Source organism: Dioscorea cayenensis, chromosome 11, assembly GCF_009730915.1.
Source record: "Dioscorea cayenensis subsp. rotundata cultivar TDr96_F1 chromosome 11, TDr96_F1_v2_PseudoChromosome.rev07_lg8_w22 25.fasta, whole genome shotgun sequence".
Classification (NCBI taxonomy): Eukaryota; Viridiplantae; Streptophyta; class Magnoliopsida; order Dioscoreales; family Dioscoreaceae; genus Dioscorea; species Dioscorea cayenensis.
The window spans coordinates 6,239,083-6,311,171 of NC_052481.1; the positions used below are offsets into that span (position 1 = coordinate 6,239,083).

At 33.2% G+C, this 72,089-nt stretch overlaps 3 protein-coding genes, 1 non-coding gene and 1 pseudogene across 5 annotated transcripts; 2 read left to right on the forward strand and 3 right to left on the reverse strand.

Moving 5' to 3' along the window:
• Positions 1-1,283: 1,283 nt before the first annotated feature.
• On the reverse strand, positions 1,284-5,270 carry LOC120271919 (F-box protein At4g35930). The gene is made up of 6 exons (XM_039278603.1): positions 5,151-5,270; positions 4,962-5,034; positions 2,865-3,300; positions 2,685-2,759; positions 1,919-2,028; positions 1,284-1,841 (listed from the first exon to the last, which is right to left on the reverse strand). Exons 3-6 carry the CDS (start codon positions 3,210-3,212, stop codon positions 1,583-1,585), a joined length of 792 nt encoding a protein of 263 aa, XP_039134537.1. The 5' UTR covers positions 3,213-3,300; positions 4,962-5,034; positions 5,151-5,270; the 3' UTR covers positions 1,284-1,582.
• A 14,465-nt stretch (positions 5,271-19,735) lies between these two features.
• Positions 19,736-20,272, reverse strand: LOC120271566. Its single transcript, XM_039278248.1, has one exon. The coding sequence runs from the start codon at positions 20,270-20,272 to the stop codon at positions 19,736-19,738; it is 537 nt and encodes a 178-aa protein (XP_039134182.1).
• Positions 20,273-21,387: 1,115 nt separating this feature from the next.
• Positions 21,388-21,494, forward strand: LOC120272780. Its single transcript, XR_005540316.1, has one exon. It is a non-coding gene; the product is annotated as a small nucleolar RNA R71 (small nucleolar RNA).
• A 9,981-nt stretch (positions 21,495-31,475) lies between these two features.
• On the forward strand, positions 31,476-38,052 carry LOC120272383 (cell number regulator 13-like). 2 transcript variants are annotated; one of them, XM_039279206.1, is made up of 9 exons: positions 31,476-31,731; positions 32,237-32,757; positions 34,296-34,708; positions 34,977-35,086; positions 35,835-35,906; positions 36,338-36,444; positions 36,541-36,634; positions 37,605-37,690; positions 37,885-38,052. In XM_039279206.1, exons 2-8 carry the CDS (start codon positions 32,350-32,352, stop codon positions 37,652-37,654), a joined length of 1,254 nt encoding a protein of 417 aa, XP_039135140.1. In that variant the 5' UTR covers positions 31,476-31,731; positions 32,237-32,349; the 3' UTR covers positions 37,655-37,690; positions 37,885-38,052. The 2 variants fall into 2 exon arrangements, with proteins under 2 accessions (XP_039135140.1, XP_039135139.1); XM_039279205.1 differs by lacking the exons at positions 37,605-37,690; positions 37,885-38,052 and adding an exon at positions 37,331-37,524 and having other exon boundaries at positions 31,477-31,731.
• A 26,317-nt stretch (positions 38,053-64,369) lies between these two features.
• On the reverse strand, positions 64,370-65,863 carry LOC120271567 (annotated as a pseudogene).
• Between the last annotated feature and the right edge of the window lie 6,226 nt (positions 65,864-72,089).

Genomic DNA, 72,089 nt, shown 5'->3' on the forward strand with positions numbered 1-72,089 from the left:
TTTTTAAAACTTTACTTAATTAATCTTTGTGATGATTTAAAAATAAAAAACATAAATATAAATGAATAATTTTATTAATTGATTAGTATTATTATATTTTTTTCACTTGAGAAAAATATTGCATCAGTAAAATATGAGTAAGGCACCTACTCATTCTATCATTGTATATTTTTTGAAATATTTTTTAAAATTTTTATCATTAATATTTAATAATAAATCCAATGCGTCAGTTTATGGGTCAGCCCGTTGGATTAGCCAAAAAAAATTCCAAAAGAGTCGGTCCGCCGGTCGACCTATTATTTAAAAATGATATTCATATCCAATCCAAGGTTTGTTTGGGTTAGGCTTGAGCTGATCCGTTAAACATTAATTTTGGATTGGATTTGGATCAGACTTAGATGGGGCTTGGGGCCGGTCCATAGGCCTTGGGCTAAATGATGAGAGTGATGACATATGGCTCCCTCCGCTCACAGCACCAAGCCTGCACATGTCTCAGTCAAGTCTTAGTCTAGTGTGGCTCTACATCAGTGCATTGCTCGATCAACCTAGGCTGTCTCAACCCTCGGTCACCTCTTCGTCTAACTCTAACTCGACCATCGCTCAAGAAGTCATTGATCCTTGTCAAGATCCCTGCATTGAACAGTTACAGTTGGTCCTCTAAAAATAACTTTTATCATATATTTATTGCCTACCATTTGGCTCATTTGGAAATCCAGGTATGCATGTAATTTTAAGGACACTTATTTGGACTTTGCTTTGATTGCTGGGAGGACAGTTGAGCATGCATTAGAATGGTTCAGGAAGCATCTTTATAACTTCCTACATGTCCTGGTATGTTTTTTTCTACTCACAGATGGCCATCAGATTTATGAGCATGCTCTGGTGCTGCTGCAGCTTTTGCATTTATGATTTCTAACACAAAAGGCTTTGCTTGCAGGTTCCTTGGTGATTTGTGCCAGATCCAGTTAACTTATTGAAGCCATTGCAATGAAAGCTGCTTCTAGTGCATTTTGGGTGCTGGAACTGTAAGATCAACTCCATTTTTGCGGACTACACAAACCTCGTCAACTTAAAGAATACCCTTTTTATTATACACCAAAAAAAAAAAAAACAAATAAAGGAGTGAAAGAAACCTAACTGATGACATGGGCATTATGCTAAAAGAATAATGATTTCCAATGATAACAAAAACTGAAGTTATACACAAACTAAAAACACAAAAAGGGAAACAGGGGAAAATAAATACAATAAACAAAGACAAGTGAAGCCTAGAGACTTATGAATTCATTGGACTTCTTATGCATTCATTGGTCTTCATTATAAATTATAAATAAGCATATACTATACAAAACCAGAACTAAAGAGAGCAACCCAAAACATTACTACTAACCAAAAGCCTAGTATTCCCTTTCATTTCTTTACTGTCTCATAGCACACACATCTAAACTAGCAACTAGCAACTAGCAAAGCCATTAAAACATAAGCATAGCAATCTCCAGCAGAGATTGTTTCATAAAGGTAAAAACAAAAGGGATATATATATATATACACACAAGATAGAGGGCACTCCTAAGTCCTAAGTCTAACAGAGCTTATTCTGGGCAACTGCATGGCATAACTCATCCTCGTAGAACAGAACTCTGTTGGAAGCCATGGCCTTAAAGACTGGTCTTGGTAAACCTGGTGGCACTGCTGCACATCTTGAAGGTAATGAATCTGGGAAGAGAACAGCTGCAATTTGCTTGATGTCCATATGATGATGACGAGAAGGGCGAGGTCCCTGCCTTGGCGCTTTGGGTGTGCGAGGACTAGGCGCCCAGATTGATCTCCCATTGGCCTTGCTGTAAGCATTTTCAGAATGTGGAATCGATAGAGTGATTAAGTTTACATTTTAATTGAGGTGTTGTGGATTTTTTACCTTGTGAATGGCCAATGCTCTGTTGGGAGTGGTGTTTTTGTTCTAAGCAACTCCTGTCGAGACCGATCTGGAGTTGTGTAGTTGAAATAGAATTGCCTTGCATGAAGAACCTGGGGTAAAATTTCAACCATGAACATTAGATTGCAAGCAAACCAGATGAATGCTTACAACCAAGAGGTACACTAAAAGGAAAAGAAGCACAGAATGCTAAAACACAGGTTGGTAAATCCAACATTATTTGGTCGTGATCATCATAATAACAGCCAGCTAGAACTTGCATAGTAATATGAATCGGAAGTGTTTGAGGCCTTAAAACAAATAAACATAAAACTTGAACACTTTTAATAAGTATAACTAAACATATAAAATTAGCATTCTAAAGATATAAAATATTGACTGCTTAATTTGAGGGGGTTATGAGGTCATAGAATTTAAAAACTCAAGAATAAGACTAATCTTCAAGTAAAAACTTAGATTTCAGTTTCTAGATACAAACTAATATTTAAAAGCAACAATTTTGTTCTTCTGGAAAATTGCAACGGAATTATGTTAATCAATATGAAAGAGAAACAAGCATTTAGAAAACAGATACTTGATGAGAGAGTTTATCTTTTTAAATTAACATAGTTATAAAGAAAGCTTGTATAAAGAATATGCGCCAAATATGATGGTTTGAATTGGTAGAATAAAGTTGGCATTTCAACTAGCAAGTTATGACAGTTTTCTTGCACAACCAATGCCAGATTAAAGAAGCAGGTGGACTTACAGCCTTTCTAATTCTCTGAGAAACATGGAATACAGCCTTCAATTGGTCATGGTGCAAATGGCACATGATTTTAACCTACACAAAACAAAACCATCAAATATTATAAGATAAACATATTAGCCAAGCTCACTAAACTGTAATGAAGAAAAGTTTTATGAATAGCTTTTGAATGTGGCATACTAGTAGGTCCATAGGAAGAGACTCGAGCCTTGAGTGAGAACTATTCAGACCAAGTACTGGTGTTTTAGGACTTGCTGGCAATTTGTCGGCCTTAATTCTATCAACTAGTCCTGGAGGTGACTGAAAAGTGCTCCTGATTGGAGATGCAATTGGAGAACTAATATCAATGGCAAGTTCTGCACGACGTAGAACCATCTTTGCCTTCTTCGATTCAAGGGAAGCCTTTCTCTTGGCAATTTCAGCAGAGGATCTAGTTGTTGTTCTGCTGTCACGAAGTTGAGCAAGTGCACCAGGCTTGAGATACCTGTTTCTCGCATTTTTTACAATTTTCTTCTGCTTGTAAGCCATGGAATTTGGTTATTGAATCCTCCCCCAAGAAAAGTTTACTCTTCAGTGAGGCAAGAAGCTCTTCTTTGCTGCAATCAACTCCTTAAATCTTCAATCAAAAGAGGGGCAATTAAACTCCATTTTATACAAATTCATGGCATAGCTTGATTTAGCCCTTTGAACCCAAAAAAAAAAAAAAATGTGTAACTTTTTTTAACAGCCGATCAAAAATGAATATTCATAAATGAAGAATATATATATATATATATATATTAACTAAAACTATATAGTCAACATCCTCAGCATCATCTCCAAACAAAGTTCTAGCCAATTGTTCAGAGACCACTTGAAGATTTCTGGGAAAAAGAAAACATAGGATGAGCCAATAAATAACCAATAGGTTAACCAGTTACTTGAACACTTTACAGGTTAAGAGCATATAGCTTTATGGTCATATTATCACTTCCAAGATATAGCCACATGAATATTACCATAATACTCAAGAACATAATGAACATCCTCAAAATTGCAAGGAGACATGCCTAAAGTTTTATATCAGCGAAATGCATATTCAGACTCTTCTATGCCTATAGAGAGTTAACCGCGGACAGAAAGAGATAAAAATCTAATTTGATCTAAGAACATTTCAAGGCCACCATACAAAGAATAGAATTCTTACTAAACTTAAAACTTAATAGATCAAAAACAAACCTAAGGGAATGAAGATCAGTTGGTAAGGATAATGGTGCTCCATAGGACAACTAACTTACGATTTTCTAAAAAAAAGTAGAAATTTAGTGACAGAAACAACATTAACCTATTCAAAGATTACCTCTTTTCATAAATGAAGAGCAATGCACTTCATACCAAAAACACAGCCATTATCCAAAGAATCATTTCTAAACAAAGTTCTGGCTGACTGTCCAGAAATAGTTTGAAGATTTCTAAGGAGGGCAAAAGGACTAATACATCACCAGTAGATCAACCAGGCAGAAAAAGATAGCACAAAACATAAAAAACAATAATGAAACCAAGTTTAGAATCAGCCGCAAATGAAAACATATTCTGATAAATTTCGTTTTTAATAGTTAATAAATAAGGAGCTGCAATGTTATTTCGCAGAGAAAGGCCACAAGAATGCAAAAACACAAGAATGCCTAAAGTCTCAGTACCATCAGAAGACAATTTCAAATTATTTAAAGCACATACAAAGTTAGGGTCAAAAAGCAGGATGAAATGACCATTTGCATTTAGGATCCACTCTCTAGGAGAGACACAAGTTATACACTAGAAATATTGACAAGCTCTAGAATGTGATCCAAAAGACAGAAATGGTACATGAAAAAAGAAAAGAAATAAAAGCTTCTTTTGTTCATTTGCTTTGTTTGCTTATACATGTTATTAACCTCATTTTATAAAACAAAAGAAAAAAAAACTCTATTTAAAAAGGAGGAGGCCAACTAAAGAGGCGAAATTAGCCAAGAAGCTAGCTCCTCAGAGTATAGTAGGAACAAACTTCTCAAAGAACAAGAACTTAGCATTGTAAAGTAGCATATCAAATCTACTTTCTCAAATTATTTACTTTTCCTACTTTACATCCACATCCTCTACAAAACTCTTCATTCCACTCCACATCAAACATTAATTAAGAAAAAAAAAAATCATACAGCTCAACTAATTCCTCATTGCAAACAAAGAAACATCCATTTTCCCATCAACATGCTTCCAAATTCCAAACCAGACCTAAAATGCAAGCCAAACCTATCATACCTTCAACAAAATCCATGCCAACAATAAAACCCAGAGCCAAATCAGCTCCAGCAGCCTCCACCAATCCCCACACCTGCAACCCAAGCGCATCAGAACCCAAACCCTAGAACCCCAACACACACACCAAAAAAAAGGGGGAAAGTCCCAGAAACAACAAGAGAGAAGATCAATAGAATCGAAATACCATACCGAAATGGAGCAAACGAATTCAGATAGGATTGGATGGAGGCGAGCGCCGGAGCGGTCCAAAACCCTAGAGAAAACCCTAGGTTTTGGGGGAGAGAGAGAGAGAGAGAGAAATGGCGCTGGAGCGAGGGAAACAATAAATTTTGGGCGTGAGCTTTCTCGATTTTGAAATTCCCAATTTTTCCCGCCAAATTATTATTATTTTTTTTCAGATGGTACCGCTTCCGCATCCAACGGCGGATCGCACTCCGTTACGAAATTACTACAATGGCCTCCGAGTTGGTGGTTGGATTTCGAGGTGATCGTTTGGGTAGTTTAGTCATTTCAGAATAAGATGTTTTTTTTTATGATGATGTGTTTCTGGAACTGTTGGATGGTGAGGAACTTGCATTGAGATTTGTGCTGAGATTGATTTAGTCGTCAGATATTTAAGGATCAGGGAGACCTCGTGATTTGATATTTTAAATTTTAACTGAATTTTTTATTTTATTTTATTTATTTATATATTGTATTTTTCTCTGATTTTATATGAGTTAAAATTTAAATCAATCTGTCACTAAAAACACAAACATCCTAATTAAGTAATCAGTGTCAATAAACTAAAAATAACCTATGTAATTAAAACTTTTAAAAATGATTTGCATACCAGTTTTAATTTTAATAAAAAAAATTAATTAGTTTAGTCAATAAATTCATTATGATTATTATGATAGAATTGTTATTAAACTAATGTAAAGATTATTAATTTGTTAAAATTGTTAAATAATTTGATTAGAAAATTTTATGTATTCATTTAAAATGTAAATTTGCATATGTATTTCAAAAAATCATACTTACATATTCATGTATGTGTTTTTAGAGAAATTCGCATGTATGCACATAAATATAAAAATAACTATTTGCATATATGTTATATATATATATATATAATTATATTTGTATTTATATAAGTATAATATTTTCTAAGGGCATATACGTGAATATGCGTTTTTATAGGAATTTAGAGTGTTGTTTATACATATTTTAATTATGATTGTTCATAAATATTTTATTTATATTATTATATATATAAAGATATAGTTTTTTTTTTCAGTTAAATAAGTATTTTGATAAAATGAAATGGTAAGTGACTTTAAAATTTTAGTTAAGACTTTCGTATGATTATTAATAAAAGTCATAATTTTTAGAATTTTTTTCAACAACAGCCTTCAAAATTTTCAAAATTACAAAAATTATCTGGTTGACGGGAAAAAAATAGTCCACACAAATACTAATTTTTATGAAAAAATTACCAACTTTCCTTAAAAAAATGGAAAATATTTATATTCATTTCATATTAATTAATGTATAAATTATTTGAAATACCATACCCTTCATATTAAATAAAACTTATCTGTAAGATTTTAATTAAAAAAAACCTATGCCAAATACTAAGAACTTTATTTGCAAACTTACCTATGAGGTTTTATTATATTTATCAAAAATCGCGGTTTTAAACCATTTCTAACCCAAAACTCTATATTTGGAGCTTCAGTACTCAAAAATACATCTTCTACAGTGATAAAGTGACACATTATTCAATTTGCTTATCTTCTAGCATTGGAAAGTATCACATTATTCAATTTGCTTATCTTCAGGCATTGGGAAGTGTGATAAGATAGGGTTTGATAGGATGAATTCAAATCCAATGGTGTGGATGTAGATGAAATCCATCCGACGGTTGGTAAGAAGATATGGTGGCACATTATTCAATTTGCTTATCTTCTGGTATTGGGAAGTGTTACATTATTCAATTTGCTTATCTTCTTGCATTGGGAAGTGTCACATTATTCAATTTGTTTATCTTCTGACATTGGGAAGTGTGATAAGATAGGGTTTCATTCGATGGTTGATAAGAAGATAAGGTGGCACATTATTCAATTTGTTTATCTTATGGCATTGGGAAGTGTCACATTATTCAATTTGCTTAGCTTTAAGCATTGAGAAGTGTGATAAAATATAGTTCGATAGGATGATTTCAAATCCAATAGTGTGGATACAAATGAAATCCATTCAATGGTTGATAAGAAGATAAGGTGGTACATTATTCAATTATTGTGTTGCCTATGTAAACAACTTCATGTCATCTCTCATTCCAACTATTATTATCAAAAAAATCTCTCTTTCAATGTAACCCAAGAAAAATGTCTAAACAATCTCGTAGTTCGGGGTACTCTCATTATAAAGATGTCCACCTTTGTAAAATTTACATGAAAATTACTCAAGACCCCCATTATTGGTACGAACCAGTCTTTAGAACAATTATGGTCTTGAATGGAGGGAAAATACAATTTGACAAGAGATAAGTCTTGGGTGGAATGTTCTGTTCGGTCTTTACAATGTCAGATGCAAACAATAGAGAAAGTAGTGAAAATTTTGAACGAATGTATTCGACAGATGGAAATTTTGAATCCAAGCGGTGCATTAGACCAAGATATTGTAAGTATTTTATATATTTTATTCTTCGTAAGTTTATATTTTTATAAATACATAACTCTGAAATCATTTTACAGATGAATCGAGCAAAGAGGATGTTTTTGGATGATCCTAACTACTGAAAGGGTTCAAGTTTGATCATGTGTGGCACATTGTGAGGAACTTTGAGAAGTTTAAAGATAATGTTATGACATCTAGATAAATTACTCGAAAGCATGCATTTGACTATGTATCATCAGAATTTAAAAATCCCACACCAGAATCTCAAGCACTAGAATCTCCTGGATTTTCTCAATTTTCTTTTAACTTAAACGATGGTGTTGGTGGCTCACCTTCTAAAAGCCCAATCGGACAAAAGAAAGCCAAATTGAAGAAAAAAATGGATGACAAAGTGACATCTTTTCTTAGTCGTCTAAAAGATGATAACTCCAAGATTATGGAGATGTTAGAGAAGACTAATGCAGATCGACAAATGTTCATAGAAATGCAGAGTAAAAATCTTGCTTTTCAACAAATGAGATATGAGGACAAGATTTTGATGTGAGATTTGAATTCTATCACTGATCCAAATATTCGTGCTTGTATACAAGCACAACAACAAGAAATTTTATAAAAAAAAAGAGGTCATTTTCAACATCCACCCTCTTCTGGATCTAATATGTTTAATGACATATTCGGCAATATTAGTGAAAGTGGTGATAACATGCCAGACTATTAGCCCCATCTACTTCAAACTTTATATTTGTATTTTGGCTATTGTCGTTTTTTTTTATCGATGATAATGTACGTTTTAATATTTTTTTTCCTATGTTTTTATTATTATTCATGTAATTTTCGTTAATTTTAATAAATTAATATTGCACGAATTATTTTCTTTAATTTTATATTTCTTATTAATTAAAAAATATAAACTTAAATTATAAGTTATCAATCTAATTAAAATATAAAATTATAAATATAATTTTTAAAAAAAAAATTTAAAAAACAAAATTAAAAAAAGAAAGAAAATTAAATCAAAATAGAAATAAAAAATAAAATTTAAAAAATATAACGCATCTACATTGGCGCACAATATCCCGCGTGCCACTGTAGTAAAAACTAAATTTGGCGCAGGGTATTGTGCTCGGTTGGCGGGCCTCTACACTAAATTTAAAGTTTTTCTTCAAATTTGAAGGCCAGTTGGAGATGCCCTTAATAATTTCATGGCTTTTTTGGGAGGCTCAAACAGATGACCCAAACATGTATAGCGCAATTTTTTTTTTATCTTTTTCATTCATTGTGACATTATTAAGTTTATTTGTGTATTTTAAAAGCATGCTTCTTATTTTCATGTTTTAAATGTATTAAATTAGTATTTCGAAATTTTTATTTACACATTGATTTTTTATTATTTAAAAATTAGTTTTACCCCAATTAATAATATGTTTGGAGTGAAGGTTTAGGGTTTGGGGGGGGGAAGCATGCTTCTTATTTTCATGTTTTAAATGTATTAAATTAGTATTTCGAAATTTTTATTTGCACATTGATTTTTTATTATTTAAAAATTAGTTTTACCCCAATTAATAATATGTTTGGAGTGAAGGTTTAGGGTTTTGGGGGGGGGAACTAAATTAAAGAGAGGATTAATGAAGGTTAAGATAAATCCTTCCTTTATTTGGATAATTTTTTTTAATTTAATGAAAAACTCTAACTCGCTGAAACCTCACTTTTCTTGACCTCCGATTTGGGATGGTGTGGAAGGGCAGGACCTCTATAAAAATTTTGTAACTTTTAAAAAGACTATAATGCCTTTAATTTTGTTAATTAATTACATATCCTTACTTTATAATAAGAGTATAGTTAGAAAACCATATTATGATATCATTTATTTTCCTTTCCTTCTCTAGCCAAATAAGGTTTATCAAATAACCTTTTTTTTATATTTTCTTCCTTAAAATTTAATTATCCACACAAAAGTTCAATCATTTGTTTCATGTCTTTAATTTTTCTTCTTTCCCTCTCCATTTCCCTTTCTTTACTTTCCCATCTACATTGGATACAAACACTATGTAAGGGTCTATTTGATTTGCATATAAGTACAGCATAAACAGTATATGGTCAAGATATAATAAGTACTTATATTGTTTTATTTTGATGTTCAATAGACATTACAAAATTTTTTATATTATTTTCTATTTAATTCACATAAGTTTTGGAAAACAGTACGAAATTACTATCATAACATTGATTCCGTACTCTTGTATGTGGCACAAAATTATGTGTTGAATGAAGTACATAATTTTTTGTGGTATTTTTTTATATGGAACTTCTGTATCTAGCACCCAACATTTAATTTACAGAAGTTCCATATAAAATGTTTCACCCTTGTAATGAAGATTACTAGTAATTCGTCTTGAAGTTTTACAAACATAGATGGTGTGTATAATTTACTTGTTTTTTCTTCAATAGCTACATGAAGCATTAAAGATAGTTGCACATGATTTATTTTAAATTCATCTTCAATTTCTTTCTCTTGGCATTTGACTAGTGCCTTATCAACATCTTAAACAAAATCCAATAACAACATTTTTCTAATCAAATATCCCTTGAAAAATTTGATTATACTTTTACTTCATTGAATGGTAGAGATATATATTTGCACAGAGAAGTCATATGAATATTAAATAATCCATTAAGTTATTTTCTTTCAAATCATAGTTAGTAAGCAACTCATTCTCAACATTCAGTTATTTTCTTTCAAATCATAGTTAGTAAGCAACTCAATCCAATTTTTTTTTTAAAAAATCTCCAATGGTTTCAAGAGTCCTTGCATAATAACTCAAATCTTGTCCAAACTTGGATCCTCTTTTAAATAGTTTACCTAAGTTGCTTTTACACTTTGAAAAATATGGCATGAGTAAAAGTGATAAATAGTATCTAGTAAAGCTATGTGCAATTGCAACACTAACAGCTAAATCTTGATTAATGAGAACTATTTTAAGATGACATCCTTTCATTGATTGCGGGCAATTCTCAAGTACCCAAAGAAGAGAATATTCTTTTTCATCCAAAATCTATGTGCACTCAAATAATATAGTTTATAGATGGTTATTAACCTCTATAATCGGACCAAATAGCATTTCATATTCATTTGTTCCATAAGTTAGATCAAAGCAGACTACATCACTAAAGTAGCTATAATCCATCATATACCCTGCATAACTCCAAAATATATTTGTTAATTTTCCATTCATGTCATAATGTATTGGATAAAAAAGGAAAGGGCTCTTTATTTGCATTTCATACAAGTAATCTAGGAACCTTTGTGAATCTTCTATAGAAAATTCTATTTTAGTATGGACATAATTCCTTGCATCTTGCTCAATGAATCTAACATTTCGACTCTTTTGAGATTCTTCCAAAAGATAATTCATCACAAGATTAGTTCTACTGTCTAGCGTCTTATTTCATGAGTCATACCTCTTTTTCACTAATTTTCCTATGTAATAGTAGAAGATGGCATTTCTTGGAGTTGCTAGTATATGATTATGTTCCTCAACAAACTTAGAAACAACCATGATCCATTTGTGCTTTTATTTACTAAAAGGCTAGCATTGCAACCCCAACATGTTTCACACCGATGCCCTTTTTTTTAACTTTTGTTTTTTAATCTTTCCTCTTTATAACCTTCTTTAGAGCAGTACAAGTGTAACCCAATAACATGGCCATATTTGTAATACCCTGAACCTTTGGATATTTACTGGAAAAATATATTCAGAGTATTATTACAATTACAGTAAAATTTTTCTACAGAGTAATCTTGTTGAGAAACCCCAAGTGGAAAAATTAAGGACCTAAATGTAAAATTTTTAAAAGATTTTGGGTTAAAGAGTAATAGAAAAAGAATTGATATGAAATGTTTCTGGAAACCAAGGACTGAAAGGTAAGGATGTAGGGATCTTTTTGAAATATTGTGTTATAATACAGGGACCATTGGATAATTTGAAAGGACCGTGTGAGAATACTATTTCATAATTCAGGGACCATTGGTTAGTTTTCAGAGACTGTTTTGTAAGAAATTATATTTTGAGGGACTACAAGTAAATTTTGGCTGAAAACTTAAGTTGGAGAAAAATCTAGAGTTTGAGGTTTGTTCATCTTCTTCTCCATCTTACCGCTACAGTAACCCGTGAGAGGGAAAAAAAAATGATGAAATGAGGAGAAAAATGGGACATTTGAGGTGGAGGATTGGAGATCACCGGAGGGAGCTTGCCGGAGGGATGGTTTTACTTGATAAGAGTTTTTCTTGGTGTATTTTTGATGAATTTGTGTATGTATGCATGTATATATGTATATATTATTGATTTGATGAAGATGATGATGGATTTGAGTAGGAAAAACATGTTTAATGGTTATAGATGATTGTTGCTTCAAGTTGTTCTTGAAAAACCTTGTATTCATGATGAATCTAGCTTGAATGAAAGATGAGATTTTCGGTTTTACTGTAACATTACTGTAGCACCGAGATTATGATTTGATTTGGTTAATTAAGTTGATGATTATGATGATTAAGGTGTTAATGATGATTGTTAGATTGGAATTGGTTGAGTTAGCCAAATTGATTTGGTTGAATCAAACCAAGTTAGAATTGATTTGGTTGAGTTGAATTGAATTGATTGAGTTGAGTTTGATTTGGTTTAACCAAGTTCATTTTAATTGAATTTGAATTGGGTTTGGATGAGAATTGAAGTAGTTGGGTTTAATTGAATTGATCTGGTCTGGGTTTGATCAAATCAAGTTGAGTGTGGTTGGACTTGAATTGTTTGGTTGAATTAGGTTGGTTGAAATTGATTTGGGTTTGGTTTGGATGTTGGGCTGAACCAATTCAAGGAAAAAAAATTGGGTTCGGTTGAACCAAGGTGGTTCAACAGAATTTGTATAAGAATTGAGTTGGTTCAAGACTGGTTGGCTAGATTGAGGCTGGTTCAGTGAATTTGAGCTTGGTTCAGTGGAATTGAGGTTGGTTCAGATTGGTTCAGAATGGTCTAGCCCAAATTGAGTTGGTTTAAGTGTAATTGGAGACCGGTTTAAGTATGCAAGATTGTGTTTTAACCTATTAACCTATTGGAGTGAGTGAGCCAATTAGAGAGTCGGTTATTGATTTCATGTATTTTCTGTTGGGTTCAATTACGTTTTTAGTTGTCATAATTATTTATTTTTACTATGTTATCCTGTTAGGTGTTGATTAGGCTTGGGAGAGAGTTCCAGGTCTAGCAAAAAACCCAAAGGAGACCAGGTGAGTTGATAGTGGCTATTATTTAAATTATTGGAAAATTATTATTATTTTGGAAGTAATTATTTGATTATTATTATTTTGAAATAATTATTTAATGGCTAGTATTTTGGAAATGATAGTTTAATTATTTCATTTTATTATGTTTAATTGTGTATACTGTTGAAATGTACTTATATTTATTATTATTTATTTGCCGTTGATGTGTCATGATGATCGTATTGATATACATAATTTTGTATAATTATATGTATTTTCAAATAGTGAAAATACACGTATATATGATTTAATTATTTGGTTCATGTGTTTATTTTTTATGGTTACATATGCTTTGATTTGGAATGATTTGTGAAACTATGTGAGCATATTAAAAATGTTTTATCGGCATTATTAGTGGAATTGGTTTTCATTCCTGGTATAGGAATGGTATCGTGGATCTGGGCTTTACTGGTATTATGTATTGTTATACTTTTGGCATTGGCTTTGTGGAAAATAATGTTTATTTCCGTGATGTGAATGCTTGTCCTGGATAAGGATCCTCTGATATGATTTATACCGATTGTATTACTGCTATGTTTATTTGATGGTTTGGACGGTGACGGCGGGCTAAGGCCCGACTACTGCAGTAGTGGGTCCCCACGGGTCAGCCTTTAGAGGTGGCATGGTGGACTTGAGTGTTGATTTCTACGAGGGCCAGTTCAGGTGGGAGCGTAGAGCGCTGCCTGGATATTCATCGGGTAGCCGGGGTCACCGACCGGTGAACAGATGGGTTAACGTTAAGGACATGAGTTCCTTGACGGCTCGAACCCTAGCAGCGCCACGGCGAAGGTTTAGAGAGTTTTCTAGACCATGTTATCTTTGGGTGAGTGTTGGGTATTGCTTTATTTTTGAATTTGAGATTTATGTTATTTTTTTGAATTGTGATGAGGGCAGTCTCTCACAAAATTTGTGTTTTCTGAGAAAATCGAATTGATGTTGATTTCTGTTGAATTTCAGTTTCAAAAGCTCTTTAAAGTTGCATTTTTCTAAAATTCTGGTATTTGTGAAAGTTGGGAAAATTATTTGAGAAATTGATCTTATATGCTTTATATATATTACTTTTAAATTATTTGAAATTATTGAGCCACTATCGACCAACTGAATGTGCTGTAGTTGCAGGAGAAGGACCTTAGTAGATCACCGTTCGACTATAGAGCTAGTCAGGGTTGAATCCAGGACTGCAGTAGGTCCCCCGTTTCTTTCTTTCTTGTTATTGGTGTTGTGATCTTGTAGCGGTTGTACCCGCAAATTTAAGTAGTTATACTTGTTGTATTTACGTATTTGAACCTGTAGTTGGTGTAAAATTGTAAATTGTGATTTGTAAGTCTGATTTGGTTTCTGAGAGGTGTCAAGTTTCCAGTTAAAAAAAAAATTTTAACTGATGGGTGCCACATTTACCTCAGTAGAAGGAGTGGGTGTGACAATATTTCTCTGATTTTCTCATTCTTTTATTCTCACATTGAACCTTTTTTGGTATATATACATGACGATTATAGCACTCACAACCCTCATCTATAGAATTAAAAACCATACCAACATGTGGTTTGAAAGAAATTTCTTTTTAATAAATATTTGCTTATATAACATTTTCATTGTTATCTTCTACTCGCAATTTGTTTTGTTCCTAGACTTTATCTTCTATTAAAGGCTAATTTCATTTTCTTTTCTCCAACTCAAATTGACTTACATTTTATAAGTACTCATCTACTTTTTATGCTTTGAAACTAACCTTTGTATCTAGTTGATATTTGCCATTTTATGCAAATATTTTAAAAAAAAAAGTATATTTTTTATTGGAAAAACATACTAATTTGTTATTACCTAGAAAACATGAAAACAATCCACTAACTAGAAAAAAAACAGATAAGACATATGGATAGCTATTCCATACGGCGTTTGAGAGACATTATTTTTAACACTTAATTCATTGTTAATATATGTTACTGTAAAGTTCATTTGTTTTTATAGATTCTAAAACAATTTTAATTTATCCTTTTTTTAAATATCAATAAAATCAACAATTTATGGAAATTTTTTCAAAGATAAAACTTAGATTCTAAAAGAAAAAGAAAACAAGGAACACAAATTAATTTGTTATATTTAGTTAAATCTTTTTTCCTTCTTAGGTGAATTGATTCCTTTCTATGATTAATGTTTTTCTTTTGAAAGAAAATAACATTATATATTCTTATTTTTTAAAAAATAAAATAAAATGAATGTGATGGAAGCATTTAATAATTTGTTTAACAAAAAAAAGTTTGATTTATTCTTAATACTTATTTTAATGTAAATTAGAAGTATTTATTATAAATAAAAAACTTATAGACGTGGATAAATCACATCTTGATTCCATCATAACTCCTTAGAACTAGTCCATGGGATCATATTGTGATATAGGCCATGTTTAGAAATGTTTATGTAAAAATAAGTAAATAATTAATGTTCTTGAAAATATTTGTGCCAAGCTTTTTTAGTGTTTTTATAATAAATTGTTAAACACAAAGATTTTGGCATGGTAAAAACACCAAAATAATTTCATAAAATATGTATTTGTTTAAAAGAACCATATGAGAATGCTTAATGTTAACCATTCTTATTATTATTTTAAAATTTCTATATTATATATTATTTATAAAGTATTTATTTTTTAATTTAGGTGATTCTTTTTAATTAAAAAACATCTTTATTTAAAGAAGGCCTTGGGATGACAAGAATGAAAGTGATATTGAGGAGGACTGTAGACCCTGCTTAGAAATAGAGGCCGAGTGTTGAAGTAAGCTGTGCTATTCACATGTTTATAAACATGAGTGTCGACTAAGCCACAAACAAGGCAAATCACGTCTACAAAATCACCTATAGTTGACCGAAACACTGAATTATCTTTCCAATTCGCATTGATGGATTGAGCCACTAATAACAAATCTAGTTTATCTTAGACAATAATAATCCGGTGTTCCTTGATCTAGCCCAAAACCTTTCTAACACATAATGGGCAAGCTCCCTTAACATAGCCTTCATGATTCTGAGCAACCCATGCCAATCATGTGTTATCCTGATAGCTAAACCTTACTGCATCACACACAATTGACTTTTATGACCCCTATTGGAGGTTTTAACCATCTATTCATAGAGGGAGTGGATTGTGGTATAACAGAGCTATATCTCAATTTACTTGAATTATCAACCATCCACTTGCTTCCATTGTCTCACACATAACTACAACCCAAGACATAAACAAAGAGCCACTAGACCACACAAATTCATTCCTACTTTTCTAAATGGCCTAGATTGTGAACATCAAGCTCTCTTTTTTCCTCAACCAAGCTAGCTACAAGAGAGTATTTTAGAAAGCCATTCCTTGAAGGAACCTTCTTGAAAGCTTGCAACACAAAAACCACACACCTGCCAGACCTATTAAACAAACGCACACCACAATAAAATATATTTCACTGTCTCTTCTGCATCTTGCATATAGGACAGACTCGATTAACTTCCACCCTCTTATAAGTTACATGCTATTAGCAGGAAGCTTTTGGCTGCTTACCAAATTATATGCTTCCTTCTAAATGGAACTTTGATATTCCAAAGCCTACTCCAGGATCCATTGCCAAATCTATCTATTGGTTCCAAATGCAAGAGCTTATATGCACTTTTCACTATAAATGCTCATTTGCAGAATGAACAAAGGTATTATTAAGACCCTGGCAACATCATTAGCATTCACTAAACCTATTGATAATAGAAGGTCCCATTGCCTGTTATTACTCCCACAGATCTTTACTTACCTCAGTTGCCATTGTTGACACATATGGGTTTTCATCCATTAGCCAGGGATTCTCAAATACTCTAAGGGTACGTTTGTTTGGCAGGATTTGAAATGCATTTCATTTTGAAATACCGGGAGTTGTAACTTCTATTGTTTGTTTGATTGGATTTAAAAAGTAATTCACTTTTTAAATCCCATAACCACGGGATTCATGAATACGGTTAAACTCGGTGTAAAACAAACTCCCGGGTCTCAAATCCCTCATGTGACATTCACGTGAGGATTCATGTGTTTGCTTTGGGGGTGAGACAACTCGCCATCAATGCTTTATCTCATCTTCAACAATCCCTCCAACCCTTTGTTTGCTTCTCAAATTCATCCGATCAGCCAACGTGGTGGAGATTTTATTTTATTTTATTTTCTTGGTCTATGGCTATGACATTTTGAAATATGTGTGATTTGGATTAGGATCATGTGCAGAGATTTTTAGATTGGATCTATTTATATATTCGGCTTCTACTTGGATGGATGATATAGTGTTATCACACCATTCAAATGTATAATTGCATATTAATTCAAATAAATTAAAGATGTTAATATATATATATATATATTAAATTAATGCAACAAAAATATAATTATATATATTAAATTTATTAATTTATATATAATTAATTAATTATTATTAATTAAATATAATGATAGATTTTATAATTAACAAAACCAAATATCAATAAAGGGTAACCTTACCACAGGTATTTACATCTTTTAAATATATCAAACAACAAGATAAATTTTTTAAATTTAGATTTACAAATCCCTCCAACAAAATACAAAATTCTAAAATTTAGAATTCCAAATGCATCCAACCAAACATTGGATTTTACTTTTCTGTATTTTCAAATACAAAGATTTGTAACTCCAAATCCATTACATTTGCAACTACATCTAACCAAACACTAATACTATCTCAAGTAACTACTCTCAGAACTGCACCTAACTTAACCAAGAACAAAGCCATATGGATATGTTGCCACACAAAGCTTGTGTAGTGCCTAAGTGATGCTTCAATAAAGCACTTGTTAAGGAAATACTAAGCTTTGAAAACTCTTGAGACCAATGCATTCGGGGGCATAAGGAGCCACAACCTAGTCTTTGTGAGGAAGGCTAAGTTAAAGCCATGAAATCTATGAAACTCAATACCTCAGTTAACTTACTAGTAACATAATTTCTCCCAAGATGACTAATGTATTTCTTTCCTATCAGCTCCTTTAAAACCCCATTAGAATGAGTTTAGCATTCTTTCCAATTCAAGTAACTTAGAAATCCATTTGAGAACCAAGAGAGTCCATAACAGGTTTACCAACAATGTAAAAACTCTCCAACTAATTATTGGCACCTAATTCATTCAGCCCAAGCAGTAATTTCACTACTTTCTTAAAGGAAAAAAAAAAAAAACAGGATGGCTCTACAACACATTTGATAAGCAATGTAGAAGCAAAACCAAAAGAAAGGGGAAAATTTTGAGAAAGTGGTTCTAGTATCACAAAAAGAGCACTTGAAAGAGTTTATGTCAAGGTCACCAACAAAATGTGTAGGTAACAATTTGATTAAAACTTCACAAGTTAAAAACTAGGGACACAAAATATGTAGCAAATCCGAGCACATTAAGGAAATAATATTTTTTAATGTATGTTCTAATGCAGATAATTTAAGACATCATCAAGCAATTATGAAAGCATATAAAGTTAACATATATAACGTCACACAAAGGATATTACCCGTACAGTTTGTCAATTAAGAAATGCAGCAAATACACAATTTGATACTGGAGAGAGTGATTGAATTCTCTTCAACTCAATCAGTAGATCATTGCGACAGGTTTATGATTTCTTGATTATACATATTAAGTTGCAACTTAGAGAGAAGACAAGGAAAAAGGTAAATTTATTTGAATATATGCTTAATAAAAGTTAGAATTTCAACTTTGCAACAAGTAAATAGACAAAATAAAGTGAGCACAACAACATCCAATTAATCATGAAGGAATTTATTAAAATCTAGCACATCATCAACCCAATTTGAGAGGCAAGAGAGCATTTTAATTTTATAAATGTATGTTCAGCTGCATTAGCATTAGCTTCCAAAATAATCAATTTTATGCATATTAAGTAAATTGTAAAATATATGATGATCTTTGTAGTGTAAAATAAATGCTAAGTTTTATTGGCTTGTCAAATCATCTAAAGTATGCCATCAAATCTCCAAATGTCAATCCATACTAGGTATAAATCATAATGCTTGTAATTGTGCATATATCTACCCATTTAAAGTGAAAAAATTGGGGTTTTTTTTTTAAAAAAAAAAAGTGGATAAACCATCGTTTCATTGAAAAAGAAATAGAACAACATAGAAGCCAGGTCACTAGAAATGAAACCCGACTAAAGACAAAACAACCAAAACCAAGAACAACAAGAAAAAGGCCCACAAAGGGGAAGTACACCATTCATGGAATGGTGTACACTGGAGCAAGATTGGATAACTCTAACTCACGAGTATCGATTACAGAATCAAAGATGATGACTACAAGTGTTTCATACAAGAGATAGATAACAAGGAAGCTGCCTCTGGATAAGCACTTGAAATCAAAGAAATTGCTTCTAATTTAGAATTAGAAATCAAATTGGTCGCCTCAGGATTAGAGCAAGGGAAGGCAAATGAATTTTTATAATTAGGTAACGCCTCGGGATTCGCACGATCCAAAGCTTTTAATGGTGGAGATGTATTGGAGGACACCTCAAGATTAGCAATTTTCTCCCTTGGGATTGCCAAAGCAACCAAATCAGGAATATACTCCATGTGATCAACAATTCTGAGTGAAGGATTGCCATCCGATTAGATTTTTGCCTCGCGATCAACAGATGGCTGATCTCCATCAACAACAACCTTGGAACAAATCTTCTGGTTGCTCGGGATGACAACTTTCCCCATGCATGATGAGAAGAGTTACATTCCAATTGAGTCTTTGCCTCACGATCAAATGCAGGAAGATATCCAACATGGAAGTCTGAGGAGTTCAACGTCGGGTGGGTAATCTTCATGTAAGAAGATCTCCAACATGGAAGTTTGACAATAACAAGTGTCATCAAAGTCCATAGTATGTCTCATAGAGTCTCGGGGTTTGAAAACCACTTCTTCTTCTCCAAGTTGGAGTGTTATTCGACCATCCTTAATATCAATGAGAGCCTTTGAAATTGCTAAAAATGGCCTTCCTAAAATCAATGGTACCTCAACCTTGTCATCAACATCAAGAATGACGACATCTATAGGAAAAATGAACTTTCCCACTTTAACCAAAACATCTTCAATTATCCCTCTTGGTTGCCTGATGGACTTGTCGACCAACTGTAAAGTCATAGCTGTGGCTTTCAGTTCTCCAAGCCCAAGTTTTTGGAAGATTTTGTAGGGCATGAGGTTGATGCTCGCACCAAGATCAGCAAGAGTTTTCTCATTCACTAACCCTCCTATTGTGCAAGGAACAATGAATCCTCCTATCAGCAAGAGTTTTCTCATTCACTAACACTCTTCACCAGTGACACTTCCTCCAACTTCCTCTTGTTCGTGAGCAACTCCTTCAAAAATTTAGCATACCTCGGCATTTGTGTAAGAGCTTCTACGAATGGGACATTAATGTGTAGAGTCTTAAGCATGTCGAGGAATTTCTTGTATTGCTCTTCCTATTGATCCTTCTTCATCTTCACAGGGTAAGAAAGTTTTGGTTAATAAGCTGGCAATGTACTCTTTTCCTTACTCTCTTCCAATGCCTTCTCCTCTACAATTGACGGAGTCTCAAGATCAACAATGACAGCTGTTCAACCTTCTCTTTTTCGGGCTCCTTCTCAAAAGGGTTTGGAAGTTGCTTCCCACTTCTCAATGAAACACCCTTTAAGGATTCCTTCAGGTTAACTTCAGTATTGCTAGGGAGTGACCCCGGAAGCCTCTCCTCAATCAATTTGGACATCTGAGCCATGTGGTGCTCCAGATTCCTAATAGTAGCATTAGTGTTCCTCATCATTTCTTCATGATTCAAGAAGCGACTTTCAGTTCTCTTGATGAATTGACTAACAATCCGGTAAGTTCACTAATAGAATTGATGATGACAAGGATGGTGATTGTTGTGTGCTTTGTGGGGGAGGTCTATTCGGTTGTTGTGTCCCTTATACTTGTCTTGGTTGGCTCCATGAAAAATTCGGATGATTTCTCCACCCTGCATTGTAAGTGTTGTTGTATGGGTTGTTTTGAAAACAATGATTCTGCCCAACAAAATCAACATGTTCCAACTGTCTCGTACCCATATCAGCAAAACCACTGGGCTCACATGGATGTTCCCAACTATCACTAGAAGATCCATCCACTATGCTGAATGACTGCAATGAATCCAACCTCTTCGTAATAGCTTCAACCTGTGCGGCCAAAGTGGTGACAACATCCACTTGGTAAATAACAGGCAGCCTTTACAAGCTTGCTCCTCTCGGAACTCCACTGATAGCCATTGTTTGCCATCTCTTCGATCAATGTGTATGCCGCGCTAGGTTGCTTGTTACACAACGAACCCCCTGAGGCTACATTAAGCATCTTTAGCATCGTTCAGCCCATTGTAGAAGATTTGAATCTGCATCCACTCCACTATTTTGTGTTGTGGGCATTTCCTCAGCATTTCCTTGTACCTCTCCCAAGTGTCATATAAGGATTCAGATTCTAACTGCACAAAGGATGAAATATCACTCCTCAGTTTGGTGATTTTTGCTGGAGGTAAGTATCTTGTGATAAAAGTTTCTGAAACTTATTTCCATGTTGTCAAAGACCCTAGTGGCAAGAAATTTAGCCACTGTTTGGGCCTTCCTCACAATGAGAATGGAAAAAGTCTTAGACGAACAACATCCTCAGACACGTTGTTGGCCTTAACAGTATCACAAATTTCCAATAAACTCCTTAAATGCTCATATGGGTCTTCATCTTGAATTCCATCGAACTGACACATCTGCTGCACCATTTAAATGATACTCGGTTTCAGTTCGAAATTGTTTGCAGTAATAGGAGGACGAACAATACTTGATCCCACTCCCTCCAAATTTGGTCGGGCAAAATCGGAAATCCTTCGTTGTTTATTCCTGGCCATACTTTCCTTTTGACTTACGTCCACACTGATCTCCACTGACCCTGTCTCGCTCAAATTAATCTGTCTAACTCTTCTTCTGAATTCCTCTCAAATTCCGGGTTAGGGTTTGCCAATGGAGAAGATGTGCTTCCACGAGTCATACACTCGTGCCTACGCACGAAAAGATAAGTCAATGTGAGTTCAAGAAAGTAACAAGAGTGAAAATGAAAATAAGATAAAAATAATGGCTAAAATAAAAAGAAAACAAATATTCACAAGTATGAACAATACTAACAAACTACACCGGAATCCAAATTTTTCTAAAAGTTACCAGTCACCAGCAACGGTGCCAAAAACTTGATGCACTCTCTGCAAGTATACGGGTAGCACGCAAGTAGTAAAGTGATACCCCGTGAGGGGTAGGGTTGTCGAACCTCAAGGACTGGACTTTAAGTACTGATTCTTCTTCCGATGTCTAGCTAAGCAAGAATTTGGGTTATTTTACAGAATAGAAACAAGTAACCAAGGGAAGAATAGATGAAGATGTTGGGTGATTAGGATCAAGATTTCAATGACAAGAGAGCAATTCCCCGGACGATCCCTATGAGCTATAGCATACTGACTTGCTTCTAAGGCCTACTAGGTACATTCCAAGATTCAAGTGTGTCCTCAAAGGCAATGTTGCATCTATGGTTCTCATATACACCAAGTTTTGTTAAGATAACTGTACATTTCAAATACATCGAGTTTTGCAATCACACAAGCAACTACAACTATGGTATCCATACACCAAGTTTTACCAAAGCAACTGTGCACATTAAACTCATCAAGTTATGCAACATAAGATTTAACACAAGAATCAAAAGAACTCCATAAATATTAAAAGAAAGTAGTCAAAGCATACAAAGCATCATAGTTCATGTCCCGGAGCACCGTGGACGATTACCCCCTCATGGACTGGTACACCAAGGAAGATAAAGAGAAAGATCTAGAGGAAGTAGCCATGACTCCCTACATCACAAGATAATCTTCCTAGTCGAGCTCCGATATGCTAACCCCACTTTCTTTGTACCTCCGCCTCATCCTTGATCCCCTTAGAAGATGTGGTGCAGCCTGATTTTTGCTCTCCTTAAAGTCTTCCCGGTGGAGAGAAGAATCCCCGAACAAAGATGAGAGTCAAACCCTAGAATCTGGAGTTAAAAAGGGCAGTTTTGGGCTCGACACGGGCTAAGCACGATTGTGCTTTGACTGTGTTTCCTCGGATGGGCTTTTGAGTGAATTGGCTGAGCGCTCGCTTAGATTTTCTAGTGGGAGAAAGCACGATCGTGCATGGGATGTGTTTCACTCGAGCACGATCGTGCTAGGGGCTAGCGAAACGTGCTTCCCTTGTTACGCAGAAAATGCCTTAGACCTGGAATATTCAGTAGGAGGAACACGCTCATGCCCATCCTTCTGCTTGAGTTTTCGCTGGGCATTCCTCCAGGCAGAGATAATCAATAGGACAAAGCACGATCGTGCTATGCCCGTGTTCAGCTTGAGCACTTAGCAAATATCTTCGTTCTTCGCTCGTTTCTTCACTAAATACACTCCAAATTGCTTCGAACCCCAAAATCCTGCACATGTGGCAACTATACCCAAAATAGCACCTAATGTATTGAAAATTATGCCAAAGGACGAGAAAAATACTGAATTGAGGTTAAATAAATATGATATGAAATGCACTCATCAGCTATTCTGAACTGAGATGAATTCCTTGAATAGCTTCACAATCGTCAAGATGGTGGAGTGATTACAATAGTGAAATGGGAGGTTGGTTAGCCGAATCCAGGTGGCCGCCGGCATCGGTGACCCCTCTGACCCTAAGTCCGGTATCCAATAGTGAAGTTTTATCGAGCAAGGACCGTGTTTGCTTGAGAGGTGGAAGTGACTGAGCTCCTCCGCTACTCTTGCATCCTTCGGCATTGAAAACTCGATAGTGAATGGCCTCCAACCAAATGGCATGACCTTTTTTACTTGCAGGCCAAAGAATGTAACCAGACCCTCAAGGAGGGTAATCTCTAAAGTTTGGCTGGTGATGACTGAAGCTACCGATAAATTGGCAAGAAATTCTCTCGACCGATGAATGTCTTAGGTTATTGGTAAAGAAACTGTTGAACGCAGGAGAGTATGTGGTGTGGGGAGGATACCTCCAGACGCAGAGGCTCCCTGGAGAGGATTGAACAATTGCGGAGAAGAGCGTCACTTCGTGCAAATTCTCTTCTGGAGGGGGAGATCGTGGATGGAGCTTACTGGCTATGATGTTGCAGTTGGTTGTACAGTGACCCGTGTCGAGACAACGTTGGCGGGTGAGTTGATGATGACACTCGATCAACATGTGATCCGGTCGATGATAGTGAAGTCAAGGAGATCTCTCCCCTCGGGAACAGCAGCGCTTGAAAATATGACGACCATTCGACGTCGGAGTCTCCTGAAGGGGCTGAGGAAGTTATGGAGGACTGCGTCATTGGTGTTGCACCCTAATCCAGTGCTAGTTACTGTCAAACCCGAGCCAAGTTGGTCGCCTGTGGGTGGAAGCAAGAAGGAAGAATGAATAACCATCGCAAAGGAGGTTCCACTTCTTTCTTCATTTCTCAAAGAAGACTTCTGAGGCAAGTAGGTTCGGAGAGGTTCAGAAGAGACAACGGTGGTTTGAACGTCATCTTTTTCCGAAAGGAGAGTTGCACTGCCAAGAGATCCACCGTGCTCCACCGCATCACCACCGGAGTTGCCCAATGTGCCGCTTAGGAGGTCTCCCATGTTTTGTTAGAGTTGAAATTTTACTGGCCAGAATTATTATTTTTTTTATTTTTTTAACTTGTGCCTTTTCAATAAATCACAATATATTATACATATCATTTTATTCACCATTTTCATCTATGTTTTCTTTTTTCTTTTTTTCCTTCAATCTTTCAGACCTATCAACCTAAAATCTTCTCATAACTCTATAAATTATTTGTAGTCATTCAATTGCATGACTTAATAAAGAGCAATGATTAAGAAATTGGCACATCTATGTACGCATATATATACTTATAAATTTATTACATATCATGCATAAAAGCTTATAGTACATAGGATATCTTACAACATTAACATCTTGGAAGATCACCCATTTAAGAACGAACAATAAGGGAAAAAATTGCAAACCTTTTTATAGAAAGAGTGGTGGTTAAGAACTAAGGCTTTGAAAGACAGTCGAATTGAATCAATGTTGATTCTCGACAATCACCAGCAAAGTAGAAGCTAGGTGATAATGGTGTAGATCTCAGAAAGGTAAGTGGCAGCGGGAAACAGAGCTTCCATACCGACTATCAGTAAGCAAAGTGGATCAGGTAAGAGGGCACCGATGTAGATCTAGAAGAAATCAATGACAGTGGAGAGTTAGGGGTTTGATGTTTGACAATCAGCACGTGAAATAGAAATGAAGAAAAAGAGCAGTAGAAGAGGAAGGATCACAACGTGAATCTAAAAGATAACATTACCTTACCATATGAAACTTGTGAATCCTTTGTGATATTTGTTTTACGGCCTATTTGGTCATAAAACAAAATCATTAATTACAACAGATTTGATCGATCAAACTAAAAATTGAATCCCTTAAACATGGGATTTTTCATAACATATTTGAAGTTATATGTAACTCCAAACACAACAAAACAAATATCACCTTAAATAAAAATAGAAAAAGCTCCACTTTTGTTGAAATTTATCCAAAAAACAAAAAAAAATGAACTTCTGCCTAATTACAATGAAATTTGGATGACATGGGCTATTAACTTAATTTCCAACGTCCTTATTTAACCCATCTCAACCCATTTAAACACTCATTCAACACATGGAATTCTTTTTAATATAATTTAATTATTACAACTGAATATCAGTTTTTAATTTGGTGAATTAATTTTGGATAATGTTTTACCTTTTTTTTATTAATAAAATAAATAATATTATTCATTAAAATTGATTCAGAGGTTTTAGTAGTTTAAGTGAGTGGTTTGAGTTTAAATTTTTTAAGTAGGAAAACACCATAAAAACACCCAGGGGATATGGCTCCGAGTATCATCCCACTCACTCTGGGGTCAATCACCTAAAATAAATGTATAAATAATATTATATAATATCATATATAATCTTATACTTTATATTGTCATTAGATGAGTTGGTGACTTGGCCTGGCCTAATTTTCCAACGCAACCTTTTTGACCCAAATCCATTGATGCTTAACCTAAACTCATGCAACATGTGGGCTTCATATGAGATTTATGATAGGTTCATATCCTAACACTTATAATACTTTACGTTACCTTTTGGCCTATTTATTATTATATAATATATAAGGTTATGTTAAATATTTTTAATTAATAATTAAAGCACCTCTCTATTGACCCATAATACTTAAAAGGGTTTTTTACTTGCATACCCCTATAAAATCATGAATTTGCTTAAATACCTTCATAAAAATAATGTTTGCTTGTATATCCCTACAAATCAATTATATTTGCTTATATACCCCTATGGTTAAGTTGACTTTTAATGGTGTTAAATCAATGGATGGAATAAGGTTAAATTACCAAAATAGGTTTGCTTGTATACCCCTCTAAATTGTTTTTTTCTTATTTTATCGACATTACTCATTTCATTCAACAAATAACCATTATGGGTTTGTTAATATACCCATCAAAATTTTTTATTATATTTTATAGACTTTAAATTATTTAAATTATAGATAACTAATGTAATTTTTTTATATACGCTTTCATTATTTTTAAAATTTATTAAAAATCATGAAATTTTGAGTAAATTCATATTTTTAAGGTTTTTATAAACATCTCTAAAAAATTTTACATTATCATATGCTCTTCACAAACACAACCTAAAAATAGATAAAAATTACGACATGTAACAATATATAACAAATAATTTCATACACCTACTCAAAATATAATCACATATGAAATTTATAAGAAAAAAGTCCATTAATTGGTGTTTGGCCCGCCGACGATAAACACGATTGGGAGGTTCTCCAAGTAAGCTCCGGTGACGGCGTTGATCACGTTGATACCTCCGACGGTGAAGGTAACGACACATGCGTAGATGCCACGACGTTGAGCGTAGCCGGTGTTGAATTGGTCCAGTGAGTTTATGTTGAAATCTCTGGGGACGGTGTAGACGTCACTTACGTCGATTTGAAAGAGCCAGCGAGTGAGATGACGTGGCTTGAAGGGATTTGTGTGAAGGGAACCTCAAAAGATGGCGGTTGAGTGGTTGAGAAGTTTGGGAATTTTTCTAAGATGGCTTAGGTTGGATGATGTTAAGGGTAATTGGGTAATTTTATTAAGTTGGGTTAAGTGGGAACTATGGTTAATTCCATAAACCCTAACGGTGGCTAACGGTAACTAACAGTAGGGATATATAAGTAAAAAAGTTAATTTTATGGGTTTATGAAAGCAAATAGTATTTTTATGGGGGATTTAAGTAATTTTATGGTTTTACAGAGGTATGCAAGTAATTTTCCCTACTTAAAAAAAACTATTCTAATTTTATTTGAGACCTTACCATTGATCGAGGACAACAAAGTTGTACAATTTTTATTGTAATAAATAAATAAATCACATTGATTGAGATAAAAATAATTATAAAAAAAACATAGAAAAAATAAAAATAAAAACATAGATTTCACTAGTAACAGTTACACATCTTGAGCTACATTCGCTACACTAAAAAACAATTAAGGACTTAAATTAAAATAAAATCTTCCTAGATGCTAGAACTGTTCATCTCTCTCTCTCTTATATATATATATATATATAATCATCGGCATTAGAAGGTTATTCCTTGGGAAAATCTTATGAAACATAAATTTTAATTATTTTTACAAAATGTTTATCATATTTTGTTTCCTTGAAAATTTTGGGTTTGATAATTTCAAATATTTACAAAATTGCCACAAACTGAGCCACCATCTAATCCAAGTACTTAGTACACTCCACCTGTCAATTTCTCCCAAAAACAAATGAATAAATAAATAAATAAATAAATAAAATAAAGTGGTCACGAGTGGACTAATGATGTGGGGTTGTAAATTATTAGTATGAAGCAATAAGACAAGGACTAGAGCACATGGTTGGCACTAAAACAAAGATGGTGAGCTTTGGAATTACATGGCATGCCCCTATCATCACTCAACTTGTATTTATTTATCATTGATTCATTGATGCTATTTGCCACCAAAAGGCCTACTAACCTTTTCATTGTTAAAATATAATTTTTTTTATATAAAAAAATTGAAACTTTCACAAGTTATGCCCACCTAACAACTTCATGTTATTTATTAATTATTATATGTCATTTTGCAACATGATTCGAGTTACTTATTCAATAAATAGTAAAACCCAAAGCTTTATTTGTTAAAATATTAAAATAGGTTTTTTTTTCTATGGATCTCTAAAAGAATTTGACTAGACTAATTATTTGTATATTTTTTTAATAAAAAACAAATCATGTGTATCCATAAAATTTGTTTATGTATGTACAACTCAGTTCTAAATAAGCTATTGAAATATATTATAAATTATATAAACATTAATTTTTACAATAATAATAATTCATTTATATTTTTATATATATGCAAAACTATTAGCTTAATTTCTTAAAAAATTAGCTTAGTAACTAGTAAAATGAACTTTTTTTTAATTGAAGAATAAACGCAAGACCACCCGCTTAATATCGCTAAGAAATTTGTAGGAGTACATATGAATGATGGTTTATTATTTAAAATTTAATAATATATCTTAATGGTGTATAATAAAAAAACATGAAAACGCAATTAGTTCACTTTCAGGGGTATATTAAAAAAAACCATATGAAAATTTTCAGAGAAAAAAACTTCCATCAAAGAGCTAATATTTCATGTCCTTTAAACAAATTAATCATGTTTTATCGATCAAGACCTGAATCTGATATTTCAAAATGTTATCTTGAATCTATTTAAAGCTATTTTTTACTCTCATTTTTATTTTCAAAATCTATCCCTATAAATACACTATTTTCACAAAATAAATCCACTATTTTATTTTATTTTATTTTCTTAAACCCGTCCAAGATAATATTCACTCATTTTATTTATTTATTTGTTTTTTTTGAAAGATGTGATAAAGATAATTAACAATTAGTCAGGGCATGCATAGGTTCCCGGATTAATTATTTAGTCATGTGTCCAATGTAGAGTTTGCATTGCAAGTCTAAACCAATATTGAAAATTTATTATTATCATGGTGTAATTTAGAAGATTTAAATTCTGGATATTGAAAGTCTTTACCATCACTTTATGTAAATGGTCGCATGCTACTGCGTTATAAACTCGATGGCACTCAATTTATTTTCACCCTTTTATTTTATTATATAATTTAATAAATAAAAATAATTATGCCAACTTGTCAAGACAAAACAGCTAGTATATATATATATATATCAACGTCAACTTTGATGGACCATAAATACAAATGCATGTTAAAAAAAATGCAAATATATTGATAAATAAAATAAGCATTTCATTCCGATACGCTTCTCACTATTCTCAGACCTTAACAAGTGATAGACCACACAGCACACATGTAATTAATCAATAATATTCAAATTCAATTTTGATAAATAAATCTAGAGTACATATATTGGATTTATAATAACTTTTATAAAAGTTTGCATACAACAAAATAGGAATTATTTGTAAATTTGTTGGAATTAGAAAAAAAAAAAAAGAGTTGCATGAAAAAATTTACACTGTCTAAAGCAAAAGAATGGCGGTTGAAGAGAAGTCGCTCTTCAAAAGCCGTTAGATTACTGATATCTTCTAGATGGCTTTTGAGATCGTGACGCGTGTCTTAAGGATCTGAATATCAATGCCATGCTCGCTTATTAGGCAATGGATACGATACTCCACGTGGCATCATTTCAGTGGTACATTGTAAATGTACCCTTTCTTGTTAGACTATTTACAGAGGTACCCTTTCCCCGGATCATCACTATGAAACTGAGATTATATATATATATATCTTAGTTACTTAGTAGATAAAATCAAATATTTATTAGTCAATGGATACGATATATCATAGTCAATAGCAAATTTACAAAATTTTATATTTTATTTGAATCAATATCAATCAAAATCTTTTTCTTACTTTCTTAGTAGATAAAATCTCGAGGATAATTAAAGAAATTTTTTAATTTATTCATGCACGATAACAAAAACGGGGTTACAAAGCGGTTTAATTATCGTACAAGTCTCTATAATTGTGTATTTTTACCTGTTTAGTCCTTTTAATATTTTTAGGTACAATTAAGTTTTTATATTTGGTTGAGTTGGGTCGTTCTAGTCTACTTCAATATTTTTAGGTACAATTAAGTTCTTGCAATTTACACTTGTCCATCTACACCGCAAACTATAATGACCCAACTCGATTAAATATGAGGACTTAATTATACCTAAAAATATTATAATGACTAAAGGGGGAGAAAATATATAATTACGGATCTTTACAGTAATTAAATCTTACAAAACTAGTAAATTCCTTTGAATAAAAATTATAACATCACTTATTTTCAAAATTTTAAATTTTAAATCTAAATTAAATAAAAATTATAAGATTACCATTACCCCTATCTTATTCCTCACCGGCAAGGGGGAGGCCCGCTGCAATCTATATTTATATTTTATAGGCATTCTATTAAAAAAGCAACCTCAACATTAAAATAGAAAACAAAAATTAAAAAATAAATAAAAAAAACTAAAATACTAAACTTGTAAGGAAATTTTAGTTTTTTTATTAAAATCCACTCAAAAAGAGGTCTATTTTTACAAAGTTCCAAATGTGAAAGACCAACAAAAATATAAAATAAAAAATAAAAATTATATATATTTTTATTTTTATAAAAAATATTTTTTTTTGGATAAATGTAACAAGTTGAGCTCCACAAAAATTGTAAAATAGACAAATAAATATAATATAACATAAATTATGATGATTGAATGATCACATAAAGATTTACTCTATATAAGAACAAATAGCATATAGGGTAATGACGTTCTGGTCACATATATAAAAAATGATATATTATGGATGATAATTCCACAATAATAAATAAATTTTTTTTGCTTTACAGTTCAGAAGAATGTGAAAGATATGATTTCTCTCACAGGAGAACCAATAAATAATGTATGAATAATAATGCATAATATTTTTATAAATAATGTATGAAGAACTAATAAATAATGTATGAATAATAATGCATAATAAGATAGCGCTGTTTGGCAAATAAATTTTTTTTAAAAAATCCTGTTAAAAAATGAAAACAAGTTACTTAAAAAAGAAAAACATATTTTCTAAAACAAAAAAACATTCGCCATTAATCCCGGTGAGCCAAAAAAATCAAAAGTTCACCTGCCCCTCCGAGGCAAACAAATCCAGCTGGCCATCATTTGGTTACTTTTCTCAACTTTATAGTACCACTAATGCAAATAATAAAAAAAGGAGGGTTCTGTTTGTAAATTACGCCCCAAACCATACGTTACTAGTAATGTTCTTCATCCATGTCCTGTTTTTAGCTTTGGCTCCAACTCCCAAACTCGTACACCATCGCAGTGAAATCGAGGACCTCCGTCCAAACCCTCATTGCTTTCTTAATGTTTCTTCACTGAAGGAGAGATAATGGAGGAGATTTAGGGTTGCCAGCCAACCTTCGCTCTTGGATTGGCCACGGTCTCGGCGGCCTTGGAGATCACTGTACGTAGATCTGGTGAAAAGTGGCTGCTTTTTCGCTGAAATCGATTTAGATTAAGGTAAGCGGAGTTTTTAATGTGTTTTTATGGTTTTTTGTGATGATTTTTGGTTAAATGTGAGTGGGATTGTTGAGAAATTATAGTTTTTGTATCGATGTTGTTCGTGGAAATTGGAGTGGAGTATGATTGCTGGATGACTTGTGCGTGTTTTCTCTTTCTCATGTTTTTTCTCCTTTTTTTTTTTTTGGGTTCTAATTTGCATACTTCTCGGTTTATCTCGCTGTGGATAGCTTCCAAATTGGAGTAGAGTTAGAGCAATGGGCCGCCTGTCATTTTTAACATTTTTTCCACATGGTTTGGATTAACAATGGTAGAGTTTTCTGAAAAATCAAAGCTTTTATACCTTTTTGGTTGTGGTTAACGCCTAAAAATGGCCTAGATTGCCAAAATTTTCGGCGCAAATTGGGGTACAGTAAGATCAATGGAATTATCCTACGCATCCTGCATCTCTTCTTGTTTTTCACAGATATTTCTGATATTTTTTTTTCTCTTTTAAAATCCTCAGGATTATTAAAACCGTACTTCTCAGCTGGTGTTGTTGCTGAAATTATCAAAAAAAAATGGAATAGATTTTGGGATTTCTCTGGATAATATTGGTATCCAAGAAAGAAGTAGGAAATGGCGTCATGGGATCAGCTCGGGGAGCTGGCGAATGTGGCGCAGCTGACAGGATTTGATGCTGTACGGCTGATCGGAATGATTGTGCAGGCGGCTAATACGGCGCGAATGCACAAGAGGAACTGTCGCCAGTTTGCACAGCACCTGAAGCTTATTGGGAACTTGTTGGAGCAACTCAAGATCTCGGAGCTCAAGAGGTACCCTGAGACACGGGAGCCATTGGAGCAGCTTGAGGACGCCCTCCGGAGGTCATATGTATTGGTTGATAGCTGCCAGAATAGGAGCTATTTGTATCTGCTGGCCATGGGTTGGAACATTGTGTATCAGTTCAGGAAGGCGCAGAACGAGATTGATAGGTATCTCAAAATTGTGCCTCTGATCACTCTTGTGGACAATTCCCGGGTCAGGGTAAGCATTTTCATGCATTTTTTTATTAATAATTGATAATAAATTGTGTGCTCATATATGATTTTATTGGTAGTATGGTATGATGTCATGTGGTTGACGAAAAACAATGTCGACTTGCCAGCTTTTAGAATTGATTTTGCTGTTTTGGCCGTGGACTATGTTTATTTATAATTGCCGTGATTTCATTTGAGTATATAATAATGTTTTGTTATCATGTTTGCTTATGTAATGTGGAATTTTGCTCAGTAAATAGATGAGAATCCTTTTATGATTGAAGGCTTGGTGGTTTAAATGGCTGCTAATAATCTTTGTGGTGATGATTTTGGAATGTTGATGTGTCTTGCCATGGTTATATGTCACTGTCAAAGGAAAGGGCTTGTCGACAAGTTCTCAGTTGGAGTTGCTCTATTGGGTCCAGAGAATAAGATTTGGTCTATGTCTGTAGCCTTGTGAAATGATAATGATTAAGAATAAGATGACATTACAGCTATATCTAAACTAAATATGTCACTTATGAAGTTGCCTTTTGCATGATAATAACTGTCAAATTGAATGTTGAGTTGGTGTTTATTTCCATAGTCAGCTCAGAGAACAGTTGGCAGGTTCTTATGGTTGTAGGCCGGAATTTTCATCTTCTTGAGCTTACTTGAAGTGGTTGACACCTGACATGGTCATCTTTTCATGTAATTTGTGGACCTTTCTTGTTTTTTTAAATATATATAATTTTTATTTTTGCCATATCCGTGTTTCTCCTTTAGTTTGTCTTTTGACTCACCATCTAAAAGTTGTTGAAATTATTATAACCACCCACTCCACACCTGACTATATATAGGATTTAACTTGAAGTCCCAATTGGTTGAATCTAACCAATTAACACAACCAAATCAAACCCCACACATTTAAAGAAGGTGCAGCTACAGAAATTATGTCTGGCTACAACAAAAGCCTAATTAAAAAAATTCTGAGTCTTTTACAGCCAGGGTTTCCAACTGGTTGTCATTCCAAGCTTTGGATCCAACTGAATTAGTTGCAGCAGAAACAGCTACAAAATGAGTCCAATATTGAAGTCAATAATACCTGGCCCATTAACTCATTGGCTTAACCTGCTTGGTTGTCAAAATGGACTCAATAACCTGCTGAACAGGGCTGCCAAAATTATGGAAATCGAGAGTGAAAAGGCAGAAAAGGAAAATGCATAGCTTTTCTGGACAACTGATTTAATCTAGATTTGAAATTTAGCATGACTTTTGACTATTACTGTAGCTAGGTATATGGTTAAAAATGATCTTGGACTTTCCTACTTCATGCATTAGATCGATTATGAAAGAGTAGAAACATTTTGATATGATTTATATATTTCAACTCTGCTATTATACCTTTGCTCTCCTTTTCTTTTGTCTCCTTAGTTTATTTCATCATGCTGTCTATTAATTTTATATTCGGGCATGAAGGAGTAACTTACCTGTTGTTTTCCTGCTTTTGATATATTGCTGTTATTTGCTTGCGACTTGATATATGTCTCTATTTCTTCATGGTAGGAAAAGCTGGAGTATATTGAGAGGGATGAGCGTGAATATACATTTGATGATGAGGACAAAAAGATTCAAGATATGATACTTAATCCAGATCCTTCAAGAAATCAAAGTATGGAGCTGAAGAAGTCTCTTTCAACTACTTATCCAAATTTGCCTTTCAATGAAGCCCTTCAAAAAGAGAATGCAAAACTTCAGCTAGAATTACAAAGATCACAAGCTAACATGGATGTTGGTCAGTGTGAAGTGATTCAACATTTAATCGGAGTGACAGAAACTGTGGCTAGTTCACTTCCTGATAAAGATACGCAAAATTCTAAGAAATCAGAGCCAAATCATTCAGATGCTGGTAATGATAAAGTGGACAGCTATGCTGGTAATCATAAAAGGCAACACCATGAGACTTATGTGCCGTCAAGGTTAATTTTGAAATTTCATTCACTAAATATGTTTTTATATTATATCTCCTTGTTACCTTAGTTTGATACTTTAAAATGTAATTATTATCTTTATTGTTTGTTTTGGTGATAATTTTTACTTTAACTTAACATATCCTTCATGTGCATTATGTGGCTCTCACACACCTTGTTAAGTTTCAGCTGATGATAATAAATTATTTTTTTCTAGAAGCCTTTTGATTGATGTTGAAACTAAATTAATTTTTCTTTATGCTTGAACTTGTTGCAGAGATTCCTCTCCAGTTTCGTCTGGTCGTGACTTGATTTCAAGTAAAAGATCATATAGCCATGGAGAATGGCATACTGATTTGCTTGATTGTTGTGCAGAACCTTACTTATGTGAGGCCACAAACCACTTCTTTTAATTGAAATTTGGTTTTATCACTGCATTAATCATTACTATACGATTCCGAAAGCATTGTTCCTTGTTTGCATCATATAACTTTTGCTGTGCAAACAATTTTAGGTGCATTTTTTAGGTGGTTCTGTTATTGTCTATAATTTATTACTGTGACGTTGTTTACTTGGAATAAAATAAGGGGATCATATACATTGGGCTTTCCCTTGTGTGTTTACTGATTACTGGTTTTATTTATAAATCTTTGGAATTAGAACAGGTTTTTACCTACTTTGAAATCTGTGGTTAACACAAAATTCAATTTTGTGTGGTTCTCAAGATTAAATTATTGTAGACCATCTCAAGGGAGTTGGCACTCCCAGAGAAGCACTGCATGGTGACTAATTTTGTTGTAGACAATTGTCTATGTTTAATGGTCATAGAATTTTTGAAGATTTAAGAACTTCAATCCACACAATGTAGTATGCTACATCATTTTTTGTTGCCATTAATTTTGTTATGTCATTTTGTCAAAAAACACAACTTTTGCTCACTTTGCCTTACATGTGTGAAGTCAATTTTTTATTTGTTGATTTCTGAGTTATAGCCTTTATGTTCTTCAAGCTAAAGTCAATTGACTTCTCTTATTATATTATGTGTGTGTGCGCTCTCACGCGTGTTCTGAATTGAAGCATTTTTGTTCTTTACTCTTTGTGTCCAACCTTTGAGCTTCTTATTAACATCTTGCAGGTATGAAGACTTTCTTTTACCCTTGTGGCACATTTGCTAGGATCGCTACAGTGGCCAAAAAGAGATACATTTGTAAGCAGATTTTCATTTTGTTGGCCGATCTTTCTGTTTTTTTATCTGTCTATGGAATTTCAAGGAAGCCATTATGAATGTTGCATGCCTGTAAGAAATGCAGAGTTTTGAAGTGATCCTTCTTTATAATGAATAATTGCTTTTTTTTTCATTATGTGTCTTTTACCAGGTTTGCTTACGTAAATATTCATATAGGACTTGGTTTTTGTTTGAACTGTATTCATGATTTTCCTTGTGTTGTTTCCCTCTAATGTCCAAACTCTTCCATATGCTTGCTTTAGGAGGCAAGTGAGGGTCTTCATTCAACTAATGAGATATATACTATTTCATAGCATTAATGTCTGACTTGTTATTTGTGCATGTTCAGCGAAGACATTACATCCAATGTGTTTAGATTATATTAGTAAATTAACAGTTTGCCCTCTCATCAGCTTCTGCAGAAACCTGTAATGACCTGATGGCTTATTCGCTGATACTGTCATGTTGCTGTTACACTTGTAATGTCCGAATGAAGTTGCGTCAGATGTTGGACATCAAGGTAACTATATATTGACACCATTACATAGTGGATTCTTTTGAAGTTAGCATGATTTAAGCTACACACTCACTGGTATCGGCTGCATGTCCTTGGCAGGGAGGGTTTTGTGATGATTTCCTTTCTCATTTGATGTGTTGTTGCTGTGCCCTTGTTCAAGAATGGCGAGAAGTGGAGATTCGCGGTATTAATGGTATGGTCTCCTTATATTTGTCTAGACATTCATGATCATAATTACACAAATAGGCTTTAGGCTATTGAATCCAGTTAAAAAATCCTTCTTACACATCATCGGCTATGTGAATCACTACCCTACTTCTATTATATTGAGATTTATATTATCCGTTGGTTTACTCAAAGTGTGAAACACTTGTATGCTAGTATTTCTTGGTTTGACATAGTCACTCATATCTATATCCGCAGAAGATACACACACTTGTACACACACACACACATGCACAAATACATACATAGATACATAACAGATACCAAGCATTTTCTCGTAGTTTTTCCTTGTAGTTTTTAGTAAAAATCTAGAATATAGAAATAAGGCTAAAGAGTGATACTATGGTCTGCATTTCCATTATCCCTGAGAGATTGAAACACAATTCAAAGGAACAAGTAATACACCAGCTAGAGAAGCTCTTATCTGATTCTCCATCTCATGCTTGCTTACCTTAACTTCAAGGGAAAGGTGACTGTGATTATAGGGGTGTCCTCCATCGGCCATGTGTCACTGGGCAATATAGCTGAATGGCAAATCTATTATCTCGTTGTTACATGGCACTTATCCAATGACTTTGATGCAATGTTCACAGGGTTAAATAGCTAGGCTAGAAATTCCTGATAAGAAAGGAAAAGTAATGTTTGTACTGCATTATGTTTGCAGGTCCAGAGAAGACAAAAACAAGCCCACCCCCATCCCAATATATGGAATCCTAAGAGTAGTCTGGAAATGCAGCGGTCCAATTTGCATTTCAAAAATACAACTAACTAGTTGTACAATTAGTCTGAAGTTCCACCTGCATGTTTTATCCTTTGTATTCTTTGTAATATCCATGCCCCCTTGTTTATGTTTTATTGAGCTAATTTTCAGTGTTTTAAATAGTTATTCCAGTAAGTTTTATGCAATTCAAACCTGATATTTCTTTCATAATCTGAAGGAACAACCCATGCTTGGTTAGTGTGCCTGGTGAGTCTGGGTTCTTTTTGACATGTTTGAATGGCTGAAGAGTTGACTGACCTGGAGGTAAAAAAAAAAAGATGGTGTTTCTTTTGTTCTTTGTAGTGTTTGTCAAAAAGAACAAGTTAATCTGTTAAAGATGGTAATTGTTGATCCTTAATTAAAATTCCTATTTAAGAAAGCAATTTTTAATTAATTTGAAATATGTTTTGTTTTCGTTAAGCTCTCTTGATTTTGAAGTATTTCTGTTTTCAATTTAGGTTTTTCTCTGGCGTGTGGTATTTGTTGGGTGTACATATTACATGACTGAGTTAGACTCATCACTCATGTTCAAATAATATGTATAATTATGATGACATTTGTTTATTCATAATTTGAAATTGGGAATTGTTTCAAATTATGTGGATAATTATGATGGGATTTGTTTTTTCATAACTTGAAATCAGGAATTGATTTGTATAATTATGATGATATTTCTTCAATCATAACTTGAAATTCAACAAGAGAAAACAGTGACCTTGGCTTCTTTACAAACTAAATTTCAATTCAAGAAGATGACTCTTGGAGTTAATTCTGGATAATTATGATTCATGTTTGTGTCTCATCTTTTGTTCAGTGTTTGTTTAGTGGATTATTTTGATGCTCGGTGGTTTTTTTCCTTTTTGGGTTTGCATATAAATCTTAATTGTCATTGCTGTTTTTCTTTGTTTGGGTTATCTTTGATTAAATTTTATTATTATTATTATTATTATTATGTTCTAATTTAATATATTTATATTAATATAAAGATATGTATATATATATATCTATATATAATCTTATGTTAATGTATTTTATTTATTTTGATAAATGTGAACAAATCGCTAACTTAAATTTGATGTTGGGAAGGATTTGAACTTGACCTTTGCTTTATATATTTATTATGATTAATATGTGAAATGACAAAAATAACCTTATTATTTAAGAATTTTTTATTATTTTATATTTATAAATATTTTAAAATATTAAAATTGAAAATTTAAGCATTATCTTGATTGTAGGCCTTATATATCCTTATAAAATAAGGATTAAATAGCTTAGATACTATTAAGATTACATCTTAATCAATGACTTGAGAAAGTTAAGGGTTAAAGAGAAGGAGCCTCTCAATTAAGAGTTTTAAGAGAAGAAGCCAATTTTATTCTTTGACAGATCAGTCAGTTCTAATGACTTCTTCAAGTAAGTATTTATTTATTTATTTATAATTTTTCTGAGTATTAGGTTTCAACTTTTTTATTTTGTGAGATGATTAGATTTTAATTTCTGTAACTTATATTTTTTATTGTTGAATTAAATCTCATGGCAATAAATAAATCCAAACCATTGATACCATGAGCATGGTTTTGAAATTTATAATTCTTCATTAAAAAACTTTGTCAAATCTTACATATGTAAAGTATTGAAAGTTGAGGTTGATTTCACATTGAGATGAGAATATTTTGCAAAATAAAACCTGAATTTGTGAAATGAAAATAAATTTATAGATTTTGATGGATCTCGGTAATAAATTTACATCTTTTTATGTTTTAATCCATCAAGATGAAGTATTCCTAGTTCTTGAGATTTTACTTTCTTTAGGTTATGTTGTTTATTGTTGAAATAAATATCATTAAAATAAATAAATATAACAATTGCTATTATAAGCCGTGCTTTGAAATTTATAATTTTTTATTTATAATGTGTATGTTTTGTTTTGTCAAATCTAATGAGCTTACAATATTGAAAGTTGAATATTTATTTCTCATTGACATGATATATTTCTCGAGAAAACCTAAATTTTTGAAAAAAAAAAAACTTAAATTCATTGATTTTGATGGATGTTGATGATAAATTTATTTATTTATTTTTTTCATATATGTTTTTCTTGTTTGCTAGTCACCAAAACGAGGTTCCTGAATGAATAAACTATTAAAGCTAAGTATTCATTCTATCAATGAGATTTCTATTAATAACATCAAATTAAAGTCATCCGATAATTTGGTGTTAATTATTTATTATAATTTCAGCATTTGCCAAAGATAAATTATATTTTATAAATAATAAACATAATGTTGTAGATTAATATTCTTCAATCAGCACGTTTTGATATCCAAGCAAAACAAATTGGATTAACTGAGAATAACTAACTAACCACTTAATAATAGCAATTTATATGGTGTTTTAACTTAAGTTGCATGTTTAGCTTGGTACTTATGTAAATAACTTTCATTTAACTTATTTTGATTATGAGTTATTATGAATTATTTTGCAGATATATCATTTGATTCACATGCTTCATCTATTATCACATTTGATGGTTCGAATTTCTCTGAATGGAGCGAACAGATACAATTCACATTAGCTTTTCTCAATCTTGATTTTGCATTGTTGAAAGATAAACCAATTGGTGTTACAGATTCAAGTGGTGAGACGGAGAAATCTTATCTTAAAGCATGGGAACGGTCTAATAGATTGAGTCTTATGCTTATGCAAAATACAATTGCTGACATTATTAAAAGCACCATTCCACGCACAGAAAATGCAACTGAATATTTAAAGTTTGTTGAAGAAAAATTCCTTTCTATTAATAAACCACTTGTTGGTACATTAGTGGCACAACTCATGGACATGAAGTTTGATAGGTCACAAAACATGCAAGAATATATTATCGAGATAACTAATATCACAACAAAGCTAAAAAATTTAGGAATGGTACTTGGTGGCTCTTTTCTAGTGCATTTCATTTTAAACTCGTTACCTTCCGAGTATAGGCCTTTTCAAATTAATTACAATATTATTAAAGACAAGTGGAGTGTTATTGAATTGACTACCATGCTTATTCAAGAGGAAGCAAGACTTAAGAGTGAAAGAGGTTATTCAATTGAAGCCGGAAAGAAATTGAAGAAAAAAATCAACAAAGTGAAGAACATTAAAAAAGAGCTTACTAATAAACATCATACTTGCAATAAAGAGCAAAAGTCAGAGAGGTGTTATTTTTGTAAGAAAGTTGGACATATTCAAAAAGATTGCTTGAAACGTATGGCTTGGTTTGAAAAGAAAGGTATATTTTCTTCTTCTAGACATTTCAGATCAAATTTAAGTGAGTTTTATTATAATTTATAGTGATTTAATTTCATAGTAACTACTTATATATATAATATGATATAGGGATTCGTTACAATTCAAACTACAAACTCAAATGAGAAGCTTCTATGCATGAGGAACCATTGGAAAAGCCAAATTGAAGGTAGAGATACTCATTGTTTAATTTAAGAAATTGGTTATTATGTAAATTTATTTCCAACTTTATGATCCCTCAATGTTTAGAAATTTAGATTATTATTATTATCATTATTGTTGTTGTTGTTATTATTATTATTAAGATTTTGGTTTTGCTAGATTTGTTAGTATGTTTTTGAAGATGATTGTCTCAGTTTATTTAAGAATGCTAATTTTGTTCGTTGTCATTTTTTTTTTCATGATTTTACATAAATAGAAATCATATAATATTCTTGTTGAGTCCCTAGTGAAGTTCCATGAATAAAACTTATACTTTTTCTTTTCATTCACTAATTTTTTATTTTAGTTAAATTTCTTCTTCATTAAGCTTTAACTTTATTTGGTGATGGAGCATTAGATATGAAAAGTTTAAGCTATTCATTAGATTTGAAAATCTTGGAATAACAAATAACTAATTTGGTTGGTTTGAATATAATAATAAATAAATTATTATTAAAATAAAAAGTTTTGATTATATATGACTGATGATACAATATAGATATAAGAGATTGACCATCACAATTTATAACTTATGATTAGATGCAAAATATATATATATATATATATATATGTGTGTGTGTGTGTGTGTGTGTGTGTGTGTGTGTGTGTGTGTGTGTGTGTGTGTGTTTGATAGATGTTACGGGTTTCAAATATAAGCTTGCCCATTCACTACCAAAGTACCTTATCCAGACCATACTGGTTTTATCTAGATGCAATTCTTTTTTTAAAATACTACGAAAGACATAATAGGAGGGCAAATTTATATTTGTATTAGAGAGAAAGTTTGACATATATTTTTAGGATTGTAAATCATTTTATTTTTAAAATTTTAAAAAATATTATGATAATTTGGAAAGATTTGACAAAATAGTTAAAATTGATTAATAGAGTTGAAAACAAGTTTTAATGTTAAGCAATATTTTTTTTCTTTCTTGTATGAGAGTAGTATATGATCAATTAAATGGTTCATTATATTTCAAACGCCTCCTTCATGAATTCCATTAATTATCTCAATCCAGCTCAACATCATAATTTGAATTATTTATAATTTTACTGTATCAACGAGATGCATAAATTTTAAATCAATAAGATTAAAAAACCCATTAAAAACACCATTAGACATACAGAAAGTGCAATTGAATACTTAAGTTTATTGAAGAAAAAAAATCTATTATGCTAGTACACTTTTTATCGATACATTAGTTGTACAACTGAATATTATGTATATCTCTTAATTGAGATCTTTACTTCAGAGTAGTCTTGAAATAAGTTCAAAGACTATGCATGTTTTTTTTTAATATTCCCAAAAGCATAGTATAAATGAAGATTATAACAAAAAAAAAATGCATAAATTTTAAATAATTAGGATAAAAAATTATAAATTCTCAAATTTAAAAAATTAAGTATATTAATAATTAATTCCAAAAAATGATTTTATATTTATTTTGAGATGCACTAATGCTATGTTTGGATTGAGGGCCGGCGAGAGGAGTGTTTTGGAGGGTCAGAGGCTACCCTCCCTATGTTTGGATAGATATTGTTAATTTCACTAAGGAAAAGGAATGGTTAACTCTAGCCCTCCGAAACCCTTCGAAACCCCACTTTTTCTGGCCCTCTAATTTGGGGTGCCGGGGGTGGAAGAATCTCTTAAAAATATTATTTTTTTTTAAAAAAATTAATACCCTTCATTTTTAAATTAATTACATAATGCCACTACATAAGTTTCTTCTTTTACTTTTTTCAATCTAATTCTATTTTAATTAAGCATTCACATGACACTCATCGCAAATCCTTATTTTTATGTTTTTTTTATTTGCCTATTTGTATATTTGTTTGTTTATGTTGTATTTTTATTTTTTAATTTATCCTTAAAAGAATTTATCTCAATAGAATTCTTTAATATCCAAATTTTATTCAAAGTACAAATAAAATTAAAATTTTCTTTGAGTGAGAAAAAAAAACTAATAATTATCTAATTCAACATAATTATTATGCTATGAATTAAAATATTAAAATAGATTTACTAACAATATGATAAAGTGATCCTGTGATGATCTAATAGAGCTGTAGGAGAAATTGATCTTTAAATAATGTATGATATACTTTAAAAAAAAATGGTGGTGTTTGAGAAGAGGCAAAATTAAAGTATAAAAATAAAAATAAAAATAATAATCATAATTATAATAATTTTAATATTTATTAAAAAACTATGCTTAAAGTGTGAATTTATTTGAGATATTCATAATCCATATGTTTAAATAGAAATATATAATTTTTTTTATTTAATAATAAGGGTATAATTGGTAAATCATATTATTATATATCCTTTCTTTTCCCTTCCGTAACCAAACAAGGTTTATCAGAAAACTCTTCTTTTTCTTTTCCTCCATAAAATTTGTCTATCCAAACAAAGTTGAACCCGTCTTTTCCTTTCCCTTACTTTCCCTCCCCTTAGTTTCCCTTTGACTTATGAATCCAAACGACATCATGATAGTCTTAACTACATTCTTACTTTATCAAATCAACTAATATATATTTAAAATACTCTTAATTCAATATATCAACTAATATTTATAATTTTTCAAATATTTTCTATCTAGACAAATCATTAGAAGAAAATATAAGAAGAATATTCTAGTGGCGCGCATTTCATCTTATTCCAACCTCTCACTATATAAACCCCTTCTCTAACAACTGCCTCATTTCATTCTCATTCTCATACTCTCTCTTGATCTCAATTGATTTCTCTTGAATTCTCTCAATCTCGATATCAGTTCAATAATGGTGGAGCAGGAGCCAGAGAAGGTGATAATCAAGCTTCAAAGCTCCAACGGAGAGGTACATGAACTGGAGGAGCAAGCCCTCGGTAAATGGAAGCATGCTATCCAAGATTGTGGCATACTGTAAGAAACATGCTGAAGAAGATGATGAGGCTGCACTAAAGACTTGGGATGATGAGTTCATCAATGTGAACGACAACATTCTCTACGGTCTCATCATGGTGAGATATATATGTAGATATCGCATGTTCAAAGATTAATTTTGATTTTTGTTTTGAGGTTAATTATTTTTTAGAGACTTTGATTGATGAATTTATTTGTTTTCTTGCGATTATTTCTTGTTATTAATTTGGAGCATTCTTAGCTCAATTTCGTGTTGTATTTTGGATTAGATGATGATGTTATTGTTAAATGTTAGATCAATGTATGGATTAATCATCTAAAAATCATTAGCATGTTTTCTTGTGATTGTTGTGATGAATTTGAACCATTCTTGGCTTAATCTTGTGTTGTATTTTAGATTAGTTGATGATGATAATGTTAAATGTTTTATTTGTTAGAGTTAGGAGGGAGGGAGAGAGAGAGAGAGAGAGAGAGAGAGAGAGAGAGAGAGAGAGAGAGAGAGATCTGGATCTAGTAGATGCCTTGAACAACAATCATATAAGATTTTTAGGTCTTACATATAGGAATCAACAATACAAAGATACAAGTATACCCCAAGTATATCACTGTACATATACATACATACATCTAACACCCCCGTTAAAATCAAGGCGGATCATGCATCTTGAGTTTGGATAACATGAATAGATGCTGATCACGCGTTTGTGCCTTGGTTAAAAAATCTGCCACTTGGACCTCTGTATGAAGATAGTGAAGGGATACAGTCTGGGTATGTACATGGCATCGGGTGAATTGTGTATCCACACCAATGTGTTTGGTCAGCTCATGCTTGATCGGATTTGCAGCAATATGAAGGACCCCATTACTATTATAGTAAATAGAAATAGGAGAAGTAATCAGAACACCAAAATCTTGTAGAATCAAATGAAGCTAAAAGAGCTTTAGGATGGTAGAAACCAAAGCACAAACCTCAGCCTCATCACTGGATTTGGCAACGGTAGGTTGTTTCTTGGTCTTCCAAACAACAAGAGAAGACCCAAGAAAGACATAGTAACCAGTGACAAAGACCCGATCATCAGGTAAACTGGCCCAAGTAGCATTAGAATGGGCCTGTAACTGTAGAGTGGAATGGCATGGGTAAAACAGACCACACGAGGCAATGCCACGAAGATATCTCAACACATGGAGAAGATGAGCATAATTAACAGAAGTGGGAGCCGCAACGAATTGACTGAGAATGTGAGCAACATAAGAAATATCAGGACGAGTGATGGCCAAGTATACCAAGCTGCCAACCAGATGCTAATAGTGAGAATGATCTAATAAGGGAATCCCATCAAAAGCACAAAGCTGCAAATGTAGCTTCATCGATGTAGCGGAAGTACGAGTATCTGTCAAACCAGAGAAAGCAAGAAGATCTAGAGTAAAACGATGCTAAGAGAGATGGTAGCCATCCGGATGAGAAGTGATCTCGATACCTAGAAAGTAACAAAGTGGACCTAAATTAGTAATCAAGAAAGTCGCACACAATTTTTGCTTCACAAAGATAATGTAAGCAGAATCATTGCTATTAAGAACAATATCATCAACATATAGAAGAAGGTTCGGCCTCGAGGGGAGGAATATACGAAAACTTCTAAATCATGTATGCTTAGAGTGAAACCAACAACCTCAATGATTGTGTTGAATTACTAAAACCAGGCACGTGGAGCCTGTTTGAGGCTATAGAGAGCACGGCAAAGACAACAAATAGATTCTGGAGGCACCTGAAGGCCTAGGGGAGGAGTCATGTAAATCTTCTCTTTCAAGTCCCTGTAATGAAAAGCGTTCTTTGTATCAAGCTAATGAAGGAATCACCCACGAATAGCTGTAACAACTAATGTGTACATAATGTGCATGTGGGCCACTGGGGCAAAAGTCTCCTTATAGTCACGGACATACTCTTGCTAAAAACTATGAGCAATAAGACATGCTTTATAGCACTCGAGAGACCCATTTGAATATGTCTTCACTCAGTAGATCCATTGACAGTTGATGGGAACAGCATGAGCTGGAAAAGGAACAAGATCCTATATGTGAGTTTGGGATAAGGCATCAAGTTCCTCAGCTATGGCAGTTCGCTACTCAGGTGCAAGGAGAGGCGTAACAGTGTAAGGACAGGCGTAACGGTCAGGGGATGTAAAGTGGAGCGATTACGTAAAGAGTAAGTGTGAAAGGGTACCTCAGGAGCCTGATCTATAGCAAGAGAGGCATCAGAGAAGACCGCTCGAAGTGGAGGTACTATAGGATCCTAATGATAGTAAGATTACCAAATAGGCAAGTGAGCTGGGGGAAGTGAGGAAGAAGAGGAAGATACTGTAGGAGACTCAACAGATAAAGTAGGAGAGAGATCAAGTGAAGAGTGAGTAAGAAGCTCTGGAGAAGGGGTAGGGAAAAGGAAGGACAGAGGAACCGAGGGAGAGGAAGATGCAGTGGAAGAAGGAAAAACATAGAAGGGGGTGGACTCATCAAACGTGGATCATGAGAGATGCGTATACGATGAGTAACAAGATTATAGCAATGATAACCTTTATATTCAAGGTTATATCCCAAAACACAAGGAACAGATCATGCAGTGAACTTTGTCCGCTCCTAAGGTGAGTGTAAAATAAAGCAGTGACAGCTAAAAATATAGAGATGATCATAGCGAGGAGGTGCCTATGGAGACACTCACCGGGGCTTCGATCATGAAGGTGAGAGGAGGGTTGCAAGTTGATAAGATAAACAATAGTGCTAATAACATCAGCCTAGAAATGAGGAGGGAGAAAGGCGCCAAGAAGAAGAGCACAGGTCGTCTCTAAGATATGACGATACTTGCGTTCAGTAACCCCGTTCTGAGGATGAGCCCCAGGACTGGATAACTGAGGTAAGGTGCCCTAAGACGACAAAAAGGCATGAAATGCTTGAGAAGTATACACGCTGTCAGAGTTAGACCGAAAGATCTTAATAAAGGTAGCAAATTGAGTGTGGACCATAGTGGTAAAAGAGCGATAGATTGACAATAACTGTCTACGATGATGTATAAAATATATCCTGATGAAGCTAGTGTAGTCATCAATAAAAATAACATAATAACTATTACCGCTTTTAGAGACAAAGGGAGTGGGGTCCTTAATATCAAAATGAATAAGTGCAAAAGGAGCAGCAGTCTGAGATATACTCAAAAGATAAGGGCACTGTAGCTGCTTACCGAGTTACAACCAATATAGACTACATCAAAGGAGGAAGAGATAGCTACTAAGATGCCAAGACGAACAAGGGACGACAGACGAGAAGGACACAAATGATGAAGACGATGATGCCACATATGATGAGACAAAACTGAAGCATGACATTGATGAACAGGTCTAGCGGAAGATGGAAGGTGAAAGGAATCAAGCACATAAAATTCACTATGATGGTAGCCATCTCTAATCACTATTCCACTGTGATCCTACACACGACACGAGGTACAGTAAAAAATAACTTAACAGTCATAATCAGTAAGTTGGCTAACAGACATAAGGTTCATAAATAGACGAGAAACATGTGAGACAAAGGGAACAAATAAAGTATAGTTTGAAAAATAAACAGTAGAGGTGATAGGAAGAAGTGTGTAGTCGGTGTTTATGTAAAAAAAATTGCATGTCCTGATTCAAATCGAATAAAATTTTTAAAAATTACATAGATTTAAATCATAATCGAATTGGGACAACATGTGGTTAAAATAAATAAATTTCATTATATTTGGATATATTCATGATAAGTCCAGAAGACATTTTCGAGATAATTTAAAAAATTTAGAATCTGAAGATCAGCCGAGAGCACAGATCTCGAACTGATCTAAAATATTTAAATCACAAAATCAGCCGATAGCACAGATCTCGAGGTGATCTAAAATATTCAAATCATAAGATCAGCCAAGAGCACAGATCTCGAGGCAATCTAAAATATTTAAATCACAATATTGGCCGAGAGCATAGATCTCGAGGCAATCTAAAACATTCAAATTACAAGATTAGCCGACAGTACAGATCTCGAGGAGATCTAAAATATTCAAATCATAAGATCAGCCGAGAGCATAGATCTCGAGGCGATCTAAAATATCCAAATCACAAGATCAACTGAGAGCACAAATTTTGAGGCGATCTAAAATATTTAAATCGCTGATCATCCGAGAGCACAGATCTCGAGGTGATCTAAAACATTTAAATCGCCAAATTATCCTTGAGAATATATCTCAAGGCAAAATGTAAATTACAAGATTGCCCTTGAGAACACCTATCTCAAGACAATTTCAAATTTTAAGATAGCCCAAATACATATCCTGAGGCAATTTTAAATTTTATGTGGCTTAAGAGCAGATCTCGAGGCCCTTGAGAAATGCAAATTCCAAGGCAGATTGGATTTTTATTAATTAAATTTTAAAAAAATAATAAATAAATTAAATCAAATAAAAAAATATATATTAAAAAAAATTAAAAAATTAAATTAATTGATTAAAAAATAATAAAATTAATTAAAATTTAATTAAATCTTATCCTATTCTTCTGATTTAGTCAGGAGGTTATGATTATACGGCGGGTCAGAATTTTTTTTATTTTTTTTATTTTTTTGAGATGAGGAAGGCGCGAGTTAAAAAAAATTTAAAATCAAAATTTTAATTTTGAAATTAAAAAAGTATATATATATATATATATATAAACATATAAAAAAATTATATATATATATATATATATAAATAAACATATATAAAATAAAAAAAATTTAAATTTAAATTTAAATCTAACCTTATCCTACTCTCGTTGTGATCTCACGGGGTGAGGTTGGGATTAGGATGAGGATTAAAAAATTTGGGATGAAGATAAGAAGGGGGAGGATTTCTTTTATAAAGGAGAGTAGATTTGACTAAAAAAAAAAAAGAAGAAAAAAAGGGTTAAAAGAAAAAAAAGATAAGAAAAAAAAAAGGTATCTCCTCTCCCATGCTTATATATATATATATCTCGCTAGTCGCCGTTGTTTACTACCGGGGCATGTTTGGATGGCTGAGATAATGCCGCCTAGCATGCCGACGCCACCGCTGTTTACTGCCGGGGCATGTTTGTATCGCTGAAATAATGCCGCCAAGCATGCCATACAACACTGCTTGCTGCTGTTTCTGCTTGATGGTTGCTGTCTCCGTCCTTTTCAAGTTCTGCTTCACTCCCAGCTCCATCTCCATGGGCTCATAAGCCCACGTGCAGACTATCCTCATTGAAGCCGCCAATGAAAATCAGAAGATGGCAGAAACACTGTTTATCTCGTGAATGCTATCGCAGTTTATCCCGTTTGAGGCTGCGATGAGTATGTAAATGTGTAGGATGGAAGCAATTAAAAAAAATATTAGTATTCCAAGTATTAGTGCAGCGCTGTCTTTTAGTAGAAATGGTTGTTTGCTCACTGTTGTATCTAGTTACACATTTGAAAACAAAATACCCCATGAACTTGATGCCATCTTTTTGCTAGAGCCAAGCTTCTTTTTGATGAGATGGTAGCAAAGAATGAAATCCCATTGAAAGTGGTTCTCCATGTTTTGTTAGAATCTGTGTATTCACTGGGTAAGTTTAATGTTGCTTGGCTCTTGTTAGACAAAGCTAGAATTATTGAACAAAATTATGGAACAGAATGGTTGCATGGCTGATAATGCTAAAAGAGGGATGGAAACCAATTTATGAATGAGTTGCTATTGTATGAACGGGAATGGTTGCCATATATGTGCCAAGATTGGAGAATATAATCTGTCTTTGTGATTAAAATTCAGAAGCTGATGGATAGTGATACTAAATGTAATGCATATGTGCATTTTTTACATCTTATGCCTAGAAAGTTAATTCAAAATAGTTAAGAACAACCACTAACGACCATGCATATTCATGTTGATGCTTTGATGGCAATGATGATGTTAATGATGATGCTTTGATAACAATGATGATGGTGATAGTTCTAAAAATAAAAAAGAGATGTGAATACAAATTCACAGGCATGCATGTGTATGAGATAAAATAATAATAATAATAGAGAATGAATGAGAAAAACATGCACATGTGTATAAAAAAAAAATAAAATAAAATAATAAAAATAAATAAAAAGAAGTCATGAGATGCATGCAAAAACTAGTAATAAAAAAATGAATGAAAATGATGAGAAGCACATGGGCCCTCATTATATCAAGAGATCGTCCTGCAATGTGGAAGTATTTGTTGTAGCTCATCTCAAGCTTTTAATTAGGAGTTAAATCAATTCCCCAATATTTATGTTATGGTTGTTTCTTCTGTAATTATCCAGACATCAAGCTCTTGGATGGTAAAAAATATATATAAATAAAAAAAAGAAATGAGAAGCATGCATAAGGCCCACTATGAAAAAGACCCACATGCAAGTGAATGAGAAGCAGGCATATTCATGTTTAAAAATAATAAAAATAATAATAATAAAAAGTAGCGCCTAGTGTGAGGAGATATGCATGGGAAGATATAAAAGAAAAAGATTATCATTATATGCATGCACATGTGCATGGTAATATATATATATATATATAATGAAAAAAAAATGATGATGAAGCATGCATACGTGTATGACAAAAAATAAAAAAAATAAAAAATAAAAACATGCATCGTGGCATGAAGAAATAAAAAATAATATAAAAAAAAATTGAATGAGAGACATGCATGCATAGAAATAAAAAGCATGAAGTAATAAGCATGCATATACTCACGTGGGGCCCACCATGAAGAAATATATATGGGAAGATTAAAAGAAAATATTATTATATGCATGAATGGAAAAAATGATGATAATAAATAATGAGAAGCATAATAAAAAAGTGAGGAGCATGTCATGCATACATATGTGCATGATATAAAAAATAAAAAATAAAAAAATAATAAAAATAAAGAGAAAAAAATTCATTATATACATGCACACGTGCATGAGATAAAAGTTGAGAAAGCATGAAAAAATAATGAAATAAAAAATGGGAAGTGTGCATGCTATATGCTCACATGGCCTCTAATAAATAAATAAATAAATAAATAAATAGAGCCCACTATAATAAGTGTGGATTAAAATAAATAAAAATAAAATTAAATTAAAAAAAATCTAAAAATGATATGCCAGCAAAATGGATAGCAAAGGAAACATGCACTGTATGCATGGAAAAAAAAACTTAATTATCCTGAGGCAACCAAAAAATGAATAAATAAATAAAATAGTAAATGTTAATCTCGAAGCAGCAACAAGGGTGCTTATCTAGAAATGATATGCAAGCAAATGAATAGGAGAGAAATATGCACCGCTAATCTCAAAGCAAAGATAAGGGTGCTCATCTCAATGTGGTGGCTAAATTTGTCTCAAAACAGCAATGAGACATAAAGAAAAGAAGGCGACAACAAGACATGCAGTGTAGTAACAAGACACATGCAGCGATGATTTGTTTCAAAACGGCAACAAATATTATGAAGTCATGAAATACTTATTTGAAGACGGCAATGAGGCACGCAAAACGGTGACAAGGCACATGCAGCGTCAACGATATATGATATATATATATATATATATATATATATATATATATATATATATATATATATATATATATATATATATATATATATATATATATATATATATATATATATAAAGAATGTCATATATTGACATATATATATATATGATGTATTGAATATATGTAATAAAATAATAAAATTTATAATTTGCAAATTTTCTTGTCCCTTTATTTGTACTTTTGCCCTTAATCGGAGGTTCCTAAGATTCTAATCTGGGGTAATTAATAGTAGAGGCTTGCCTCTATTAGGAATGGAAGAACTCACAAAACAAATATGATATTTGTGTTTCGATATATCATTTGGTGTCTTCTTCATGATGCCAGACGCATATTTTTGATCCCATAAATTCTGGCATGCCAGGTGGGACCCTCATTTCTCCTCCCATCTTTGAGGCAAAAGTACAAGTAAAGGCGTTGTTCCTACATCATAATAATGTTTCTTTTTATTTTGGAGGAAAAGAAGAAGAAATGGCACTCAAGAACTCAACTGTCTCTGGAAGCCCGAAACTCACGATTTTCCTTGGCGAAGGAACTGAGGTTCAATTGCCCAACTGCACCTACAACACTGGAGCTTCATGAGCTGAGCTGACTTTTGGCACGATATCTGAGTCGGTACAATTCGTAAGGAGACCTGCACCTTCAGAGGAGAACTTGACAGTCCCGCGGCTTCCATTGAAAGGTCGTCGCCCTAATGTGATTGTTCCTGCGACTGGCGAGGACATTGCTGTCAGGGAGTTACCAAGAGTATTTGCATTCAAAAGGCTATCTCACCCCAAAAGGGTAATGAATGATGATGATGATGATGAGCCCGCCTTTACCATTACAGCAAAAGGACGGGAAATCAGAATTTTCCAGTCATTTGATGAAGACACACCAAAGAAGAAAAGTGTGTTTTCAAGGCTCACACAAAGGAAAGTCAAAATTCCAAAACAAAGGCTAGATTTTGTGTCGTTCCAAGGACACAAGAATGATCAAATGAGTACCTTCAATAACTCATTTGAACCTCATAACCTGGTGAAGAAAAACGCAACCATTGCAGACCTGAGTCCTCAACTGAGTGAAAACAACGTTGGTATACCTCCAAAATCCTATCACAAGAATTAATTTGGTCAGAACCTGTACAAGGCTTACATAGCATCAAGGAAACTGCAGTTAGAGAAGATAAGACCAAAAGAATTTTATCAAAAGAAGAAGCAATTGATTTCAACAGCGCAGAAGACGGTGTTTGACCGTTTAACCCCTGCAAGAAATCAACCCAAGGTTTTCCGCTCTAAATTTTAATGGAGGAGGAAATGAAAGATGAAGAAATGTCTTATGCAGATATGGGAGTACACACTTGTCGGATGGTTACTGAAGCAAGAGGAAATCCTACACCCGAACAAGAACAACCAGGACTTGTTACAAGATTCCATAGAAGAGCAGTAGAGTCCTTGAATGGAGAAGAAGGTTCCAGTTATGTGCCACCAAATGAGGAGCAAGGGATAGGGACTAGCCTTCCACCGTTCCATGTACCTAGGAAACACAAAGAAGTACAACCGCTAAATGAAGATGAAGAGGATGAACCTGTCTTTGTTCCTCAAAAGGGACACCGTGATACTGAATATCAAAGACTCAATGACAACATGGCAATGTTGATGGGGTCAATGTTACAAATGCAGAAACAAATTAAAATCCTCATGGAAAATTGGCCCGGACAAGCAGAAAGATCGAGAAGTCCAACCTAAAGGCCGAGAGAAGCCCTGAGGCCAATTGAGCAAGGGGTAACCCCCACGGTTTCCTACGGAGAATGTGTAGAGGTCGAGAAGTCCAACACCTCATCCAAAGGAAACCTTCAGGCCAGTGGAACATGGGGGAACCTCTTATGCTCCCGTTCAGGAACAATTAGCTGTAATGACCCGAGAAGAGATACAGCGAATGGTAGTTGCTGAATTAAATCAAGCCAAGGGAATTGAGACAAGGCAGATGGAGACAAGCCCTATCCTAGCTACCACGACCTGGTGCCCTACTCCAAGGTATATAATGTTCCTAAATTCAAGCAATTTACTGGGATTGGTAATCCTGACCAACATTTGGCTCGTTTTGTGACGGCTTGTGGAGATACAAGTGCGAAACTGTCACTCTTCCTCAGATAGTTCTCTGCAAGTCAGCAGGAGTAGCATTTGAATGGTATGTAAATCTGCAACCTGAATCGATTCAAACATGGCAGCAGCTAAAAGACGCATTTCGAGTACGGTTTGGGGGCATAAGTGACAAAATCACAATTGCTGACCTCGCAGCCACTCGTCAAAATAAAGATGAAAAAGTAGTCGATTACATTATGAGATGGAGGAACTTGAGCATTAAATGTGAACAACCACTTGATCAGCAGTAGGCAGTGGGTTTACTGCTCGGAAACATTGATAGTTGGATGTCACCTTTCCTAAGTACATCTGGCATCACTACATTCCAAGGCTTAATCTCACAAGCTACGAAATTGAAAAGGACCAACCCGAAGGTGTTGTCCAATTTCCAGACCCCCTCAAGGAATGATAGAGATAAATCCAAGAAGATAGAAGGCGTTAAGTATACTGCTACAACCTTCAATGTTGAGAAAGGGAAAAGCATGGCGGAGCCCCATAAGCCAGAACAAGCTAAGGTATCTAACTTAGGTAGCGCTGACAATGAGTCAAGACCTCTTCCTTCCTTGAAGGATAGGATGAATAAGAAGTATTCCTTCAGAAGAGATAAAGTACATAAAATCTTCAAAGATGCTGTGAGAGAAGGTCTGCAGCTCCCTGAATGCAAAAGACTTGAAGATCAAAGCAAGACAGATCATCCTAATTACTGTCCATATCATAGGGTGTTGGGACATATAATAGAAGATTGTTATGTTTTCAAGGACTGGGTCGAGCGACAATACCAAGAGGGAAAAATCACACTCTCAAAAAATGTTTTGTCCGAGCAACCAGTTGAACATATACGCTATATGACTGCCCTAAACCCAGAAGGGTCATCCCAAGGGGAAGTCATAGTGGTTGGAAACAAAGTGATACTTACATCTACAGAAAATGATAAACCTTTTGCTGTTCCAGAAGAGCTATGGGAAGTATTTATATCCAAAAGATCAATGAAGATGTTGAAGAAGTTGGTTGAACTTCCAGGGATCATTTGGAAATGCTCTCAGTAGCCTCCTAAAGGTCAGCCAACAAAACAGTCAAAGAAGAAGAACAAGAAGAAAAAACAAAAGCGTGAACAATCAAAGCGCAAGAAATCCATTATTAAGGAGTATATAGAGACCCTTGAAGAATATGAGCAGAAGGAAAGGGTTCTGATTACCCTCAGAGATTATTTTCCTGAAGAAGTCGAAGAATTACTCGGGGAATTAACAGAGAAAATTGATAAAAATGAAGAAGATGTGCAAGTGGAGACTTGTAGGGTTATTTCAGGAGGAGAATACCCCCCATATAACCCAGAAGATGATGAATATGATAGCTCCTCTGAGCCAAAAGAGTCATATGAGCGTTATAGTCGGCCCTATATTAGCAAGAAGCAAGGAAAGAAGATAGCATTCAGGGAGAGAGTAAAGAAGGCGAACGCCAAGCTCTTGGAGCCCTACCCACAAGTAAAGTCCAAAGAATCATATTATACTCCGAAGAGCCCAAAATATAAGGTCTTGAGGAAAGTTATGCGTGCTGAAGACATCCCTGCTTTCATTCAAAGGGTGACAGAGGAGTCAGCTAATAGGTTACGATAGTTACATATTGAAGATGCTGAGTGGGATGAATCTGGGACATATCCTCCAGAATCATCAGGACAAAATTTTGTCTCAGAAGTTGTGGATTCTCCAGCCCCTGCTAAAGCAACACATACTAAAGAAAGATTTATTAGAAAAGATAAAAGAAAAGAGCTTTTTGATCAAGCCATAGAAAACGGATTGAGTTTTCTTAAACCAAAAGTCGGCGTCTGATGGATCTTGATAGTCATCCAAACTACTGCCAATATCACTGGCTTGTAGGACACACCATAGAAGAATGTCAAGCTTTCCAAAAATGGTTGCAAGGACAGGTTTCTCTGGGGAATTTGACACTCCTAGAAGACTATTTTGATGAAAGAGGTGAATGTTATGCCATAATTGCTCATGATTATTCAGAAGATGAGCTGAACTTCCCTGAGGAGGAAGATGAGGCACCACAACGGGTACATCAGATGCAACTTAGAACTTGGAAGACACTTCAACCAATACAGGCTCCCAATTCAAATAATTGAGATAAAGGGAAGATAATTGAAGAAGATAATGTTTCCCCTAAAAAACCTTGAAAAAGCCGAATTATAATATTTTGGCACATTTGAAGAAGGTCCCAGCACTCCTCAGTATGTACGATGCGTTGATGATGTCAGCTGAAGTTAGGGAGTCTTTAATACATGCCCTTCAAAATCCTGAGGAGTATCAAGCATACTTTGCCGAGGTCAACATAAAAGAAGCCCTATATGCATCTCATACATCTTTAGTGTCCTTCACAAATGAGGACCTATTACTTGGGACTACGGCACACAACATACCACTATATGTGATAGGATTTTATGATGGAGTAAAGATCAACCGGGTTTTGATTGATCCAGGGTCTTCTTTGAATTCAATGACCCTCAACATTCTTCGAGCATTGGCTCTTGAAGTATGCCACTTGTCTTCGGAGAAGATCATCATCCAGGGTTTCAATCAGCATAGCCAAAAGTCATTGGGATCGATTACTCTCCCCCTCAAATTTGGAAAAATATCATCTAACATGAAATTCCATGTAATTGACGCTGATGCTTCTTATAAAGACCTCTTAGGAAGGCCATGGATTCATGAAAACCAGCTGGTTCCTTCAATACTTCATCAATGTGCAAAGTACGTGCTGGATGGGGAAGAGTTCAGAATTGATGGAGAGATCCAACCCTTTGGCATCCATGAAATACACCATGAGGATGCGAGGTATTATCTTAACACATCCAAATCAACCAAAGGGGCAAATTGCCATGCCTAGAAGAAGAGTCTTTGATCAAGATGGCCAAAACTACTCCTGTGCTCCAGAAAAGAGAACCAGGGCCACCTCACTTCGGTAGTGACACCGAGTCATCAGAAGATGAGAGTGATGCAGATATACACCAAAGTAAGGGTCAAGTTGAAAGATCTACTGAAGAAAATGCATTGTACATTACAAGGATTCCTGATGGGCTATACAAATCCCCGGATGACTTGAATATAAATACAATTGAGTATCTAAAGACATTTTGGGTGTGTTTGTTTGGGTGTATTTGGTTTTACATGTAAAACCTACTTTACTTTATGAAATTAATTGTTTGTTTGAGTGTATTTGCAAACCTTATATAATTGGGATTACATTACAATAGCTTTTTTGGTGTATTTGGTTTTACGCCCAAATTGAGTGTAAAACCAAATCCTGGGTGTTGAAAACCAATGTATATATATACATGCATACATAGATACACATACACATACACATACATATACATGTATTTTTACACATATACATATATATACTCATATACATATATGAATATATACATATACTTATACAGATATATATACAATTATTTTCATATAATATATATATATTCGTATACATATATGCATATATGCATATATACACACATATACACATGCATTTTTCAATTACAGATTTACAAATCCTTTCAAACAAACACAAAATTTTATGATGCAGTAATTTCAGTTACATCCAACCAAACACAAGATTTGACTGCACTGTATTTTGAAAACCAAGTATTTCTAATTACATTGTAACTATAAATCCACTGCATTTAGAATTACATCTAACCAAATGCCCCCTTTATGTGCCAGCTCGACATGAAAAGGAAAGGAGTATTTTCTTTTATAAGGACAAAAGCAAAAAGAACTTGAATGATGATATCATAAATATTGAAGAAATAGAAGATGATGAAACTCAACCCATAAACTTCCAAGTCATTACCCCAACAAGCTCAGGACAATAGTTGAGAGATTTGGGAGCAGAATCAAGTGGTCAAGGAGGTCACAACAGGGTTTTTGTAGATTGTGGCATCCTGCATAGATAGACAAGAAAAGAATAGGCTATTCTGAGTTTTCCAGGCACTCATGTTACATGGTAACATTGCAGGAGAAGGAAGAGGAAATAAAGATGAAGAATGCACCACTCGAACTAGAAGATGGGGGCAAGCAACAATTGATGAGTTGGTTGAAATCGACTTGGGAAGCGATGATGACCCAAGGCCGACTTTCCTAAGTGCACAACTATCAGAAGAAGAAAAAGCATCATTCAAGGCTCATTTGAAAGAGCATATTGGCTGCTTTGCTTGGAACTATAATGAAATGGCAGGGTTAGATGATGAGGTAGCTATTCATAGACTGACCATTGATCCTAATGCTACTCCAGTCATACAGGCACCGAGGAAGATGAAGTTCGACCTAGAAGAAAGGGCAGTAGAAGAGACAAAGAAGCTGATTGAAGCAAATTTTATTAGAGAATAAAAATACCCTGATTGGATAGCTAGCATAGTCCCTGTGAAAAAGAAGAATGGACAAATAAGGATATGTGTAGATTTCATAGACCTGAACAAGGCATGTACCAAGGATGATTTTCCCCTCCCAGTTATGGAGATCATGATTGTCAACACCTCAGGGTACGAGATGTTCTCTTTTATGGATGGGTATTCTGGATACAATCAAATCAAAATGCATCCGGATGATCAGAAGAATACTGCTTTCAGAATGCCCATGGGCATTTATTGTTATAGGGTTATGCCATTCTGATTGAAGAATGCAGGAGCGACATATCAAAGGGCTATGACTAGAATATTTGATGATTTAATTCACAAAGTTGTCGAATGCTATATGGATGATCTTGCAGTTAAAACAAATTCCAAAGATAAGCATCTTGATGATTTGAGGACAGTTTTCGCATGCCTCAGGAAATACAAGTTGAAAATGAATCCCATGAAGTGTGCTTTTAGAGTCTCTTTGGGAAATTCTTAGGCTTCATCGTGAGGCATCGGGGAATAGAGATAGGTTCCTCCAAGATAAAGGCAATCCTAGAAATGCCTCCTCCTAAGACACTGAAGCAGCTGCGCTCCTTCCAAGGTGTTTAGCATATATCAGGAGATTTATCTCCAATCTCTCTGGAAGATGCAAGCCCTTATCTAAACTGGTCAAGAAAAATGCTTCTTTCAAATGGGATGCTGAATGTCAGAGAGCATTTGAGGGCGTTAAACAGTACTTGCTGAATCCACCAGTGCTGGCAGCCCCGATTCATGGAAAGCCTATGATCTTATATACTTCTGCATTGGAAGGGTCTTTGGGAGCTATGTTGGCTCAGAATAATGAAGAAGGCAAAGAAAATGCGTTATATTACCTTAGCAGGATGTTGGTAGGAGCTGAAAGTAAATACACGCTAATTGAAAAGCATTGCCTAGCTTTGGTGTTTGCAGTCAAGAAGTTGAGACATTACTTGCTAGCGCATAAAGTAATACTTATACCAAAAATAGATCCACTCAAATACCTGCTGATGAGGCCGTTGCTTACGGGAAGACTTGCAAAATGGGCGTTGATTCTGATGGAATTTGACATAACATATACTCGACAAAAGGCTATTAAAGGGCAAGTGCTAGCAGATTTTCTAGCAGCACATCCTCTTCCTGATGATTCACCACTTAATCTTGATCTCCCTGATGAAGAGACATTAATGGTGGAAGAAGCAAGGTGGCAGCTATACTTTGATGGAGCGTCGTCTATAAATCCGGCAGTTATGTTCCAAATCCCATAAATTAAAGCTGGGATAGGACTCATGTTCATCACACCGAAAGGGGGGATCCTCAAATATGCTCTCTCCCTCATGGAGTCATGTACAAACAATGAGGCAGAATATGAAGCCCTCATAGCTGGTTTGGAACTAGTAATCAAAATGGGAATCCAAGACATACACATATTTGGAGACTCACAACTCATTATTAAGCAAGTCGAAGGAGACTACAAGATATACAAACCTGAACTTCTTAAATATTATAAGAAGGTCAAAAATTTGATGAAGAAAATTCCCCAAGTGCAGTTGAGGAGGGTTTCAAGATCAAAAAATGGAGAAGCTGATTCTTTGGCGAAAGTAGCGAAGGAGCTGGCGAATCCAAATTATGAAGGAATCCATATAACCATAAGAAATATGAGACCCATTAGTACGATCCCCGACGAAGTCGAAGAGGAAAGTGCTGGGGCAATGTAGAAGTCTTCACTCTCGAAATGCCAAAGGAAGATTGGAGGCAACCGTTCATAGAATATTTGAAATATGATAAACTCCCTGAGGATAAATCAAAAGGTCTTCAGATAAAGCGAAGAGCCTAAGATTAACCCTCATAAATGATATATTAGACCGCAGGTCATATGATCAACTGCTCATGCGATGCCTCTCATATGAAGAAGCCCAAGAAGTTAGGCATGATGTGCATTCCGGGATATGTGGTGCACACCAATCCGGACCCAAGATGTGACTCAAGATCAAGCGCTTGGGGTATTACTGGCCAACCATGGTTGGAGATTGCATCAATTATGCTAGAAAGTGTCATCCATGTCAGATACATGGAGATTTTATTCATCAATATCCAAATCCTTTACACCCCACAGCCTCCTCATGGCCCTTTGAGATATGGGGCACATATGTAATCGGTCCTATTGAACCACCATCATAATCGGGACATCGGTTCATATTGGCTGTAATAGATTATTTCTCCAGATGGGCAGAAGCAATCCCGCTGAGAGAAGTCAAGACTGAGAATATCCTCAAATTCTTTAGGGAAAACATCTTATATAGATTTGGGACTCCAAGAAGAATTATTTCAAACAACGGCCCTGCCTTCAGAAGCTTCAAGGTTGGGAGATTCGCACATCATCATAAAATAGATTGGAGATATACCTCTATCTATAATGCCAGAGCAAATGGATTGGCAGAAGCATTCAATAAAACCTTCTCAAAGCTGTTGAAGAAAGCAGTGCCCAAAAACAAGAGGGATTGGCATGAAAGACTCCCGGAGATGCTATGGGCATATCGCACTACCTATAGGACTCCAACACAATGCACGCCATATTCTTTGGTATTTGGAACTGAAGCGGTCTTATCTCTCGAAATCCAAATAGCTTCCTTGAGAATGGCATTGCAAAACAAAATTTCTAATGAAGATAATGTTCGGCTCTGCTTGGATGAGTTGGACTCTCTTGATAAAAAATGATTAGGGGTACAACAGAATCTTGAAGTCTACAAAGCAAAAATGTCTCAAGCCTACAACAAGATGGCTCGTTTTCGGACCTTTACCAAAGGAGAGATGGTCCTTGTTCTCAGAAGACCCATCATCACCAACAAAAAGGCCGGGGGCAAATTCAAAGCAAATTGGGAAGGCCCTTATGTTGTAGAGATTGTCTATGAAGGAGGAGCGTATCAACTTATTGATGCCAACGGAGAAAGACCTATGCCACCCATCAACGACAGTTTCCTAAAGAAGTTTTATGTTTAATGTAAAGATGTTTGCCTATGACGGAATGTTTGGTCCCTCATAAGGGTTGACTAGTCATGTACAATTAAATGTACTTGTCAAGGCAAAACATTCATTTTTATGCATTTTTGTATTAAACTCACTTTTGTACTAAAATTCGTTCAATGAAATAAAGAGACATGTGTTTGTCTATGATGGAACGTCCGGCTCCATGTAGATCGGTCATGCACAGTTAAGCGTGCTTCCTGAGGCAAATACATCGGTCCCTCGTGATTTTTCCAAAAAACCAAAATAATAAAACAAAAACAATAAAAACCAAAAAAACAAAAACAAAAAAACAAAAAAATAAATAAAAACAACAACAACAATAACACAAAGAACAAAAACTTATGTATGTTAAAGTGTTGAAAGTGGAAGTTTCTTTGATAGTGTTTTTCCAATCAAGGTCTTCATCGGGTGACTAAATTATCTTTCATTCCTTGAAATTTCTTTCAGACCATAAATAAATGTTTAGTCTCCATGATGTTCGGGGTTCTTTGCAATAGCAATTGTGGATTTGTTATCACACCAGATGAAAGTTGCACTGCTTGTATCCAATCCAGAGTCTTTCATAAGCTTTCTCAGCCACAAACACTGACATGCAGTAGAAGACATAGCTATATATTTAGCCTCAGTCATGGAAAGTTCTATTACCTTTTGTTTCTTTGACATACACGTGATCATACCCGATCCTAAACTAAAAATAACTCTAGTGGTGCTCTTACGATCATCCAAACTATCCCCCAATTGTCATCGGAGAAGCCTACCGGTCTGCCACACACTTGCATGTGTATAATTCAGTCCATAATCCACAGTCCATGCAAGGTATCTAAGGACTTCCTTGGTTGCTCCTGCATGAACTTTGGATGTCTTGTTCATAAACATTGAGAGTACTTCCACTGTGTATGAGATATCAGGTTGTGTATGTGTTAAATAGATCAGTTTACCAATTAAGTTTCTATATCTTCCACCTTTTGTATCTCCATAACTAATATCACATTGAAATTTCTCATTTGTGCACATAGGTGTTGGAGAAGCTTTGTAGTTATGCATGTTGAATCTTCTTAACAGATCCAAAGTATAATTTCTCATGTAATAAACACTCCCTTCTCATCGTACAACACTTCAATTCCTAAGAAATAGCTCAATAATCCTAGATCAGGCATATCAAATTGCTTCTTCATCTCTGACTTGAACTCATTGATCAAATCAACTGATGAACTCAAACACACCATATCATCCACATATGTGAACACCTAAAGAACATCACCACTCTCTACAATCTTCTTATAGAGCGTGTGTTTGTTATCACTTCTCTTAATGCCATCTGTCAATTTTGATATATAGTCCCTTGGGGGCCTATTTTAGCCCATACAATGCTTTGTGGAGCTTGTACACCATGTGTTTCTTCCCTTTTATCACAAACTGATAAGTTACAATGTTCATGTATTTTATATCAATTTTTACATTCAATTGGTATGAAATAGAACCATATTGTGGATTTCGATACTAAATATAGTGTGTTATGCATTAACAGGCTTAGGATGGTACTTAAAGATGAGAGAGAGAGAGAGCCAAAAGAAGCATTTTAGACCTTAAATAATGAAGATGGAGCTATCTCGGCATCATTAGAATAAGGACAAGGCAAACTGGGGGGGCTTACGGGCAGCTTACGGTCGTTCTTACGGCCATAAGTCAATTCCAAAAGACCTTGCTAGCATGTTTATGCCCGTAAGGAGGATCCAGAGCTAAGTCAGAGGACCTTACAGGCAAGGCTTACGAACGTAAGGATGCTTGTAAGGACCATCTAGAGGAGCTTACGATCACAAAAAAAGCCCGTAAGGACGGTCGCAAGGAGCAGAACAGTGAAGCTTATGGTTCAGCGCTTACGGGCGTTAGCTGAACCCCAACACAAACAGAAGACCTTACGGACAAGGCTTACAGCCGTAAGTCATCCCATAAGGCTCACGACAATCTTCTCCAGCTCCCTTATAGCCTAGCCCTTATGCCCCTAAGCAGCTGTAAGTAGTCAGGTATAAATAGAACTTATGAGGATTTTTAGGATATTTTTTATTATATTCTTCTATTCTTCAGTCAATTACAGTTCCCCTCATTGGTAGTCTACTTTTTGGTAAGCTCTCCATTTACTTTAAGCACGGTATAGATTATTTGATCAAATTTCATATTTTCAGTGAGCATATTTTTGTATTTACTTCCATAGCTTCCAAACTAGGTTGTACCAATAACCTTTTTGTTTTTCATGCTTCCTTTTTGTTTTTCATGCTTTTATTTTCTTTATGAATTTTGTGACCTTATTAAATATGAAAATCGATAATATGTATCTCTTGGAACTTGTCATTGTTCACTCTTATCTGGAATTCTAAGATACTTTATGATGTACATTTATAAAAGACTTGTAACCTATTTTTCGTTCATTACATGATAATTTGTGTAGGTGAACTGCATGTTTTATATATATACTAGATTTATGTACTCGCGCTAACGCTGCGGGTTAACCATATCTAAAAGGAAGATTGCAAAGATAGTATAAATTTTTTAAAAGATTAGTAATATCTTTTTTTTTTTTGTAAATCGTTTTCAGTATGAGAAGTATATTTGCAAGATGTGAAAGGTTGAGAAATATATTTCTGGAATATATTATATTGTTTATTGAATAATGAAGATGATTGCATTTCAATACTTTGATAGGAAAAACAATTTTAAGTATTAAGCCTTCTACTTGGTTTTTTCCTTTTTTGTTGTAAAAATTGAAATAAAATATCTGTTTAATATATATATATACAGACACTTTATCATTCAAGAGAATTTTTTATAACTCATCATCACATAAATATTAATTTAAGAGCAATGTTGTTGTTGAGATGATATTAAAGAGGCCTTTAAGATGGGTTTCTCATTGGTCCTTTGACTAAGAAAGGAGAAATTAAGAAATGCTTTAAGATGGACCAACGTATGTAATTTTTTTTTAATAATTATAGAAACCATGAAGACAAATGGCAGATGGACAAATGGCATATGCAAAAGAGAGCTGATAGCAGGAGGTATTTAGTTATAGGATTTAAAAGTTGTTCAAGTTCTCATCTTTAACTAAAAAAAGTGAATAGAAATGGGGGAAAAAGTGCAATAACTTCATCCCATGCATGGTTGTATTATGGATGTGTATCAGAGACAGTGGAGTGTTTAACGTTGTCATCCATAGTAACAGGAAGGTTGAGGTCAATCAGAGTGCGTAAAGATGGAATTTTGGGAGATGAATGTGGGGAATATTCCTGTAATCATAATTTAAAAATAATCAATAATAATGATTGAAAAAGAACATGTTGTAAATAGTATTCCAAATTTTATTATTATTACTTAGAGTGTTTCAATTAATTCTATTGCATTTGAAGAAGAGATGATGATCTGCCGTGCAGCTAGGTTGATAAACCCTTCTTCTAGAACTTTGTCGATGAATGACAGTAGCGAGTTATAATATCCGTCAACATTTAACAAACCAATCGGGAACAAAGCATAAGTTATGTATCATATTTTTATAATTTCATGTGTGTATATAGAGCATTGAGATCAAATTACCGGTTTCTTATGGATGCCTAATTGTGCCCAGCTAATTACTTCAAAAAGCTCTTCAAGAGTTCCATAACCTCCTGAATATTTAAAACAATATATTTAAATGAGTAAATTTTTATTTTTTGCATTTATAGTTGTCTATTGGAAGAAAATAGATATAATAATCAATTAGAGAATATGTGAATTTTAAGTATAATGAATGATAAAAGAGTGGTAACAAAATTAAAGTATTTTCAAAATGTTATTTTTTTTTCCAAGTAGATCAGTGTTCTATGTTAACTATTAGTATTCTTTGCAAATAGATATATAATACAAATTTCATAGTAGCTACTTTATGCATATTTTCAGTGATCCACATGAGGAAAGTATATTTTTTCATTATATTTATTATTGAAAGTTTGAATTGTAAGCATTAATATATATATATATATATATATATATATATATATATATATCAAAAGAAAATGAGTTTTCATTATATGTGATATTAAGTGATAATAAATGCAATTTATATACTAACCTGGCAAAGCAATAAAGGCATCAACATAGCTACCCATCTCTGCTTTTCTATGATGCATGTCTATAACTGGTTTTACTTCTCTGATAGTGACACCATTGATCTGAAACTCAAATAGAAAAATGAAAAATTACATACAAATATAGTATTATAGAATATGTTTTCATATGTATGGACAAATGCAGGAATATGTTTTTCCATTAAAGGGCAGGGAAAAAAATATACACATTAGAAAGAATGGGAGAAAAATGAAACAATTTATTGTCATACCTTTCTATCCATTAGAGCTTTTGGAATGACACTAAATACACGGATAAAAGATTTCGTTAATAATTGTAGCAAATTTCCATTAAATAAATGAAGGTATTTTTTTTTGGGAAATATTTGGGGAAAAGAGATCCATACCCTATAACATTTCTACCACCATCAAATACAGTCTGAGAAATCAAACCCATTAATTCAATACTTTCTCCTCCATATACCAAATCAATGTTCTTCAACACCTGACAATGGTAACATTTAGTAAAATATTTCATCAATGTTTAAGAATTTAATTATATTTTCAGAAGAAAATTGAGAAGGGGAAAAGGAAGGAGGAGAATTGTAAGATAAATGATAATAACTATGTAGATAGAAACCAAACCAGTTCTTTTCCAAGATTTATTGCAGCATCTTGGTATTTTTTTTCCCTTTCCTGCACTACTACCACAAAAAACACAGATTGATTTGAACTTGGATGCAGTGCTTTTCTTTTCTTCCTCCATTTTCCTTTTAAGATTTTCTTTGGTTGGGTTGAAACACTGACAATTTGAATGGATATCATCCATTATATGTGGAGAATACTATTTTGTTTTATCGAGAATAAATTAATACTTATGCATTATTAAAGGTCTTATCTTGTTGTGTCATGTCAATTATTGACATAATTGAAATAACATAAAGTTGCAAAAATGTCAAACTTTGTGAAATGTTTAGAAGATAAAAACAACTGATTAATAGCTCGAGATTGACAAACATTGTAGTAGTTAATTAAAAAATATTAAGCTTGATAAAAATGACTATGTGTTTTGTATGCTTTAGTATTTTTTTAATACTTAAGGCATATACTATGTTTAAGGTGATATAGTGATTTAAATTAAGAAAAGATAAAGCCACATGTATTGCTATGATTTAGAGAGCATCCTTTTTTTCTTTAAACTCCAATCCTAATCATCGCAATCAATGGCTGGATCTCTTACTTTCTTTTCCTCTTCTTTCTTCTTTTTCACTGACAAATTGGTTTCTTAGGCTCAGATGATCTTTCAATCTTAATCTCATCACCCAAATATATAGATTTTCAAAAGCTTTTTTGTTTGATGGACATTTGTTACGTTCGGTTGGAAGAAAATGTCTTGTTATGATTGAAAAGAGCTTTCTTTCAAACCCTAGCCACTGTAATCAACGACTGGATCTCTCACATTCTCTCTCTCTCTCTCTCTCTCTCTCTCTCTCCTGTTTCCTTTAGGTAGTCGTTTTCCCAGGCTATAGGGTTAACTTTTGCTAGTTTTGATTTGTATCTTTTGACGAGGATTTGTTTTTTTCCTATTAAGGTTTCAATCATATCTTTTCGTTTATATGCGGACGAAAGCAGTATAATGCCTAATTGAGATAATATTATTATTATAGTATAATATATATTATATAGTTTTAGCTCTAGGTGTAGGATCACTTGGCTTGATTCATATCTGTTGATAGGATGTTTTTTTTAAATGCGACATTAATTTTGTCGGGAGGAATTAGGATTCATGTTTAGATTTTTTTAGTTTAATTTTTATTTTTTTATAGGATGTTTTCTTTGTAATTGCAAAACGCTTAAAAAGAGATATGGATTGTGAGGTAGAATATATGAGTAGATAATATTACTGATGTGAAATAATCTGAATTGTGTTTTTCTTAATAATTGTTATGTGATTGTTATTATTGATATTATCAATATTATCATATATGATATATTATTTTTAAAATTGTCATGATATAATAAGTATTTGTACATTTATGTATATATTTTTTATTATTATCTATGGTGTATATATATATATATATATTTAGCTTGTAAATCTCTCGATATCTTGACGTATGATGTGTACTTATACAGAAATAAAATGACTTTAACCTTCATTGCTTACAACGGTATGTAACTGTATTATAACAAAGTGAGAATTTTAGATTTGATTAATACATATTTCTCTTAAATGGAGATTGTTTATGTATATTTTGATATTAATGTATATATATAGGAAATTTTGTTTTATATTATTATAAAGGGAGCGTTTTGGATCCAATCTGATTAAACTTATGAGATATGTTATTAATCTTTTCTATCTTCTCTACAAATGATTATCTCTCAAAAACATAATTTGAGTATGTATATTTTTGTAATTTTCCTTTTATATTTGAGATCTGAGTTTACTTGATATAGTTGAATGTTACATTTCATATTCTTTCATAAGGTTTGAAATATTGTCAAAATTGTTTATGTTTATTTTTATATTATTATCTTAAGAACACATATAATATTACTCGAGATATTTTATTATTTGTTTTCATATTGTTATTGTTGTTATTGTTATTATTATATATGATATATTATTTTTAAAATTTTCATGATGTGATAAATATCTATAAGTTTCTGTATATTTTTATATTTTTATTATTAATAAAAATAATTGGAGGATTTAATTTGTTAATTATCTTTATATATGCTAGATTTTGTTAAGATTAGTCTTTTATGTATTTTCAGTAGTTTTATGAGGGGAATAAATACAAATAGCATATTGGTAATGTCAGTGTATATTTATGATATATAAATAATTTAATATTATACTATATAATGAATATAGTGGGAAGAACAGGCTATGTTATATTTGAGACTCTTTGAGAGTGAGAGATCGTGATGGAGCAATTACTGATGGCAGCAATCAAAGAGGAAGGTGTGATACCAATTGTGGAGGGAAGTATGGTGGTGATTGTAGGTAGAGAGTTGTACAGTCACATGAACTACGTACTTTCGAGAGATTGTTGGAAGGACTGAAAGCTTATCCAACAATGTATGAAGTTAGTGAAGGGTTTGTAGCGAGGATGATGTTAATGACTAATGTCAGAAGAATTGTTAGTGGAGATGATAAGACTTTCGTTTCATCGCTGTTTCCAATGGTATTCATTCCCGGAAATTGATACATGGGGTTTGGATCAGCTTATAGCTATTCATGTCTCTGGCGAGCTCATCCCATGTTGAAAGTAGCTGGTGTTATTTGGCTTTGGGTGGTTTGCTATATTTTTCTTCTTTGGGTGGTTTATTATATTTTTCTTTTTTAATAATTAACATATCTATTAAAACATAATTTATATTAAGTATGGTTATATATTAGCATAAGTTGATTGCATATTTTATTGTTGTATATTTCTCCCTCTTGAAAGTTGCATGCATATAAACTTAAATAATTATGCATTATGTGAAGTATTATGCATTTTGTGTTTTTGCTATATTTTGTAAGGTTGGTATAATGCATAGAGAGGACATGTATAGTGATGGTACAATTAATGAAGAGATGATAAAGATGAAGATGGAGAAAATGATAGGAGGGAGAGAGAGAGAGAGAGAGAGAGAGAGAGACCATAATTAATAAACAATGGTAAAAGATTCATTCCATATTGTTTTAATTGTGCTCTCTGCTTTATGTATCATCATTATTTTCTCTCTTTTCTTCTCTCTCCCTCTCTAACACTCTATGTTCTTCTAGTTTTTTATGAATCCATTATATATATATATATATATATATATATATATATATATATATATATATATATATATATATATATATATATATATATATATATATATATATATATGGGAAAACATCATCTCAGGACGTCCTAGATTTCAATTCTAGGGATGTTTTTAAATCTAAGCCACGTTGGATCATCAATGGACTGGTTGATTGATTATATAAACACGCATAATACGTTTCATGATCATCTGTACAACAACATGAGAACGCGGTTTCTCGTTTTTATAATGAGCAAGAGCATGCCGATTATCCGTGAGGTAGCTCATGGACATCCTAGATTTGAAATCTAGGGCGTCCCTGAAAGTGATTTTCTATCTCTCTACTCTCTCTCCTCTCTCTATATATATATATATATATATATAACTTTTAGTACATAGTTCATACTACAAATTTTGTTATACTTAGTGGTTTAAGAGCTACAATAACAATGGTGTAATCCTTTTCATTTTTATTTCTTTTATCTTTTTATTTCAGGCTATGGTTTTTTTTAAGTATTAACAAAATTATTCATATTGTTATTATTTGATTTATGCACTAATAAGGTAGATTGCAGCTTGTCGATGTCTTTAGATAGCACCAGCTGATCCACTTCCTTCTTTTGAAGCCATTTCCTACCAAAATGTAGATTTAACTAGTGCATTTTTTTGGTTTATTTGTTTTCCTTTTGCTTTTGTGTGGATGTTCATACGAAGTGTATTATCTTTTCTTATTGTAATATCATTTATTTGGTTTTTTTTTTCTTTGTTTAAGGTTTTTATCTTTTGAGTGTTTATCTTATTATTAGTTTATATTATACTTTCTTTATTTAATAAATTAGCTGTTTATCTACTTTTAATGAAAGTATTGCATCATATATTTATCTCTTATAGTTTTATGTCTTTTTGGTAATTCATCGCCGCATGCATTAAATATAGTAATTAATCTATCAGTATTATTATTATTATTATTATTATTATTATTATTATTATTATTATTATTATTATTATTATTATTATTATTATTATTATTATTATTATTATATGAAACATGTTTTTTTGTCGAGCATCTTAATTTGAACTTAACATTATAATCATGATTTGTTAGCTTTCATGAAATGTTTTCTTGATGGCTTATAAATAAATTAGGTGTGGATTAAGGAATTGTAGGCAAGGGGAATTTATTCGATAATCATATATTATATTCATAATGTAATTTATTAAATGTTAATAGATGTCATAGTAAATATTTTCAATATTTTTTTGGGATTTATGAGTTTTTTAACCATATGTATTACAATGTCTAGAACAAATTGATAATTTTTTGAAAAAACCAAACAAAATCATAAAAACTTATATATATATATATATATATATATATATATATATATATATATATATATATATATATATATATATATATAAGTAGATAGATAGATAGATAGATAGACATATATAGAGGGAGTGAATCTAAGTAGTAAAAGATTATGATAACATATATATTTTGTTAAGTAATATGCTAAATGTTAATAAATAAAATAATGTTTTTTTCTTATGTTTTGTTAAATTTTATTATTTTTATAACTTGGGTATTAATTTGTTTAGATAAAAGAAACACGTGAAGAAGAAGATGTAAGATAAATGTGTTTTGGAAGAGTGATGGTAGATTGTATACATAGAGAGAGAGATGGAGGCAAAAAGAGGGAGGAGTGTGAGTGTGGCGCATTAGCTATGATATATCTCTGAGCATATATGTTTCCAAAAACATGTATCTAAATAATTCCATGTATTCAATGTATATATATAGAATTAAGCTAGTACTTGCATGTGCATAGTTAGAATCAATAGGCATGTTTACATGCATGTATGCAAAAGGAGATGTATACTCTATGTACATATATGTATACGCATATATATATATGTGTGTGTGTGTGTGTGTGTGTGTGTGTGTGTGTGTGTGTGTGTGTGTACCTACAACATGCAGTGTATATATATCTATGCATCTATCTATGTATACTACATAGAGATGGAGAAAGAGATGTATACTACATGTATACATCTTTGTATATCTATAACATGTAGTGTATATATATGCATATATATTTTAAAATGTGGGGAAAAAGGGAAATAATATGGAATAAATAAAGAAATATGCTGTAAGACATTAGTAATAACCCAAAGTAGTTTGTCCCCTATTAGATTGCATGATGACCAAGGAGGTGATTTTAGAGTTATCATCATAACATAGCTTTATATATATTTCTTTAATTCCATCAACATTGACATGGGAAAACAAAGACCAAGGCAGAGGACGTAGTTGATCTTTTTGACCATTTTATCATCATTATGATATTGAGAAATTTCTAAACTTGTTTTTTGGGATGGACATTTGTCCATCTTTTATAGGATAGTTCTTTTTTTTTTTTTTTCAACTGTAGCTAGCCTTTACTCCCACCAATAATCATGCTTTTAACCCTAATAATCACTTTCCCTATTTCATCTTGTTCTCTATCTCATCATTGTCCTTTGATAGAGGACTTGGGTGAGTAGATAAGGTCTTGATGGAAGGCAAGATATTTCAAGGTAACATTGCATCATAAGCCTTTTCCTTCTATCAAGTTTGATATCGATCTTGCAATTTCCCTTTACTTATAGTGTTGTGGCCTTCTTTGCAGTAAGATTAAGCATCATCAACATCATCTCTATCACTACAGTAAGACTGATCATCATTACTATCGTTATCAGTAGAATCATTATTATTTCTAACACCATTAGAAAGATTGAGGAGTAATACCTCCGTTGCAATAAGCTTTCTTTTCATCATATAGGTTTTCATCTTTTCTTATATGTATTTCCTAGTTCTTCTTACATTAGTTCTTTGTTTTGCTTATTTTTTTATTTGTTCTGATTATGTGATTATTATATTTTTTTTTTGTTTAGTATGGCAGATCATTATTGCAGTGATTTTTTTGGGAAAATTCCTCAAGATATGGTTGAAGAGATTTTTAGATGTGTAGTTTCAACATCTTCTAAATCCCTTCATGATCTTAAACTTTTACGTCGATGGTAATTTCATTAATTTGTATAATGTGAAGAAAAATTATTTATTTCAATAATAATGTAAGTTATTTTCTAGTTGCAAGAATTTTTATGAAGCATCCAAAAGCCAGAGAGTTGGCCAGATGATG

Coding starts and splice junctions, on each gene's coding strand:
- LOC120272383 (XM_039279205.1), top strand. CDS start 32,350: ATGGCGTCATGGGATCAGCTCGGGGAGCTGGCGAATGTGGCGCAGCTG. Junction 35,087..35,834: donor TTGTGCAGAACCTTACTTAT/GTGAGGCCACAA, acceptor AACATCTTGCAG/GTATGAAGACTTTCTTTTAC. Junction 36,635..37,330: donor GGAGATTCGCGGTATTAATG/GTATGGTCTCCT, acceptor TTATGTTTGCAG/GTCCAGAGAAGACAAAAACA.
- LOC120271919 (XM_039278603.1), bottom strand. CDS start 3,212: ATGGCTTACAAGCAGAAGAAAATTGTAAAAAATGCGAGAAACAGGTAT. Junction 2,760..2,864: donor CTCTTCCTATGGACCTACTA/GTATGCCACATT, acceptor TGTTTTGTGTAG/GTTAAAATCATGTGCCATTT. Junction 1,842..1,918: donor GAGCATTGGCCATTCACAAG/GTAAAAAATCCA, acceptor AAATGCTTACAG/CAAGGCCAATGGGAGATCAA.
- LOC120271566 (XM_039278248.1), bottom strand. CDS start 20,272: ATGAGAAAACTCTTGCTGATAGGAGGATTCATTGTTCCTTGCACAATA.